The sequence below is a fragment of the Myxocyprinus asiaticus genome, chromosome 30, assembly GCF_019703515.2.
Source record: "Myxocyprinus asiaticus isolate MX2 ecotype Aquarium Trade chromosome 30, UBuf_Myxa_2, whole genome shotgun sequence".
Lineage (NCBI taxonomy): Eukaryota > Metazoa > Chordata > Actinopteri > Cypriniformes > Catostomidae > Myxocyprinus > Myxocyprinus asiaticus.
The window spans coordinates 38,584,001-38,656,089 of record NC_059373.1 but is presented as its reverse complement, the minus strand read 5'-3'; the positions used below and the strand labels follow the sequence as shown (position 1 = coordinate 38,656,089).

The 72,089-nt window shown below is 37.0% G+C and overlaps 1 protein-coding gene across 1 annotated transcript; it reads right to left on the bottom strand.

Annotated features, from left to right (window-relative positions):
• Positions 1-25,436: 25,436 nt before the first annotated feature.
• Positions 25,437-71,085, bottom strand: LOC127420789 (palmitoyltransferase ZDHHC18-B-like). The gene is made up of 9 exons (XM_051663333.1): positions 70,507-71,085; positions 57,780-57,940; positions 49,623-49,778; positions 47,616-47,753; positions 47,150-47,201; positions 44,132-44,234; positions 43,914-44,026; positions 33,838-33,934; positions 25,437-26,079 (listed from the first exon to the last, which is right to left on the bottom strand). The coding sequence occupies exons 1-9, from the start codon at positions 70,764-70,766 to the stop codon at positions 25,741-25,743; spliced, it is 1,419 nt and encodes a 472-aa protein (XP_051519293.1). The 5' UTR covers positions 70,767-71,085; the 3' UTR covers positions 25,437-25,740.
• Between the last annotated feature and the right edge of the window lie 1,004 nt (positions 71,086-72,089).

Below are 72,089 nucleotides of genomic sequence, written 5' to 3'. Positions count from 1 at the left end.
TCCGCTGCTGTGTTTGTAAACAGCGGGTCGGCGTTGAGGTATTTAAAGTCCGGTTTTCGGTGTGCTATTGCAGAACCAACGTCCAAAAGAGTTTGTCTGTCGTAGACAATAAGGCAGACAACATCCAAGACAAAAAAACTGCAGTGTTGTGTCGGAGCTCGCAATGCAGCAGCCATACTCGGCGCCATCTTAAGTGTTTTAGTGTGTTGCTATGCAGTTGCTAGGGTATTCTGGGTGGTTTCTTGTTCATTGCATACTGGGTTGAGTCAAATCTCTAACCTGAAGTATTAGCAATAGTAATTGTGGTGCTTGCATAAGCAAACACCACCAACAACTGCGTGCTGCCTATGACACAATTACCAAGGCGTTATGAAGCAGATTTATGGTGCTTATTTAAGATGTTCTAAATACTGAATATAAACAATAAAGCTTTTATTCCCCACTTCAATCCAAAACAGAAGCAGATCCTGTTAAACTGCGTTGAGAGTTTAAAGGGGAATTTGTTGTAGGCAACGCCTCCAGATGAGTCCCGGCTCGGTTGGACTGTTTACCATATGCAGCAGCAGCACAGACCCCCTACCTGATGGCCCCTCTGCCCTTGAGAGAACAAAGGCCCGCTGCATGCTTGTATATGGTTTGCTTAAAATTGAGCACAGATGTTAAACTATTTGTGAGAAGCCCAAAATCCTCTTTTATGACCACAAATGTATCAAGGCCTGTGTGTTTGAAGTGATGGTGAGAAGCATGTGTTTTATAGCTGACTTATGGCTACACTTCGAAGTTTACCTGTGATAATCCTGATATCTTTAAAAAGATTATCTGATGAAAACAATGGCTTGAAATACACCATGTTTTTGGAGAGAGTTTGTAATATTTCATTGAAAAATTAGTTCTAATCAGAACTGATGTCCTTTAGTCAATATTTCATCATGTCATATTAATTTTAGCCAATTTTACTCTGACTAAAATGGCGTTATTTTAGCTGACAAAAATAACATTTTAGTTTAGTGCAAAATGACAAATCATCAAATATCAAACTGTAACAGACCAAGCTTTAACCAAATATTCAAATATTTTGTAAAATGTATAAACTACTTAATTATTTAAACATGTATCAAACATATTAAAGATTCATATGTTTAATATGTAAGTCATAAACTACATGAGAAAACTGTCCTGAAAACTTACAGCAATATGGCAAATTGTGGCAAATAATAGCATATCCTGAATATACTAGTGCTGTCAGTCGATTAATATTTTTAATCACTATTAATCGCATAATTTTAAAGTCTAAGTTGGAGGTTAAATAATTGAAAGAACTAGTCCCCATAGGTTTGAGTATTCATTGCAATAAGCATTAAACTCTTAAACTCTCATCCTCCACGATATTAATCTGCCGGCAGACTGTGGCTATCCACTTTTTCTACCGCAATCGTGAAGCCGCATTCATGATTTGCATCAGGGCGCAAATTTAACGGCACCATCAAGCATCGCTTAGAATTAATCTTTGTCTGCCAGCAGTTTTCATGTGAAGTTCAGTGTTTTTGTTATAGTTAAGACTTGACGTGCTTCTGTGGTGATTAAATTAGTACTTGATTTCTGTCACAAGTCCCATTTGTGCTTGTTTTGTACAACAAATAGCATCAAGAAGTCCTTTTCCCATCACTTGATCACTGATATGAAATTGCTTTTGTGTGTTGTGGTGTGTGCGTCAGTGTAATGACCACGGGTGGATACATCCCAAAGGCCCTACTCCAACCAGTGTTCAGAACACACACGAATCTGAATAAAATTTAGTTAAACATTTTAAATTAATTGCATGCATTAACAGGTTAACTTTGACAGCTCTAGTATATATTGAAGTATTAGCTACTTTTCAAAAGTCACTCTGTTGTGAATTCCTGACTTATAGCGAGTTTAGGATATTGCCTTACGTTTAGTGCACTTTTAAGGAAATGCCGTATTCACAACACAAGTTACGCATTCTGGATAGCGTGTAAATTAGTTCAAGTTCCACTGTTTATTCGCATTATTGTCTGTGCAGATGTTATTTGTAATATTAAGTTTATGTTGTGGATATACAGTTGCAATCGAAATTATTCAACCCCACCCCCAAGACAGTAAGGATTTACAAAGGTAAGCTTTTCTGATGACCTAGAATTTTTTAACTTTACATCTATATCAGTTGAGTGACACATTCAAAGTCATAGTGTGAATATATAACATAATATTTGTAAATAGCAGGATTTTTAAAAAATACAGCCATGTCATAATTATTCAACCCCTACTGCATGTAGCTGTTCCTTAAATATGTAAGGCTACACAAGTAATTGTTTTAAAACGAAATAAAGTCATCAGTCTGCAATGGCACTTATTTAAGTTTTAAAATGTAAGTTTAGCATTAACAAAAAAATGTTTGCAATGTATTTCTATGCAAAAAATGTAATTAAAAATAAGCTGTCTCACAAGAAAGGTCATGGCTAAAAGTACATTTCCAAGGCACTTCAATTTCCAGTAGACCAATTTGGCAGCACCATTCATACGTTTTTTAAATATGGTACAACAGCAACCTTCTTGGGGTGTGGAAGAAAGCAGAACTTCACCAAGGGAAATGTTGACTTGAATATTCAAGAAGTAATTAGGAAAGACCTGTGGAGTCCTGGAAGAAGGTTTTATAGACGTATTACACTAAACTGTAAATGAGTTTTAGACCCATGGGTCAGCATTACGTCTGGAGTAAGATGACAAGGTGATGACAAGAACGACACCATCCCCACAGTCAAGCATGGAGTCTGTCCTGTTATGCGGCTGCAGGAAACAGCTATCCTGACTATGTGACTGACACCATGGATTCGTTCAAGTATCAGGCCATTTTGGCATGAAAAATGTGATATCTTCAGTGTGTAAATTGAAGCTTGGTGATCACTGGATATTCCAGCAAGACAATAACACCAAGGATACATCCAAGTTGTCCAAAATCTGGTTCAGGGATAGGTCATCAAATGTCCTTAAATGGCCCTTTCAGTCCATCATTAAAATCCCATTGCAAACCTTTGTTGGGATTTCAAGGAAGCAGTGGCAGCACAGAAACCAAAGAATGTCAATGAACTGGAAGCTTTTGCTCATGAGAAATGTGTAAAAATTCTAATAGAGAGGTGTCCGAAGCCTGAGAACACTTACCTGAAACATTTATTTGCTGTTATTAAGAAAAAGGATGCTCCACAAATGATTGACTTTGGGGGTTGAATATTTTTGACATGACATTTGTGGAAAGAATTAGTTATTTTTTATTTTAAAATTTGGGTAAACTGAACTCTTTGTTCTCAAAATCACTCAAATGTGTATTAAAACTTACTTTGACTGTTTACTGAGGTTTTAGTTGATGTGTTTTAATTCACATCACCCGAATGTATCGCTAGTCAGGGGGGTTGAATAATTTTGATTGCAACTGTAGCTGATTAATCTCACACATATAAAATGTGTTTGGCTGAGGTTAATTAGTGCATTGTTAATATATTGCAGTATAAATGTTTTCTGGTCATATTTTCATCAACAGTATGTTTTAATTAAAACTTATTGATTATTGTCATGATGCATCTTTTTGGTCTCATCTTCATTATTGTTGACCAAACAAAAAACCCAGTGTAAAAAAACATTTCCACCAATCATTTTGTGACAAGATTAACACTGGTGGCTTGTTGAGGAGAGGTGTGCTCTGTCTTTAAGTGATTGGTGTTACAATTGAAAAAAAAAAAAAAAAAAAAATATATATATATATATATATATATATATATATATATATATATATATATATATATATATATATATATATATATCATCGACTTACATTGAAGGAGGGACCCAAGACATATCAAGGTACCAGAATATCACCTAAAGTGTAGTAAGCAACCACCTATAGCAACCAGAACACCCTAGCTACCACCTAGAAATGTCCTAGCAACCATCCAGTGGATCCAACTACATAGCAACAAGCTATGAATACACTCAGAACACCTTAGCAACCATTTATCACCTCCCACAACACAGTGAAAAAAGTGGTTACTTGTTATTGCTGTAAACTTGTTAAAGGTTACCTGACTATTTGACCTAAAATGACATGAAATATAATATGATAAGGTATGAAAATGTAAAAATCTTGTTGACTTTTCTGTGTATTAAGATTCAGGCATACCTTTACTGGATACCAATTACATCTATTTAGTTGAAGGAGCTTCAAGAAGTAAAAGTTTTATGTTTAAAAAGCCTACAACCAAAAAGGATGAGCCAATACAAGCCTATATATTAACTTAGATAAATAACAACATGAAGTAAAGTTTGAAAATTTTAGAACATGTGATGCCTTATGGCAGTAAGTTTTGTAATTACAATATAAGCACACGCATAAATCTCATTAAGGTGCTGAAATGTAAATGGAGACTGTGGTTTATCAAGGGTGGTCTCACCCCTGCAGGGGGACACTTTTACATTAAAGAGCCTGTAATCTCAGCTCGGCTTTGAGTTCCTCATTCATCATTTATACCTGCCAACACATCAAAACAGCAAAGGAATGGTAGTGGGCTAAAGCACATAACTGGTAATCAGAAGGTTGCTGGTTTAATCCCCACAGCCACCACCATTGTGTCCTTGAGCAAGGCACTTAACTCCAGGTTGCTCTGGGGGGATTGTCCCTGTAATAAGTGCACTGTAAGTCGCTTTGGATAAAAGCGTCTGCCAAATGCATAAATGTAAATGAATGGGTACAGCATGCTTTTGTTCCAACATCATACCAGGGATCTGGAGTATAGTAGTTTGATCTGTCAGTGTAATACTGCAGTGATTTAGGTTGTGTTGCTGTGTTAGGCTATGTAATGAATAAACCAATCCAGCAAACTGGAATGTGAATGTTTTTATTATATAACTTGACATTTGTTCTCATACGATAAATTAGTTTGAAGTAGATTGTTGTGAACTGTCTCTATAGCAATTGGCCCTCTGCAAATGAAGCTTTACACAGTCTATTTTTATTATAATCCTTAGGCCTTTTTGTGTAACCATGACAATTAAGAAATATTCTGTGATGTGTAAAAATCTAGCTTTTGTTTTTACTGCACTGCATTGTAAAAGGTCATTCAAATTTAATCCTGTAAAACATCTATTATGCAATGGACTACTTTCAATCAATAATCCATGAAACATTTCAATACGAATTAAATTACAGATCTGGATAATTAAAAATTGCTTGTTTTTAATCCAAGAAAACTGCATCAAACCAAAGCACCTGAAGTTTGAGAACAAGACCTCTTGTTTATTGGAAATGCATTTTTCCCATGATTAATTAATTGTACTTATGGCATTGTGTTTACGTAAAGTGTGTTCTTACTTGGCTTTGGAATAGCACATAAATCTAATAATTAAAATTGAAAGCTCTGACAGCATTAATGACTTAGTAAATGTTTACACACAATTACAAAAGACTTTGATCTTTACCTGTGCAACTGTGCACAAAAACTGCAAACATAATGTTAATGGAAAAGACACAATGGGAATGTTTCAGCCATTATGAGTTGTATCAAAGTCCCTTTTGAGGCAAGTCAGTCTACTTGGCAGCCATCTTTGGAATGCTCTCAGGCAGCTACTGTATTTTTGTATGTAAACAAGCAACATATAAGTATAGCTCCTATCTATTTGAATGGGGAAAGACTGAAATCTCCAAAACAGTTGGTCAAGATTTCGATCAAAGAACATATTTAAAATCAGAAGTAAAATCTGATAACGATGGTATCATAAATTGTGCATCTTTACCACAGATTACGCTAAAAAACAAAATTTTTCAGGCTGGTTCAGCTAATGCACATGCGCGTTCTTGAGTTGACTGACAGGCAATGTCTGTATATTAAAAGTGATTGGCTCTTTTACCTGAAAGGCGGGACTTCCTTTTCTGCATCCGTTGGCCATTGGTGAATTTCTCCCATTCATTTTAATTGCAGTGGTCAGTCTTTGCTAAACTGTCTCTAGTTGTATTTAAAGGTTTTTGAATAGCAAACAAATATGTAGCCAGAAAAGAAAGATCGGAAGCACGTCACATTGTATGTAAGGTCAACTAAATGTTTTCTAGATGTGCTGTTGTGTAATCAGACACTGGAAACAATTACTAGCAGCCCTCTGATGGATGAAGAGTGATTTTTCACTAGTGGTAAACCACGGTCTTACCACTGCCATAATTTTCCACAGATATAATGACCTTGCTCACAAAGCTAATTCAGAAGTTTTCCATACAGATAGGGCTGCTGGAGCCCCTTTCACTCCAGGCTTCCCTCAAGGTACTGGGACTTTCTCTACTGTAGCTTGTGGTAGGGAAAAAGCTTTATGTGTTTTTTGGTGAGTCATTTTAGTATAAAAGCTTCCACTGCTGGAGACCACAGTCTGCCGACAGATCACTTTTCAGTCTGTAATGAACCTCTTTCTCCATACATGTAGAGCAACTCTGACCGTAAGTTTAAAAATACCTCTACTTCATTGCATGTGTAGCACACTGTTGTTAAGACCAATACCAGACCCCCTAAATCCCAGACCAAAACCAAACCTCCTAAGACCCAGATCTAGACCAATAGAAAACCTCCTAAGACCCAGAACAAAACCAAACTCCCTTAAACCCAGGCCTAGGCCAATACCAAACCGCCTAAAGCCCAAAGTATACTTCGATTCTAACGCGAACGCTCAGCGTCTGCATACAGGCAAACGCGAGCCTGTCAAAGTATACTCCATCTGGTGCTCGCATACACAGACACATTGGCGTATGCACGCTACGAATGAACAATACACCTGACTATTTCTCTTCAGGAGTATAGACCTATAAAGATATCTTTATATTCATTCAGACACGAGGTATACAATTACAGGTATCTCCAGACCTCCTCACACGTTCTTGACATGCATATCCACTGTTGTTGTTTTTACCTTTGTCTCCTGTTGTTTAGCACTGATTATATCATCTTCTAGCACATCTTCCTGACAACAACGGCTCAAATGTGGGTGTTTCCACCTTGTGGACCCATTAATTAATGCAAATAATTCCAGTCGCATGCGCATTCTGCGCGTTCAAAGACGCGTGGTTAGAAAAATCGGGCTGCACACGTTCAGTGCTGGAACATTCTGCTGATGATGAGAATTGCACATCCTGAACATTCGCGTTTGAAGTATACTTTGGGCTAAAGACCTCGACCAGGGGTATTTCATTAAAATTCTATTTTTTTCCCCAGCAAAGGTCCAGATAATAATAACTTGAAATTTTATTTTTTCACCTTGGCAGCTATAGTTTTGTAAAAGAAAAAAAAAATCCTAAACATTTAAAATAGTCTCTTCAAAACTGTGCAAGGATGAGGACATTCGGGGTCCAGAGCAGCCAAATTAGTGGGGTCTGAGGATTCTTTTCTACAAAAATAACAAAATATTTCAGTTCAGCAGTCGTGGGCACTTGGATATGAATATTAAAAGATAAGATCAACAGTTCATTTTGAAGCTGATTGACAGCAGTTTTTGTGTTTGAATATATTTTTTACATTCAGAATATATATCTATGTGTGGGACATAACAGGCCTTTTGATTGATCAAAAATACTGTATGGGGGTCCAGGGGTGTCCCCTGAAAGTAAATTTATAAAATGTAAAAGTCCATTTTTATATTTACCTTAAAGTGACAATCTACTAACACAAACAAACAATTTACATAAATTAAGCAGTATTTTTTATGCTGCACTGTTAAGTATAAATACTGTAGGCTGACTATGAAATAATGGAAATGTTCTCGACAGCAGGGAACTCTACTAGGATTACTAGTAATTTGAAAGTTTTGGTTGTCTTTATTTGCCATCCATGCCAGAGATGATGACATATCTGATTAATTGTCACAAAATTATAACAAAAACCTGTTTGTTTATTATGAAAGGCTCGTAACATGCTGATTAATGAGGCTAAATTTAGATGGGTAAAAATGGTTATAGGCACCACATTAACTTGTTCTGTCACAAACCTGGCTTAGCTGAACCACTGAAGTCATATATCAGACACATGAAGATAGTTTCAATTTGCTTCATTCTTGTTTTCTGTGATGTGTTTAAGCGAAAGATGCTAGTATCCATCTATATTGCTGCTCACCGTGTCTCCGCAACTGTAGTTAATATAACTGCACCTGCAACTCTACTAACAGTAAATCAGGCTTTATGCTGCGCCTTATGTCTATAGCAGGGAGAGAGAGGCAACACGCGCGGAGCGGGAATGAAGTGCGTTCGGCGCTAGAGAAAAATATTAGAGGAAGTAGCGCCGGGATCAGCCCTATATCTACGCCCCTAAAGCGCTTATAGTGTGTACAGCTCGGTTGTTTGATACGCTACTCACTTAAACTGTAGAAACGGTAAGATGAGGCAACAGTTGTCATTATGTCTCATGGTCCAGATAAAACCAAGCCAGGGTCCAGTCTTGGTGACTGCTGACCTAGACCAATACCAGACATCCTAAGACCCAGACCAAAGACCCAGGCCAATGCCAAACCCCCTCAGATCCAGACCAATACCAAACCACCTAAAACCCAGACCAATACCAGACACACTAAGTCTAAACTGCTATAATGAGAGCTTCTGAGGAAGAGCTACTTACTGTATTTCTTACATTTGTGAGGTTAGCGGCATCAAATCTTTGAAAGATGTTCAGAATTTCCAGACCAAGACATTAAGTAATGAGACCGAGACCAAGGCCAAATTTTTGTGGTATCGAGAGATCTCAAGATCAAGGCCACAGTATCAAGACCCCATTTACACCTGGTATTAAGATGCATTTTGGGCAGTCTGTTTCAATCAGGATGATGTAAAGACAGGTGTACACAGGGTCCAAAATGTTTTTAAATTTGTCCACATCAGGCACATTGTACTTATACTATAAATGTTTGAAATCCACACACAAATGGTCATGTTACAACCAGGTGTAAACTAGGGATGTGTATGAGTAATCGAGTACTCGTTCTGCACCAGCTATTCGAGTATTAAAACACTTCTCGAATATCGCAAATTCATTTTCCTTTACGCATTTGCCTGCCATGAGCAGCACTGAATTACAGTTTTTCCTCTGAATCTCTCACCAAATCTTGCAGTTACAATTGAGTTTACTGGGGGCGCTCTGAATGTGTCATTAAGGTGCTAGATGAGAGAAGAGGATATACTGTAATAGCATCTGTGCTTTTGAAAGCAATTGTTTGGCAATACTTTGACAGTACTTTGATTCTTATTAAATTCCACTCTATTTGTATTTGGTTCTTGTTGGAATCATGCAAACCAACATACGAGGATCTGCTTTTATGGGATCTGCTTTTTAAGCTGATCAGACCAGTATATGTGTATCTGTGTTAAATCTCTGAGCACAGGCAGAGCACATTTTATAAAAAGCCAACTTTCAACACTTGTGTTTCTGAATAAAAACATGTGAAATGATAAAATTGTGATAGCTTTTATTTAGACTCGAGAGTTTATGTATATCTGTGCATTACCCTTATGTCGTCAGTATTAGTTTCTATGTAAGCTCCAGATGAGAGCAAATATTTTTTACTATTATTTTTAAATCTTTTTTGTTTTCCATTTTTATTAATGCATATTGTTCATTTACTCTTTTTTCCCAAAAGAAAAGCATAGTTTGTTATAGTTATCTTATTTTTGCACCGTTATTGGAAATTAGTGAATGAAACTAAATATAAGATTCACGTACATGTCATTCTTGTTATTTTTAACATGCATTTTAATTTATGAGTAATCGAGTACTCCACTACAAAATTGTAAATGGTAAGGTGTCTCGACTGACCATTTGTGATCTGATCGCCCAAATGCATCTCAAACTCTCAATTTCTCTTACAAAAATGTGGTCATAGGCCTCTTTCTTTTTCTTGTTTGTCAAGGAAGCAAAAGCATACAGAATGACTAAACTAAAACAGGCAATATACTGTAAGATGCCTCCCTTCAGAATGACAGAACCTTTTGTTTCCATTTGGCAAAGCAAGACAAAGGAGAACAGTTTGGATTGCTTCAATGGACCTCATTGAGTAAGACAGATCAAATACAGCTGTTTCCCAGCAGGCTCTTTCAGAAAGCAGTGATCCAGCAAGTCCGTGGAGCCTGGAGAGCAGGCAAGTGGGGTTCCCTAGAGAGAGTAAATCAAGCTCAGGCAATTCAGTGACATCATTTGGCAGAAATATCCATTTCAAGCTGTCTCTTTTAGCATTCCTGTGGAAGACATAACATTTACATCGAATCTGGCAGACCATTTTATTCTAAGCGAATTGTGCATTCAAGGTTTTCATTTTGCTAGCATGCATGTTCCCTAAGAATCAAACCCCATGACATTGGTGTTGCTAATACCATGTTCTAACAACTCCATGTGAGATTAGATGTTTGTGTTACACAGGCTTACTTCAAGGCTATCACTATCCCCTACCCAACAAAAAATGAGCAAAATATTCCTCTACTACAACACATTTAACCCAACCTCAACCTACAATATATATCAGCTACTGCACTAGACCAGCCAAGTTTTTCCTAATATATCTGATGTTGAACAGTGATTCAGGCAGGGGGTCTTTAACTGAGCATCCAGGAGGTAGCTGAGGTCTTTATAATGAGTTTGTAGGGGCCTGACAGGGTTCTATCCTAAAAACCTCAGGCAACAAAAGCGTGGCAATTTAAGTTAAATGTGTTTCAACCAGTAAACAACCCCACCGCTCTCACATTAGACTCGAACAATCTTTACCAAAGGTGCATTCTGAGTATTGGATGGTTAATTGAATTCTCTGAATTCACAGCCTTGTACTGATGCTCTGCCCACCTACACAATTGTAGTTTAATTGTTGTTGAAAATATTATGTATCCTGTAGCCAGACTTTTGATTATCTGCATAAAGTCTGGTCCACTGTGCAACTTATTCTGACCAAAAACTGCCCACATAGACAGGAAGAGGCCACCTGACTGGCATAGAAAGCGACCAGCCATGGTTCACTTTTCAATGTAACATTTATCAATGTGTGAAGAGAATATCAGAATATGCAGGTTTACTCAAGGATATCTTATTTACTAGCTACTAAGTGCCTCAAGCTAAACTGAATATATTACAAAGATTTAATGCCATGAATTTTGCAACTTTGGCAAATCCAATGAATAGTTGATCTTCAGAAGTTCGTTTTTTTGGACATTGTGCCTATAGATGATTTCACGTTAAAACTTGAGGAGTTCGGACCAAACAAGTTTCCACACCCTTCAAACTCACCGACATTATCAACTCTAATATTCAATTTCTTTCCTTGTCCAATCCTCGGGATACATATCCTGAGGTTACCAGAGCCTGCCAGATTTAGCATGGTCCAACCCGATATCCCCCTCCCAGTACTATGTGTTGCTGAGCGATGACTACTAACTGCAGCCTGTGTAACCGGACAGCAAGGGCCGCTTTGATGATCACTGTTTGTTTCACTTCAGTCTAATACGATGGACTTCACAGAGGGTAAACTCTTCCCATCTCAAGGAATACTTTACGGGCCACTGCCTGCACCTCGATCTTAGGATGGACTTCACAAAAATTCTAAAAGACATAATAAGGACTATAAGACATTACAGACATAACAGCATAATTTAATGTAAAGCTGCTTAGAAATTATTTGTATTGTGAAAAGATCTATACAAATAAAAATTACCAGGCAATTACCATGTCTTTGGACATATACAATCATATTACTATGGTATTCTCTGAAGTGTTCATTTGTTTACTGATGGACTGAATAAAAATGTGCCACGGAAACTGTGTAGTAGTCTGCAAATCAGATTGGGAATGCCAATTTTAGTCTGCTCTTGCCAGTTTTGTGCACAAAATATATTAGATGGTCAGTGACCAATCTGTGGACATTCCATATGGGGCTGAGAATTTGTACCCTGTGAAACTATAGAGCCAGCACTGTTGCTTTATAATACACAAAGACATATTAAAAACATATTATAAACAGAGAAATCAAAAGAGGGTGTGGACTAAAACAACTGATTGCATGAGTTGTCAAAGATGTTATGTTAGAATAAGGCAATGAAAGGCAGATATCTGAGGGATGGTTCGATTCCATTGGTCATTTTTTCTCAGTCCTAGCACATACCACCATAAGCATTTGCTGGAATTCCATCACAACAGAAGTCTTGAAACCAGAGGTACTGTGATAATCACAGGGCGTGCATGGGAGGCCAAAAGGAAAAGCATAATCTTTTTTCCTGGCACTTTCATGGCTTTGCAGCTCTGAGAATTGACAGCTTCACACACGTGCTGGCCAGGCCTGCCATCACAGTTTCCATTCACATTGTATCTGGGTGCTGGCCACTAAAAAATTTACAAGGAGTGGGAGAAAAGGAATGACAGAAAAACAGGAAAGTATTTATCTCCCTTAAAGGAGGGGAGGTAATGGAGGCTACTGCCTTTATCTAGTTTAGACTCGGAGTAAGGTATGAGATATCAGCTTGCCTTCAGAAGCCATTATAGACTCCTCAGTGGCAGTTCAAAAGTACAAAAGAGCTTGCCAATACTACTGTGGGGCTGTAAAAATTAAAAGATACTTGAGGCACCATTTGGGGTTCCTCATCTGCCACACCTGTGGAACCCTCTGGAGGTCCTCCAGACACCCTTTCAGTTCTCAGGGAAACTTAGTTTAGGATAAGGACTATCAAGCCATAAGGGATAGGTTTTGAGGCTGTTGAAATATATTTGTAGTTCCTTTAGTACTTAAATAGAATATTTAAAGCTTCTTTACAAGGTGACTGGTGGATCTTCAGATGGTCTGCCGGTGTGTCATATGAGGAACCCCAAATGGTGTCTCGAGTATCTTTCCTGTATATGCTGAATGCACAAACACAAAAACTATGTAAATACCATGGCATATGAATATGTTCATCATTCAGTACTAGGGATGCCACGGTGAGATTACCATCTGAAAAAATATATATATAATAATTACGCTGTTAACCGTTTTTACGATTATTTGCATGTTTTCTTATTATGCAACAACACTGAGGCAAAAGAAAAGTTAGATTATATCACAATTGAATGTGTTAGTGTATGCGTTTCTTTGAGATAAATGGACGCTAAGGGAGCCCTACAACTGGAAAACTGATAAATATACAACAAATAAACAGGAGGTATATAATAAGAGATGCTCCAACTTTGGGCACAACACTGCTTATGCGAATCCCGGGCTTGGAATGATGCGCTTCAGTAACCAGAGTGCTTTGAGTCGCAGGGTGGTCCTCGCTGCGCATCATAAGTGCATAACTGTAGGATTATTGTGGGTGCACAACAAGTAGTTCACGGCATGCAACATTTCTTTTCTTCTGTAACAGTTTATTAAAGCAGTCCGTTGTCTGTCAGACACTCCACCATAAAGAATCGGCAACAGACTCTATAAAATTACTCTCAACATCACCAAATAAACCTGTGGACTAAGCATAATAATGGGAACATTTCTAAAGCAGGCGATTTAAAGCCTGGTAATGGTTCAAATTGAAATTTATTGCTGAATGCGTTGAATTTTTACACATACAAAGCTTCCAATTATGAAGATGATTTAAGACGCAACTTCTTGAAGATTTTCTCGCTGATAGTAACTACATGCAAATGCACCACATGCTGTCAGCATGCTTAAACAATATAAAACGTTTAACACCACTGCTAAAAATATTAAACTCACTAGTTTGTTGTTGGATGACTAGTGGAACATCCTGTCCCATTTGTAGGATACCTTTATATGACTTCTGTAACTGTCTGTATAACAGCCATCGTCTTCAGTAACCCTCAGTCCTTCACATCCTCCCAAACAGCTGATTTAAGTCACTTTTTTAGTCTATATGAATCTGGTAGATCAAATTCCTTTCTTATATTTTGTAGTTTGTGTGTAGCTCCAGTTTCATGTGAATTTAAAGTTCAAGTTTAGTCTGGTATATCTGCCCAAGCACCACGCAGACATCGTCTGTAACCATAGCAACAGCTGCATGAACCAATCAGGCACAAGCACAAGATTTCCACATTTTGGCTTACACTGAAAAACTCTTTTATATTATACTGTATATTTATATATTATATATCATATTTTTGCCATAGATTCTAAATTCTGATGGTTAAATTAACTGTTACATATTTCATCATAGTGAAACCGTACAACCATGACATTCCTATTCTCTATTCAACTAAAACTATAACCATTTGTTTACGAGTCTAAGTGAAGTCATTTGTTTACGTGTCTAAGTCGAGTCTCAAATTTGAGTTTCCATCTCTGGGGCCAGTTACTTTAAGAAGGGTAAAAACTTTTACATTTTATGGCAATAAAACTCTCTTGCTTCTCATCTGACCAAGTCCTTACCCTGCAAAGTCTCTTTTTTCTTTCTAATGTGCAAAAAAAAATGGCATCTTGGGAAACTGTTGCAACATTTTATTCATAGAAATATATTCAGTTAAACTTATTTTAGTCTTCAAATAAGAATCAGATCTATTCAAAGCTACTCAAAATTATCCACCTTATGTGCCACTTCTCAAAGATATTTTTTTCTCTCTTGCAAACTCTACAAATGCTTGGCATGCACACCTCCTGCGGTGTCTGAATTTTTCCCTTTAAGCTTTTGGAACTAACTCATAACTCATGCTTTGCACACTAAGGGCCTCCACTTCACATATTCACATGGTTTTGTTAACTTTTGAGGTCAAACCTTTTTAACTCAAGTTCAGCTTGTTTGCATAATCTTTTAACTCATATTGCTGCACCGTGAGCTTATGCAGTCACACTTATAAATCAAGTCTCTTGAAGAGAACTGAAGCTAATGCGCTCTCTGAATGAGGTAGAGAACAGGTAGAAGCAGGGCCGTTTCTAGCTATTAGTGGTATAAGCAGCCGCTTGGGGCACACAAGCAAAGCAAGGTTGTTTTTACATTTTTCTTTTATTATTTATTTATTTTTAAATATACTCATAGCTGCTAGTCAGACTCAGGCAGCTGTTATGGCTCAGTTTGACAGTTATGGGGGCCCCCTTGTGGCCTGAGAGGAAAGGGAGAATATAAGTGTAAGGGTGAGAGTTATAGCTAGATTTGACAGGCACACGCAATAATACAATTTTCATCATCATGAGGTACACCAACAAGTCTAGAGTGGGAAAAAAGAAAAAGGAATAGGAGGAGAAACGCTGCCAGAACACTGGTAAGAAATTAATTTTAGCCAGCTACCTGGCTAAGCTAGTTAGCTAAAGTTTCTCAGTTGTGTACTGTTTTTCAAAGGTACATGTTTTCAGACATTTCTGCTAGTTATATAACTAAGATGTAGACAATAGACAAAGTGTTGCTAGCCAAGTTTCAGTTTTGTTTCATTTAACTACTGTAGCTAGATGATGGTAGTTGCAGCACTGAAGATGATTCAGTCAACCAAATTTGTCTAGTCTAGTCAGCTGGGGCCTCCATGTAGGATTTTGCTTAGGGCCCCCACATGCTTGGAAACAGCCCTGGGTAGAAGAACTATTAGCAATAATACTCAGCTGACTGTTCGACATTTTAGCACAGGTTAAAATAATTCTAGTACAACACCTGAGCCTGCAGATCTATGATACCCTGTGGTAGAATTGAATCGTTGTTATAGATGGCCAGATCTTCAAATCTACGCACCTTTATGTTGTTGAAGTGTGTCATATAATTTCAGAGCAAATACATCTGGGTCTGGACGCATCTTCCCTGGGAGCATTGCCACAAAGAAAGTATCTTGAAAAATCCCATTCAGGTTTTTTTCACCTTCATTAAAAAAGTGAGAACATGTAGAACAACTGTGAACTTGCCCAGTGCCGACTGCCCTTCATAACTGTGTCCTGGAAAGACTGCCTTTGAAAAACAAACACAGTCTCTGCAGTGAAGAAGGTGGTGACAGCTTCATGCTTTAAGAATCTTTCCTGCAGCAGGGACTGGAAAATTCATAAGATTGAAAGAAGAATGGATGAAGCTAAGTGGTGCTTCTCCAATGAGATGTGCAGATTTTCACAAGAGCACTGGGACATGGAAGAGGATTCATTTTCCAATAAGGACAATGACCCAAAGTGCTTTAAACCACAAGTTTAGTGACCTGGAATGGCCCAGTCAAAGCATAGACATTACTCCATCTGTGGTATGCCTTTACTATTACCATTAACACACAACTAACAAGAAAATACACACTTTCACACACACACAGGAGTCTCAGACCATTCCTTTCGCTCACCCACAGGCAGCCAGACAGGAAGGGCAGCACACACACTGTCCAGCCCCAAAGAGACATAATGTACCACATATCCAAACACACACCAGAAATATGTGACTACCCACTATACAGTTACTTTCACTGCGGCACAAATCTGCCCCATAAAGAAGCTTAATGATGCTCTTCCCAGCTGAAAAACCCCAAGCCTAAAACAGCCTATGCCAGTTTGCTGGTCTTAGGTGGTTTAAGATGTTCTCCCAGTCTGACCAGCTTAAAACTGCCCAAAAACACCTCTTCAACCAGCCAACAGACCAGCTTGGCCAACTTAAACTGGTTTAGGAGGCAGCAGGATTTATGGTGTAGAGCAGGTGTACTGACTGCTGACACGGTAAACATACTGCCTCCATTTCCAACTCTCAGACATACACGTGTGCACACAGAGACACGTTATCTCACTTCAAAAGTGCACGCTGATTTTGATCGCTTTCTCAAGCATGTTTCTGGAACACTGCCATCTGACATGCTTCGGCAGGACTGGAGAAACACGAGCTGGGGCAAGGAGTGTATAGTAAATTGTGTTGAAAAGTTGTGTTCCGGAGTTCCGTCGGCCAGACAAAGGTGCCTCTTATGTGCCCCAGACGTGGGATCTCCACCCCACCCGGCTACACGTGCGCAACCCCCCGCCTGGCTGCCCTCCAAAGTCACATTTATTTTTCTAAAGAGCTCATAAAACGCAACATAGTTGTTTTTCTCCTCTTCCGTTGTCACTCATTGGATCTGACAAACAAGAGCGCTCGCTGCAGACACTGTGTTTAGATGGTCAAGATCTTATTACAGGTCTCTACTGCTACCTGAGCATCTAACAAGAGCCACACGACAGGCAGGGACCCATCTCAGAGAGAGAGTCAGAATACCCTACTACCATACTACTCTTACTATTTCTGCCTCATTTAGACCTTTTTTATTTTTAAATATTAATTAGTTTCAGAAGTGATGTCTTCCTAGACTTCCTTTCTGGTTAGTTATCGAACACATAAGAAACAAGGATAGGTGCTTCATTCATATAGTTATGTTTTACAGTATACTTCAGTTTTGATGTAAACGTTAGTGTACACTCACGAGCACTTTATTAAGAACACTTGTACACCTACTTATTCATGCGATTATCTAATCAGCCAAACATGTGGCAGCAGTGCAGTGCATAAAATCATGCATATATGGGTCAGGAGCTTCAGTTAATGTTCACATCAACTATCAGAATAGGGAAAAATGTGATCTCAGTGATTTGGACCGTGGCATGATTGTTGGTGTCAGACGGGCTGGTTTGAGTATTTCTGTAACTGCTGATCTCCTGGGATTTTCACACACAACAGTCTCTAGAATTTACTCAGAATGGTGCCAAAAACAAAAAATCCTCCAGTGAGCGGCAGTTCTGTGGACGGAAATGCCTTGTTGATGAGAGAGGTCAACGGAGAATACAGCAGCTCACATAAACGCTTTGTACAATTGTAGAGAGCAGAATATCATCTCAGAATGCACAACATGTCAAACCTTGAGGCGGATGGGATACAACAGTAGAAGACCACGTTGGGCACATTATTAGGACCATAGTGTTCCTAATAAAAGTGCTTGGTGAGTGTATATGCGTACATTTGAACACTCTAGCCTTTCAAAATATACTTCATTTGAATGTGCATGCAAACATTGGCAGTTGATGCCAAAAAAAACATGATTGTCATAAAATGTCAACATTAAAATTTGCACCTTGTTGTTCGGTAGCTTGATACACCCTGGAAGCCTGGAAATAACAAAAATGAAAGTGTTTAGATTTCAGAAAGACACAACACAAATGGATGCCTGGACTGCAGCAGTGAAGCGAGATGACTGGATACATATTGACAACTTTAAGAAATGTAGCATACATTTTATCTTTGGTAAGCAAGCAACATTTTGGCCAACTAACAGTAAGTTTAATAGGTAGAATCTAGCTGGCTAGTTAAAGTGACCCTATATATCGCTCCCATTATTGCTAATGAATGAACTGAAGTGCTATTCCAAAAATGTCTTTGTTTTGCATATTTTTTCACATACTAAGAAATAGCAGGCAAAATACAGTAAGCAGTACGGTTGTGTTACATTCTGAACACAGCCAGAGAGAGAGCTTTACAACTTCTGATGATCTTTTATAGGGCTCAATTATAAGCTTTTTAAAACTCTGGCTGCGTGGCTCCTTTTTTTCTACGCTTCACTGTTCTGTAATTTAAATTTACCCTTTTTTGAAAAAAATAAAATAAAAATGGCTGTGGTGGAAATGTATTTCATCAGCTTTGATTTGATTTCACTTCATTCAGCTGAATCGAAATTGTGGTTACCAAACTTCAAACATAGATCAATTCACATGATAATCCACTTCAATATCATACATGCATGAATACAAACTCATTTACTTGGCAGCTATTGCTCCTCTGCGGTTGGCATTGATTTAGGTTTTGCCTATAGATCTCATTACATTTCATTTCACTTTAACAGTTTAATGTCTCAGATGATAGAATTGTGAAATTGTGTTTACAGTCTTGCATTGCTCACTCAGTTACAGTGAAAAGGCCTTAAAGGAATAGTTCACCCAAAAATGAAAATTCTCTCATCATTTACTCACCCTCACGCCATCCCAGATGTGTATGACTTTCTTTCTTATGCAGAACACAAATTAAGATTTTTAGAAGACTATTTCAGCTCTGTAGGTCCATTAAATGGAAGTGAATGGTGACAAGAACTTTGAAGCTCAAAAAAGCACATAAAGGCAGCATAAAAGTAATCCATACGACTCCAGTGATTTAATCCATGTCTTTTGAAGTGATCCAGTTGGTTTTGGATGAGAACAGACCAAAATATAACTGCTTTTTCACAACAACTCTAGTCTGTAAAATGTAGTGATCATGATTTCTAGATTGATTACACTTTATTTATATTTTTATTTGGCATCTTAACAATAAAAAACAAAGAATACAAAAAATAGAAAAGAAATATGCAGGAGAGGTTAGAAACCCTTATGGGCTTATTTATAGACCTCACCTTTTCAATAACAAACATTTAACTAACTATGAAAAGAATTCACTAGTGCAGTATAATTTTTTTTTCCTGTAACTTCACGCGATAGGAGAAAGGTGTTCCGAGTTGTTCCTGGCAGACTACTCAGCCTTACAGGCTCCGATTTGGGTGGGGGCAGGGTTAGGACATCTGCTGCCTGCCAGGAACAAACCCAGGCACTTTTGTAGTTAACTGCACATCCTCGCACAGAAACTGATTGTGTTGAACAGTGCACGCTTGTTCATTGCGCGTGAGACTTCACCCGCAAGCAGTAAAACCAGGCGTTTTATATCTGTATGTATAGTGTGTAATAATGCATTGGCAATTTACACTTAAGTTTCTCTTGCCAATAAAGTTTTATATGAATTGAATCTGCCCATTTTATCATATTATTTAAAAAAAGTCCACTGAAATACGGCAGGAGATTTTGCCTACATTTTTATTACAGCTTGTCCACTGATTTTATGGCCTGTATACATATACTTGTATCAAAGATTAACACATGTAAAAATGTGTCTAATTAACTCTGTCCGCAAAAACATATTTTCACAATAGAATTTGAAAGAAAATGCAATAACATTTCAAACAGTATTATGCCATACTGTTGTCACATGACCTTATCACGTGTCATTGCATGTTTAATTCAGCAAGCGGCATCCGTTATCATCTCAGAAAATAAATAGTTATTTTGAATGTGCAATCCACTTTTGTGCAAAAAATTTTCGTAATTCTTGGCGGTCAGATGAAATAAGTGATAAAAGATGCTATAAATCTCAGTTGATATCACTTGCAGTGCAGATAGGCCTATCTGATACTGATGTTAAACTGGAAATATGAAAAGTGTCTCCATTCAGTTCCAGAATGTAATAAAACATTTTAATGGTTTCAGAAACTATTATTAACTTCCAGGATAATAATGTTGTTGAATAAATATGCTTTAGTTTGGGCTTTTTTATCATGACGAATGCAAGGGCTTAATGCGATAACTTAGTGGCCTTTTGCTGACGAGAAGAGATCAGCAAACAAACCACGTATAAATGATCATTCCAGGGCCGTATTCCAACAGAATAATTACTTGAAGTTGAATGTTGCATACATAACGCTGTTTTCATGCCCTCCTGTTCTCTAGATGTTTCAAGGATTTGGTGGATACTATCACCATCTAGTGTGCAATAGTTGTTCAACAGAGCTTGTAAGACTGATCAGACAGGAAGACAACACAAGTCACACATAACACAATACGAAAGGCGAAAATGTAATCGTTTTTTACAAAAAGGAAATATATATATATATATATATAGGCTATATATCTCTCAGCATCTAAAATAGTAGAACTAGTCGTGAACTAAATGAATCTGTCAAAGTGATTATCCACTAAAAACACGACCTTAAAAGTGCACTTTTTAAAGCATTTTACCTGTAAAAATAAATAATAGTACACTATTTTTGACAAATCTATTTGAAGGAATAGTCATTTTCTCATCATTTACTCACTCTCATGCCATCCCAGATGTGTATGACTTTCTTTCTTCTGTGTACAGTTTGCATAAAACTGGAATAAAAATGTAAAGCATACATATACATATACTATAAAATAGTAGGCAGAATACGGTATATACTACAGAGTAAGCTATTATTCCATTCTGAATCAGCCCATAGTGCAACTTCAAATCCATAAATGACTAACATCACAGTTATCAAGTTGCTTTCACATGAACTCCATGTTTGATGTTAGTAATCCAGCACAACTTTATAACACATTCTTTACCACATACTCAAAACTGGCCCATTAGTTTTTTGAATTTATTTGTGCAAATGTTGCAGAGGTCTTGAGAAACAAAGGATACATATCAGCATTCATAAATAACATTCAGTTTGCATATTTTAAGACAAAACCTGGATTAAAACACACCACCCACATCCCTAGTACCCATTCAAACATCTCAGTGGTCCACGCATAAATATAATACAACAGCACATTAGTCAAACAATGAGGAGTTCCCAAAGAAACCAGTACAGTATTGCTGCATTAATGGTTAGTGCATGAAGACTTTACTAATTATTGATAGACAGCATTGATTTAGGAATGTCACGTGAAGAACAACAGCAAATATAGAAAGATTTACCGTGGTGATCAAGGGTTCATCTCACCAATATTAGCAGGTACTTGTGCACACTTATCAAACATTACCATGTTTCAAACACAATATATTACAAAATCATGCTGAAGTCCTTTGGGAGAAAAAGTATTTGTAGGTAATATTGTTGTTCAACATGACTAATGATGAATGATTGTGAGCTATATTTCCCAGGCATGCTATTGTTTTGTTTGTTTGTTTGTTTTGCATAAAGAAGATTGGCTTTTGCTTGTTGAAGCTTGACCATTATAGCCTCAATGAGACCTTAAAGATACACATCACCCAAAAATACAAATTCTGTCAATATTTACACACCCTCTAGTCTTTTCAAACCTGTATACTGTTTCTTAGTAGACATTTTTGAAGAATTGTTATTGAACTCTTACTATACGATAGTTCATAGGGACCAGGGACTTTCAAGCTCCGAATAAAGGACAGAAAAAATCATAAAAGTAGTTCATGTGACATGTGCGCTTTATTCCAAGCCTTCTGAAGCCATATCGAAATTTAATACAGACTTATGCACTGATAGTTTTCTTTTATGTCCTTTTGAAGATTGACAGCTTCTGGTTCTGAACTGTTGTGTTTGTGTTCCAGAAACACACACACACACAAAATATATCAGGTTACGGGTTTGGAACGACATGATGTTTAGGAAATAAGACAAAATTTTCATTTTGGTGTGATATATTACTTACTTGCTCAACCCTTGTGTTGTGTTCATTTTGTGCTAACACATTTTGTATTCCCAGTCAAAAATGACCGGCCCACTAAGACTGTTTATAAATCTCTCATACTGCATATATTATTACAAGATATTGCATTAGATCTTTTAATCAACTGCTTTTCAGGTAATTATGACAGGTTTTGTACTCCTTTTTTTATTTGTTTTAAAAAAAAAGACCTATTTTTATTGATAGGACTCATTGAACTGAGCTTAAACCGGGCCAGTGAAGGAGATGTGGAAAACAAAATAATAATAATTACATATTAAATGAATAACCACTTGCTTGATCTGAACATAGGTATCGTTCTAAAGATTAGAATCTGTACTTTACAATGCATATAGCTGATCCTACCAATTCTTAAATAATGATTCTTTTTAATTTGCTGACAAATAAGAACTGTTTCATTCTCATCATTTGCAAATTTGTTATCAAAACAATTATATTCAGAGTTGGTAAAACCATTAAAAAGATATGATAGCCATGTGTTATATTGTTAAAAAGGTCTCAATTAGTAAAATGCAATAAACAAATTTGTTTCACGAGGCCAAACTGCAGTGAGTATTATTGTATGAAATTCTCACAGACATACATAAATATAATAAACAGGAGAGACTTATTGTCACGTTTTTCCTTATTACTTCCATAATGACAAATCATAAGCAGACTATCCTGATTCAAACAAGCCCAAACACAACATAAGATAAGTTGATCTTGAAATATTCCTCAAAGAGTGTACATGGAAAGATGTACAAGAGAGCGTATTTGTATGTGTGTGCGTGCGTGCACATGTCCCAGGAATTTGTGTGTGCAAGCACATCCACATATGTACTTATCTGAAGGATTGGAATGCTCCTGAACACTTAATATTTCTGTAGTTTGTAGTCTAATCCATTTATTTCCAATTTTTTGTGTTTTCAGATACCAAATTTTAACAAAGTCATAAAATGTTATTCCAATTGGATAAAGTAAAAAAGTTAAAAAAAAAAAAAAAAAAAAATCATCTGGATCAAAATGACCAGAACACCACATGAGGGTTAAGGGTTAATAAAGGGGTTCATTAATGACTAATACTCATTTACAAATGCATTATAACAGCATGCATAAAACCTGCAACTTTCATCCAAAACTTGCCAAATAGTGAGCATTTAACTTACATGTTATAAATGCTTAATAAATACACTTATTCATACTTACATTAAAGGTGCAGTATGTAAGATTCAGAAACCCTTGTTATTAATGACACCTGTGGCCGTTAAGTGAACTGCAGCCAGTTACCTGTTGCTCGTGCTCGTGCACACACTCCATAGGGACGCGAGCGAGCATCGACCAAAACAATGACGTAACGTACAAAGAGACTGAACGTGATCCACCGGCATCATGCTGACAGATGAGGTAACATAATTAAAATTACACAGTTATGATTGTTTTACTACAAACTTTGAGACTAAACTAAAACTACTTAGCAGCTAACATAGCATAATGATACACACATACAGCTACATACTTCCGAACTATACCAGACAGTGTACTGTTGCACTGTTATATGTTTTGTATGTCATATGTTGTACTATGATCAAGAAACCAGCATATTTGCTTAAATTTATCCTGTATACCTGACTTTTAGTATAAAGAGAAGATCGTTGAAATGATTTGAAAGTTACGAAGCAATGTAGCTTGCAATTCGTCATCGTTAGCAGGCAAGATCAAGTTAGCTAAAATTACACAGATCAATCCTTATGGCACTATATTTCACATGCTTTGCAGTTATGTAAGCTTACCTGTCCAATAAGAAGAACACCAATTCAGGGTCGGTTTTGATCCCCAAAACCGAACGAAGGTCCCTCCAAGAATCAAATGCCCTGCCGATGTTCACTCTAGTTTTTGCTCAACCACGATCACGTTCCCGCTTAGCCAGACGGGATTCAGTAAATACGTTTTTTTGTTGTTGTTGTTGTTTTTTTGTTTTTTTTTTGGCTTACTCTGAGTTTGTGTAGGAGTCGGTGTTGTGCTGGGAGCCGGACGTTTGCTGGATTCCATATCTAAGATAATGTTACCTAGTGTTGCAGTTTGTTGACGCTGTTGAATAGCGGAAGAGAAGCTACTGTCTGAGGCAACTGTCTGAGGCAAGGCTCCTGGAAGCACGCATAAACGTCACATCCTTTGGATTTTCCCAGCAAAAGCGACCAGCTCCCTTAACATGAAAATCAGTCTACAGGCTTTAACAGGCAACCTAGGAAGTCCGGGAATGGCTCATTTTTTAAGTTGCGTTACAAGCCGTTCACACATTACATGAAAATTGTTACATATTGCACCTTTTATCAAAAACATAAAATGCCCAAATTCATGTCACAATGCAGCACAAATAGCATATTATATTAAGATTGAAAGGAGGCATTGTCATTTTGTATTTATATTTGTATTGTCACTTTCCTCGACATGTTGATGTCAAAAGAATGGTGCTACTCCGAGTGCTATCCCAACTTACCCAGTCCTAGTTACCTAAAGTCCTCTACAAAAACACTTTTCAGCTCTTCATGCTCATCCACAGCAGATATAATATAATAAAGCCTGATGACTATTAAACTACTGAACTTTAAGTACAAGAGTTTTTAATGTTGGCAACTCCTTAATTAATGCTTTATATGTCTCCACTTTATATTATGGTAAATTTTCATAGGTTGCTAATGTTGAATAAGTGCTATTAAGCATTTATAACATGAGGTAAAATGGCTCACTAATTGGCAAGTGTTGCAAAAATGTCACCCTTTTTATGTATGCGGTTATAACAGCATATCAATGATTTATAATGCATTTGTAAATTACTTTAGTCATATGACCTTTCGAAACCCATAACAAATGGAAAATGTAAAGTGTTACCAGTATTCCTTTAACATGTCCAGTCTGTTCACTATCAGAAGACTAGCATCAATGGCAATTGCATGTAGTTTAATCCTTAAAACCGATGGACTTTCTTTGTGCTTGTTTACAACATTTGAAACACCAAGGGAACAATGTGTAGATTCAATACAAAGTTTTCCATTTAAAGTTTTTCCATTCACTGACTTTTGAGGACAACTCTCGTGATAGTATTCCTCTACGATACAGTACCAGATTAATGCTGTGCTTAGTTTATTAAAACCGAAGAACATAATTTCTTCTGTGAAGAACGTAATTTCTTTCAATAATAAAATACGTTCCCGTATTCCAGCTTATTACGCAGACACGATAAGTAAGCAATTCATAGGTTGATTTCCCTGAAAATGCAACTCTGTTGTGCCATCAAAATAGCACTCTGTTAGTTTGAGCATCCCCACCAGCAAGACTTAAGAACATTGGGGCAACCAATGGTGTGAACTTGGGGCATCCAATGGCAAATGGGAGCAAGTGTTCAGGAAACCTGTTCAAAAACAGTCAGTAGTTTTGAAATTCCATTTGACGGCACAAATCCTATGAATAGAAACTCAGACAGTCCCGCATTAACATCCCCAACATGAGGATGCTTGCAGATTCTTGGAGTCAGAGTGTTCAGTGAAGAGAACTGGATTTTTGGTCTCTGGTCTTTGAGTCTTTGCGCCCTCTTGAGCCGTGACTGTGATGAGGTCTTGGAGAGGAGTTGGTCATCTTGTGGGTGTGACGAGTGCTTTGATTTCCTTTGGATCTGTGGTGAGAGTGGTGTTTGTGAGGTGTGCTGGTTGATTGCCGTCTTCCAGCGATCTTGGGCGGCTCTGGGGCAGGAGAGGAAACGATGTCTGGAAGAAGGTCCAGGGCAGGTGGCACGGCTTGGGGTTTGGCCTGCGGACATGAGCTTGTCAGGAGAGGTGAACGAGAGGCCGCTTCCAGCAGCCCTTTAGTGCCCTGTGTGCACTGCAGGGGAACACGGGGGAAAAGGTGGATGGGGAGTAAGAAAGGGTAAGAGAATAAAGAAATGTGACAGAGAAAAAAAGGTAGATTCAATTAGGACCAGTGGTCTAAAATGGAGTTGAAAGCAAAAGCAGAAGTTTCGAGGTAGGTTAAGAAGAAGCTGAGCAGTAAGCAACAGGCAATCAGGTAACAGCATCGCAGGTGACTCATGCAGATGTCATTAGGGTAAAACAGTGCTAGAGGCCCCATTTCTTTTTATTGTATATTGAGGGAGCATTATCGTTTGTGTGAAAAGAAATGACCACTGAATATTATTTTGATTAAAATTCATTTTTAAAAGAAAAGGTGGCAAGGGGGTCATTTACCTCACACTCTGAGTACACTTTGGGCACTATTTCCTGTTCTTTTTAAATCAAATTTGGCATTTCATAACATCAAGTATTCTGTAAACAAAATGAATCTCCATTGCAGTGGTGGAAAGTAACAAATACAACTACTCTCATTACAGTACTTGAGTAAATTTTTCTACTTTTATTTTCAGTATAAATCAATAATAATACTTTTACTTGTGTTGATTAAAAATGAAGTATTCAACTTCACTACAGTTATTTTTCACCACAATTACAAAGTATAAAAAAATACATATAACTTCCTTCCCAAAATGTCAGAAATATTAAGCGCTAAATCTGTTTATAAACTAAAACGCATGATGGAAGCCCACAGGGCACAGCATCATGGGCACAGCAGCTTGTATAAACTGCCGCCGGTGTCCTCTCTTCTCTAGCTTCTTCAAGACTTTCTGTCCTGTCATTATACAAGAACTGTAATATGGTGATTTTCTTCATATTTCATTTTATTCTGGAAAGGAGCCGTTCATTCAGATACGAGGGAACTGTATAAACACGTTTAATCACTGATCAAACTTCACTTGTTTTTAAGGTAGGCAATGTTTAAACTGTGTCAAACATTAACACAATGTAGTGTGACATATGTGGGATATCTTATTTATGTGCTACAATATGTCTAAAACAAACTTTTTATATACCTTAGAAAGATACCAATAGTGTTGGAAATGAATGGGGACACTGAGCAAAAATGCCAGCCAAATTGACAGAAATATCCCCAAAATTCAAAATATGGGGGCAAAAACTGCCCACACAAGTTCCCGTGTTTTATTAATAATATCTGATATAGTTACAATTAAATACATTGCTACCTCCTTTTGACTTTTCACTGAACATAATGTTACAAACTGCTATTTCCATTTAAATAAATGTTGTATTATTAAAATTTTCTATTTGTCCAAGAATCCTCTTGCAGCAATGCAGGTCTTTGGCATTTAGAAGCTGCTAGTTTAGGACCTGTGAGGAGTCTGTTTCTCAAACTGTGATTTACTTGTCTTTTTGTTGTGCATCTGGCCAAACACTTCTCTCTCTATCCTGGTTAGAGATTCTTTTTTCAAAACAGTAATGCATGGAATAGCCTTCATCTCTCTAAAACAATAGAGTTTAGGAGAAAATAGAATTTCAAGAGAAATGAGTTTCTTTTTGCCTATTTTTAAAGTGTAAATCAACTTGTAAGAACTCAATACCTCAGCAAATGGGGGGAAAAAAAAACACTGTATTGCGATTTCCATATGGTAGCGCAACCATTTTCAATTGTTCTATTAATAAGAATTTTCTTGAATACCAAATTAGCACTTTAGAATGCTTTTGTAAGGAATAGGTGACACAGTGTATGTTTGCCATCATGGGTAAAGAAAAAAAATGGAAAAATTATCACTTAAAACAGTTATTTCAAAACATAATAATAATTAGCAATTAATGATTTTGGCAGTATTTTTGATCAGTTTAATGCATCCTTGGTGAAAGCATAAGTTTCTTTCAAGAACAAAAATGTCTTTGTGTTCTAAAAATGGAAGCGTATAATACTATATATAATTTTCATAAAGTAACTTGTAATGTACTACTAGAGTAGTTTTTCAGCAAACTACTTATTTACTCTTACTTGAGTCATAATATTTCTCAGTATTACTACTTGTACTCAAGTGAATTATTTCTTCAGTAGCAGTACTTTTAAGTAAAAAAAATAAAATAAAATAAAAAAAAAACAGTACTCTTTCCACCACTTCTCCATTGTGATTGGATCAGTCAATGTGAGTCAACTCTGAACATTTCTCATAACAAATCAGTTCCACCACTTCATTGAAAAGAAATGAAGGTCTGGGTCGGGGCTTGTAAAAGGTGGAGATATATAATAAAAAAAGTACTTCAAAAAAATCTGAAGATATGGATTAATTTTATGCTGTCTTTGATTTTTGGATCTTAAAAGTTCTGGCCAACATTCGCTTGCATTGTATGGACCTACAGAGCTGAAATATTCTTCTAAAAATCTTCATTTGTGTTCAGCAGAAGATATAAAGTCATTCACATCTGGGATAGCATGAGGATGAGAAGATGTTTTGGGGTGAACTATCCCTTTAAGAAAAACAATGTGTTTAATGGAGGCCTTTTGCTCCTGCAACAAGGGGCATTTTTACCCTAAATACTACCCTTTCACTTATTGGACTACTATTAAAAAACTTTTGATCACCTTGAACAAAACTGAAAATAACAAATTTCAGGGATTTTCATTAGCTACATAAATTTGCAGCATTTTAAAATGTATTAAATGTTCAATCAAATATTCTCAAAATCAACCTTTAGACAATGCATTCAATGTAGTCATGTATCAGGAAAATTTGAAAGTAAATAGTGACAAACAGGTGTTAAGGAAGGTGCTGGGGTAGTTTCTTTTATGCTATTTAGAGGGAGAAAACAAAATCACAAGTGCCTTTTACCCCAGGGAGCCTTTAGACCCATTGTACCCTCTATTATATCATGAGATATCTTTTCTTCAGCTAAACAGCACTGTGTGACTAGATCTTGAATCAGTTTGGAATGCTCAAATATACTTTTACTGAGAGATCGGTGGGAATTAACGACAGCAAAATCAGACAAAAATACAGATAAGGGGGAAAAAAAACAATACATATTAACAAACTACAAGAAATTTCAAACTTAACACCTGTGTATAGGAATAGTTCATTTAAGCACTTACTCACCCCCCATGTTTCGAACCCTGAGTTTTAAGTGTAAAAAAATGTCTGAGCTATAATTTTCCATACAATGAAAGCAGATGAAAAACACCATTAAAAGACTGTAAAGGTAGTCCATGAGACTTGTGTGCTGTATTTTATGTCCAAAATTAAACAGTAGCTTACTGTGAGGAACAGACCTCACTTTAATTTATTTGCTGAAAAACTTCCCCTTTGTTGTAGCTTTCAGATTTCACTTGCACATGCACACATTCAAACCTGGCCCATCCAAGGTAAAAGTTCTGATGTGAAATGTCCACTGTGTGGCGCTGAGTGTTACATTTTCTCCCAAAAAGATGAGGTTTTTATGATTAATGATCTATTGAGTTTTAAATCAACAAAACAGACCACCCTACCCTAAACCTTAAACCTAACCGATAGTGTCACGAAAGCAAATGTGAGATGGAAAACAGAATTGCGGAAGCAACCATGTAATTTTGTGGTGCGTCTATAACACTTTGGGCTCAAATGTTGTATTGTGTGCTCTTCAGGACTTGTACCCCACTCCTTTGCATCACAAGTGCAACGTTCTATCAGTTGAGCTACCGCACAATTTAATTACACTTAATGTAGTTGGTTATGTAATACAAACATTAAAATCAGTCATGCGTTAAAGAACTGATAATCAGCTGTTTAACTCGTGATTTGTTTGAGAGGGGTACTGCGATACGTACAAAGAGGCATGTAATATCACTTAACAAAAATGTAGTATAGTAACGTGATTTTATAAGACCAGGTTGTTTTTTTTCCCTTTATTGAGCATGATAGAGCCTTATATTTGCTTTCAATGTATGGAAAAGAGCAGTGACTCAGAAATTCACATGGGTTTGGAGCAACATGAGGATGGGATGAGGATCATGTGAACAATTTCTATGTTTTTGGTCTACGTTGTGATCTTTTGAAGCTTTACAAGAAAGATAAAATCATGAAATCAAAGTCCAAAATATAAGTTGTACACATGCTGATTGTATGCTGATGCTTAAAGACATCAGGCCTGCAGCATTGTACAACAACTGCAATGCATCACTCTGACATGGCAGCGGGAATCAGCACAACCACGTGGCATGCAGGCCAAAACACTTACAATCATATATAAATGTGCCCCAAACACCCGCCTGAGTCTTACCAACCTCCCTATTATCTCCCACTTGCATTGAACGATCAGCTGGCACAAGACAGGGCGAATTCCAGGCAATCTTTCTCCTAAACACACATGCACACACACAGAGGGTTCTGGGTTAATGTGTTGAGATTGGCGAGTGTTAACAGCATTAACGTGTTCTAATGCACAGACTCATAACGGGACAGCTCAAGCACTTACATGCCGGAAATCACAATCAAGTGCACACAAACAGAAAACAATTCACACTACATTGACATTTACGAAAACAAGGTAGACACTAGGGATGGGAATTAAACCTTAACCATTCCATTAATGATTCTTACTTTTGAGGAAGAAATATTTGGAAATAAAAACTTGTATTGTTTTTTTTTACAGCCCTCAGCAGTCTGTTGCCAAATGTTGAGATCAATTCAGTTTTCAACAGAGCAGATATAACAAATCAGATATAATTAAAATTACAATTCTTTTAAAAGGCACGTTTACACACTTCTGAATGAGGCATAAATGCAATCCAAGAACTGGTCCTAGTGTAACTATATATATATATACACTCACACACACACACACACACACACACACACACACACACATTACATAACACTGTAACAGTTCTTATTTCATTTTGAATAACTTCCAGGTAAGTGAGGTTAATCCAATAGACCTTATTCACACTAGCACCATCTTTGATTTTTAATGGGAATGACAGTGAGGCTGTGAGGGATAGACTTGCCATTTCTTCAATGGCACGAATGGTATAAAGCTGTAAAAAGCTCCTTGATCACATCTGATTTTTCACATCTCATGTTGTCTGGAGTTCTTTGTATACTGAATGTACTTGGAGGGATATTTTATAAATACTGTGTCTGCAGAACGATCCAAAAACACTTTGAACTGCAGTACCGTCCATTGAAGAGACTGTACGTCTATCTCTCACAGCCTCGTTGTCATTCCCATTAAAAATCAAAGATGGCGCTAGCGTAAATAAGGTCTATAATTCTCAAACTGTAGTAGTAAGAATGAGAATGATTCAATCGGTAATCGGACTACACTGATCACGCTGTAAATTCAAAAGAACCGGCTCATAAGTGTCATTCGTTTGGGAATCACACTACAATTGGTCAAGCTGTTGATTAAAGAGAACTGGCTCATAAGAGTCATTCGTTCGGGTATTAGACTAGACTGGTTGTGCTGTAGATTTAAAAGAACTGGTTCGCAAGATTCATTCATTCAGAAATCGGAATGGTAGAATCAAAAGAGCCAGCTTACAAGAGTCATTCTTTCTGGGAATCAGACCACGCTGGTTACACTGTTTGTTGCGTGTTGTAGATTCAAAAGAACTATCTCATGACAGTCATTTGTTTGAGAAATCTGGATGGTCACGCAGTAGATTCAAAAGAACCAGCTCAATGCAATTCATTTTCTCACATAAGCTCCGTAACGCTTTCTACAGCAAGTCACGAGGGTATAAATACACAATCACATGCACACACAGGGCAAAGTTACGTTATGAATCGCATCCTTATTCTGTCTGTTACGATTATGTTCACGTGGTACTCCTGTTGTTATTTTGCTGATCTCTGCATGACAGGGAAGCGGAGAGAAAGTCAGAATGAGCCGGTATGTCTCCCCACTACCATTCTGAACCTGTCTGTGTCTCTCTCTGTGTCTCTGTCTGTCTGTCTGTGTCTGTGTCTCTGTCTGTGTGTGTGTGTGTGTGTGTGTGTGTGTGTGTGTGTGTGTGTGTGTGTGTGTGTGTGTGTGTGTGTGTGTGTGTGTGTGTGTGTGTGTGTGTGTGTGTGTGTGTGTGTGTGTGTCAGAGCTCCGGCTGAAGAGAACGAGACCTCAAGTACAATATTCGGTAGGTGTGTGTCACCCTCGGTCAAAATATAGTAGCTCTGAACTGGCTAATGAGATGTCGGCTTTAATATATGGCAATACTAATCATTTTAGACTTATTTGTTGACTGCGCTGCCTTGCGCGATGTCGCAGAAATAGAAACCATTCCAAAAACAGAAAGCCCTGTTGCTGTCGCTCGTCGTATGTCACGGCTGGTTAGGAAACGGTGTAAATCATTCATTCAGGAATCAGACTACACCGGTCATGCTGTACGTTTTGCACCATAGATTCAGTAGAGGTGCAGCAGGAAAGGAAACACTGTCAGTCTTTATTTAAAAATGCACATCAACGGAACTGAATTTTACATTTTTTTTTCCTCTTCATGTAACCGGCTCTCAGTTCCCAACCCTCATAAAATATGTATGCAGAAGAGGGCTTCTGGTATAAAGTTTGAAAAATATTTATTTAACATTAAAATGCATTTTCAAAATACACAAATGCAAATGCAAAATATATTTAAAATGTACAATAACTTTCAGGAAACCATTGGGAATGTTCTGCATTCTTAAAGAAAAAAAAAAAAAATACAAACAGATCAGGGATTTAAACCCATTCAATTTGAATACGTAAACTCCCTTGGAAAAACTTCACTGTAACATGCAAACATTAACAACAAATACATGGACACATACAATCAGAAGGCATCTGTGTATTCATTCCCTCCACAGCTATAACAGTGAACAGTGATGAGATGCATTAGCACTTATTAATAGCTGTTGTTGTTTGTTTGTTTGCTTACTGACATGGTGAGAGGCACTTTTGTTTAGTGACAAGGTAAACATCTGAATATAAACAAAAGATATTTTTTCAGAAAAACTAAGTAAAACAAAAGTAAACAGTAAGTACAGTAAAGCAACAACAATTTAACTCACTATCTGTTTGTAAATTATACAAAAACCTAAAACAAGTTTGATTTTTTTTGTTTATACTCTGTTAATAAATTAACAGCCTGGGTTGTTTGTTTATACATGGATTGTTTTTAAAAGAGTTGTCATAATCGTTTGTGTCTATGAGTAACAAAAGGTCATCAGAGACGTTTTGAACAAACACCAGCATCATCTCTGACACTACCAGTGTCCTTCCAGCTCACTAACTGTGAATTCCACCTAACACTACAGGAAGCCAGAGGTTTCATTTCCTCTTTCTGTAAACAGAAAATGCATATTTGTGCGACAAGAAGCACATCAGCTACACCCGTTTTTGTGGTACACCACCTACAGTCCTACTCACTGATCTGTGAAGGAGGTTCAGTGCCAAACCAGCTCTGTAAACCACCTCCATAAACAATCCTTTGTCTTTCAAACTCTAAGTAAACATAAATATCTGACATTGGCCAGTACAGCACAACCCGTAACAACTCCATTAACACTATGCAAATCTTCAGGACACCTGCACTTCAGCCCAGAGAACCAAACACTGACTGAGATGTAAATAAAGGGTGCGTTCCATGCCAAAATGCATAATAAACAACACAGCAGGAGGGATGTTGGGTTTAGGACACACACAGGACGTCAGGCTGTTGAGTGGTTCTGAATATCAGGTGGCTGTAGGGTTATGATGGGGGTGGTGGAGGTGGAGGTCGGCCTGAGTTCAACGCTCGTCCTACCATGTTAATATCGTTTTTAGCAGCTGGCAGTTCGATTTCCGCAGGACTGGTCTGGACAGAGTCATCAGTGGGCACGAACCCGCGCCTGTCAATCAAACTGACAAGAGAAGAGGCATTAAGGAATTGAAATAAAGCCACAACAATAAATACAGACTCGTCAGACAGAGTAAAGACCAAAATATACTTTGGTTTTGACGTAAATGCTTAGCGTACGTGCACTGTCGAATGCGCAGCCTTGCAAAGTATTTACTGTGCGCACATACACAGGCGGTTGGCGCATGTGCGCTACGACAGCTATGAGATACCGAACTATTTCTCTTCAGGAGTTTACACACAAAGATTCTTTAATCTTCCTTCAGACTCAAGTTATACAATTACACGTATCTCCTGACCTCCTCATACATGCGCTTTTGATGTGCATATCCACTGTTGTTGTTTTTACCTTCGTCTCCTGATGTTTAGTGGCGATCACATCTTCTAGTGCTTCTTCGTGACAGCAAAGGCTCATTTGTGAGCGTTGCCACCTTGTGAACCCACTAATTAGTGCAAATAATTCCAGGTGTGTGCACATACTGTTAGAAAAGTGATTAAAAAAAACTTCTGAAAAAATAAATTCAAAATAAGAATTTTTGAATATGTATATTTGGAAAGTCAGTTGCAAAGAATATCTGCTCGGTACAAAAAAAATAAAAATAATAAAACAATAATAATGAGCCTTCGCTGATAAGTGTTTGCATTGATTCTGAAGCAAACCTCTAATTTCTTTTCCTAATTTAACATTTTTGGATGTAGCCTATCATTGCATATTGGAGACTTTTTTGGCAATTTTATTTCATTAATAGATATACATCCATGGTTAATCCAGATACTTAGAATTCACTCCTGTGGTAATTCACCCAATACTATACCCAAAGCTTTTTCTCTCTGTTTTCTGGCAATGGAACAAGCACTAGTAGAAATGTTAAAAGAGTGAGGTAAGTGAGGTTTGATTTGTGCCCCATAAAGCTAATGGTGTTTTATTTTTGTTTGTTTTTTATGGAGGTAGAACAATGACTCAACTATTTAAATCAGATTTTTTTTACTTTTCCAAGCTGGCGGTAATACTACATAAAAAACCCTAAACAGTTAAAATAGTGTCTTCCAAATGGTTGCTTTGTCCAGAATATACCAGAGGCTAGGGTGTGAACAATGGGTGCACAGAGGTATCCAAAGTAGTAACTAGTTAACTAGTACAGTATGTTATAGTATAAAGATTCTCTGGCACCGTGTTAACTTGTCCTGTCACATATCTGGCTTAGTTGAACCGTCCAAGTCATTTCAGACACGTGCAGATAGTTTCACTTTGCTTCATTATTTTCTTGAGTGTGTTTTAGCAAAAGATGCCGGTGTCCACCTATTTTGCTGCTTACTGTGTCTCCCCGCTATGGTCTGTCATAAAAACAACATCTGCAGCTCTATTTATGTGCCACCTCATGTCTAGTCACATTAATGCGGGATAGAGTGGCATAAATTAAGCCTATTTGGTGTTAGAGAAAAATAGTCGATCGGTACTATCAATGCCTCTGAGCGCTTGCGGTGTATACAGCTTAGAGATCGACTGATAATCTTATTTTCTGATTTTTTTTCCCGATATTCGAGCATTTTTCTTTAATCGGATTTTGTTTTTGTAATATCGGATCCATCTGGCGGGAGTTTCTGAAATTGCATGCAAGACGGCCAATGCAGCAGTGCCTGTAAGAGAAAACAATGCTGGGGGATGTCCACAGGTAAAGTAACTTGTTTTTGCAATGTTTGCTTGAATTAATAAATTGTATTTAATGTAACAGCCATTCATGCACTGGTGAGATGCGTTACATAAATGCTTGGTGTGTAGTTTTAAGCACCAAGAAACGGAGACGAACTCACTTAAAAGACAAATCCTGCAAATTCCCAAAGACTTAACATTACTCCACATTAATCAACTCGAAGAGCCTTGGATGAGTGCATGTTGGAAATATGGTGGTTTAATTTAATTATCAGTTGGCTTAACTGTGTTTATTAGTCTTGTAAAGTTGCCGTTCAGGTAGATGCTCTGGAATGGCATGACTGGCACTATGCCAGAATGGCCACCATACACTGATCAGCCACAACATTAAAACCACTGACAGGTGAAGTGAACAACATTTATTATTTCATTACAATGGTACCTGTCAAGGGGTGGGATATATTAGGCATCAAGTGAACAGTCAGTTCTTGAATTTCATGTGTTAGAAGCAGGAAAAATGGGTGAGCGTAAGGATCTGAGCGACTCTGACAAGGGCCAAATTGTGATGGCTAGACGACTGGCTCAGAGCATCTTCAAAACGGCAGGTCTTGTGAGGTGTTCCCGGTATGCAGTGGTTAGTACCTACCAAAAGTGGTCCAAGGAAGGACAACCCGTGAACCGGCGACAGGGTCATGGGTGCCCAAGGCTGGTCCGATCCCACAGAAGAGCTACTGTAGCACAAACTGCTGAAAAACTTAATGCTGGCCATGATAGAAAGGTGTCAGAACACACAGTGCATTGCAGCTTGCTGCGTATGGGGCTGCGTAGCCACAGACCAGTCAGAGTGCTCATGCTGACCCCTGCCCATCGCCAAAAGCGCCTACAATAGGCATGTGAGCATCAGAACTGGACCATGGAGCAATGGAAGAGAGTGGCCTGGTCTGATGAATCACATTTTCTTTTAGATCATGTGGACGGCTGGGTGCATGTGCGTCATTTAGCTGGGGAAGAGATGGCAGCAGGATGCACCATGGGAAGAAGGCAGGCCGGCGGAGGCAGTGTGATGCTCTGGGCAATGTTCTGCTGGGAAACCTTGGGTCCTGGCATTCATGTGGATGTTACTTTTGACACGTACCACCTACCTAAATATTGTTGCAGACCACGTACTCCCCTTCATGGCAACGGTATTCCCTGATGGCAGTGGCCTCTTTAAGCAGGATAATGCACCCTGCCACACAGCAAAAATTGTTCAAGAATGGTTTGAGGAACATGACAAAGAGTTCAAGGTGTTGACTTGGCCTCCAAATTCCCCAGATCTCAATCCAATTGAGCATCTATGGGATGTGCTGGTCCAACAAGTCCGATCCATGGAGGCCCTACGTCGCAACTTACAGGACTTAAAGGATCTGCTGCTAATGACTTGGTGCCAGATACCACAGGACACCTTCAAAGGTCTTTTGGAGTCCATGCCTCGACAGGTCAGAGCTATTTTGGCGGCACGAGGGGGACCTACACGATATTAGGCAGGTGGTTGTAATGTTGTGGCTGATCTATGTATGCCAGCGCAGCTTTTAACAAGATCAACTTGTATAAAATTCCCTAAATTATATTAACATTAGCTATTAAACTTTATTTCGCTATGAATCATCATCTACACGATTACAGCTTTAATTAAAAATTAATTATCTCCGCGACACCGTTCAAGTCAAAGTTTTGCATAAACACAGACATTCATGGGGAAAAATACTTGGTCACAAATGTGTCAAATAGCTTTGTGTCGGATGACAATAAGAGCACTGATGAGTTGCGTGTCATTTGCTTCAAGATAAGCTGCAGATGTGCTGCTCTCTGTAAAATAAATAAAAAAAAAAAAAAATAATAAACAAATTCAGCTCTGTCAGCAGGTGTTTCGTGAGGCAGATGCTATTATCTAGAGACCGACTAAACATTATTAATAATTCTGATGCCATTCGGGATAGACTCTGAAATCGCAGCGATGTATTTATTGTTTTTCACTTTCCTGAGAATGAGAATGTATACTTATTCCAGCAAAATATTTGCCTTTAGCCTACTAAACAACCTTTAAACTGTAGTTTAAAATGGAAGATTACATTCATGCAATGACTCCCTTGTCATTTATGTTCTCCGTTTGGAATCAGACGTTATAAATTATTCTGCCTATTATTATTTTTGTTGTAATTATTATATAAAAACATGGTATGTGATTATTATTGTACATAACATTGCAATTTTTTTCTCTGTTAAATATTTTATCTGTAAAATAAAGATTACATTAAAAATTAAATACAAATAAATAAAAAAAAATTGGTTCTGCATATCGGTTATCGGATAAGTAAACATACAAATAATCGGTATCGTATCGGTTAAAAAAAAAAAAATCTATATCGGTCTCTCTCTAATACAGCTCCGTTGTTTTGTCATGCTGCTCAAAACAATGATATGGGGCAACCGTTGTCATGATGTCTTGCAGTCCGGATGGAACCAGACTCGGACCATGGTCCGCTAATTGGTGACCGCTGAACTAGGCTAAAGGTAAACTTACCATGTTCTATCAAAAATAGCGGTCCACCGATATATCGCAGAGGGCGATAAATAGGTTGATATTTGGTATTTTTAAATTATCGGCAGATAAAATTTACAGTTTAGTCATGATGGTCCCAACAATCACATGCTTGCATGTGGAGGAGCCGTCTGAGACATGTAAATGACCAGTCATGGTTTGTTTTGTTGTTATGTGCCATCGTGTTACCACAATAATAGACACCGCAACACAGTCTCATTTAAACGGTCCTCATATCAGAGCCACGGCAGACATGTTTGAGTTCATAATGTTAAAGTGTTCGCCCGTTTCATTCTCCCTCTCTCTCCTCAACAGTTCCCTGTAACTTAACTGTCTTGTCTAATGATAAAAAGGCAAATATCAAACTAATATCCACATATCTCATTTAAAAAGATGTAATAAACCAACCTCACACAACTTCAGCAGATCCAGCATCCTGTGTAACGCTCATAAATCTTCCTCTGAACCACGTATTCTAACAGTCTCTCCTCAACAGTTCCCTGTAACTTTTAACTGTCTTGTCTAATGATAAAAAGGCAAATCTCAAAACTTCTCATCTACAGTCGGCAAATATGCAGATATCTTATTTAAACAGATCTGATATACAAACCTCACAAAACTTGTGCAAATTCAGTGTTTTCTTCCTGTGGAGCACTCGTATAATATCTTTCTCTGAAGTGCATATTATAATCGCCTAAAAGAAAACTCTGGTCTGATGCACAGTAGTTTATAATATATATATATATATATATATATATACACACACATACACACATACACATACACACACGCACACACACACAGTCAGTTTTGGGAGTAATGCTTTACAAAGTAACATGTTACTGTAATCTAATTACATGTATCAGTGATGCAGTAATGTAGCATTACATTTTACATTACTTGGAAATTAATTACCACAGAATACATTTAAAAATGAACTACGTTCGTACCAAAGTACGTCTGATTGCGTTGCTGTGTCAGCTGATGTAGCAGCATGTGCTCTAACGAGCCACCGTAGAGGACATGCACAAAGGCAACTGCTGAGAGAACGGCGTGTTGAAATGGATGAGGAGAGATGTGGTTGTTTTTTCAAGTGGAAATACAGACATTATTTTTATTTAATTGAACGTAAAAACAAAAACCTTACTGATAAGTGCAAACTGTGCCCAAGTTCCAAAGAACTTTCTACCACTCTTAACTCGACCAGTAATTTGTCAAAGCACCTAACCAGAAAGCATTCTACGACAAAACTCATTGCTAAAGATCTCCACGCACAAGAAAGCGGTCCAACATCACCTAAACAAGCCAGACTATGTTTTTCCTTCAGGATTGGGCAGGAAGGTAACTCCAGAACAGATGAAAAGATTAATAGCAGCATATGTGGTGGAGGAAATGCTACCCATGTCGACTAGAGTCACCGTCATTTAGAGACATTCTGACTAAGATACCCATGACAGACAAATGCATGCCTCTGTCGGACCAAAAAACATTTGCAAGGTATTTAGATACAGTTGAAGTCAGAAGTTTACATGCACCTTAGCCAAATACATTTAAACTCAGTTTTTCACAATTCCTGACATTTAGTCATAGAAAACATTCCCCATCCTAGGTCAGTTAGGATCACTACTTTATTTTAAGAATGTGAAAATGTCAGAATAATAGTAGAGAGAATGATTTATTTCAGCTTTTATTTCTTTCATCACATTCTCAGTGGGTCAGTTTACATACACTTTGCTAGTATTTGGTAGCATTGCCTTTAAATTGTTTAACTTGGGTCAAATGTTTTGGGTAGCCTTCTACAAGCTTCTCACAATAAGTTGCTGGAATTTTGGCCCATTCCTCCAGACAGAACTGGTGTAACTGAGTCAGGTTTGTAGGCCTCCTTGCTTGCACACGCTTTTTCAGTTCTTCCCACAAATTTTCTATCGGATTGAGGTCAGGGCTTTGTGATGGCCACTCCAATACCTTGACTTTGTTGTCCTTAAGCCATTTTGCCACAACTTTGGAGGTATGCATGGGGTCATTGTCCATTTGGAAGGCCCAATTGTGACCGAGCTTTAACTTCATGGCTGATGTCTTAAGATGTTGCTTCAATATATCTACATAATTTTCCTTCCTCATGATACCCTCTATTTTGTGAAGTGCACCAGTCCCTCCTGCAGCAAAGCACCCCCACAATATGATGCTGCCACCCCCATGCTTCACGGTTGGGATGGTGTTCTTTGGCTTGCAAGCCTCACCCTTTTTCCTCCAAACATAATGATGGTCATTATGGCTAGAAAGTTCAATTTTTGTTTCATCAGACCAAAGGAAATTTCTCCAAAAAGTAAGATCTTTGTCCCCATGTGCACTTGCAAACTGTTGTCTGGCTTTTTTATGGCGGTTTTGGAGCAGTGGCTTCTTCCTTGCTGAGCAGCCTTTCATGTTATGTTGATATAAACTTGTTTTACTGTGGATATAGATACTTGTCTACATGTTTCCTCCAGCATCTTCACAAGGTCCTTTGCTGTTGTTCTAGGATTGATTTGCAGTTTTCGTACCAAACTACGTTCATCTTTAGGAGTCAGAATGCATCTCCTTCCTGAGCGGTATGATGGCTGCGTGGTCCCATGTTGTTTATACTTGCGTACTATTGTTTGTACAGATGAACGTGGTACCTTCAGGTGTTTGGAAATTGCTCCCAAGGATGAACCAAACTTGTGGAGGTCCACAATTTATTTTCTGAGGTCTTGGATGATTTATTTTGATTTTCCCATGATGTCAAGCAAAGTGGCACAGAGTTTGAAAATAGGCCTTAAAATACATCCACAGGCACTCCTCCAATTGACTCCAATTAGCCTATCAGAAGCTAATTGGCTAATTGCCTAAAGGCTTCACATAATTTTCTGGAATTTTCCAAGCTGCTTAAAGGCTCAGTTTACCTGGTGACTGTAAACTTCTGACCAACTGGAATTGTGATATAGTTAAATAAAAGTGAAACAATCTGTCTGTAAACAATTGTTGGAAAAATTTCTTGTGTCATGCACAAAGTAGATGTCCTAAACGACTTGCCAAAACTATAGTTTGCTAATATGAAATCTGTGGAGTGGTTAAAAAATTAGTTTTAATGACTTCAAACTAAGTGTATGTAAACTTCTGACTTCAGCTTGTAAATGTAAGCTGACATGGAGTCTGAGCTTAAAAACACATTTGAGTGTTTAGAGTGTGTCTCCACAACTGCAGACATTTGGACTAGTCACAATAAAAGCTAACTTGGGATGACAGCCCATTGGATTAACTTTAGCCGTGAAAAAAGTTGCCATAGCCTGTGAAAAAAATTAAGGGAAGGCATACATATGATGTGATTGCAAGCGAAATGGAGCAGGTGCATTCAGCATATGGACTGTCACGTAAAGTCACAGCGACAGTCATAGACAATGTGTTAAATTTCCTAAAAGCCTTCAGAATGTATAAACCTGCTCAAGTGTGTATTCATATTCTGATGAGGAGTCCGATGATGAGGTGACATTCACTGGTGTCAGCCAGGCTCACTCCTCCGATTCAGATGAACAGTTTACTCTTCCCCACACGTTTAATCTGGTGTCACGTAAAGATGTTGAGAAATGGCTAACATCCAACAGCGAATCCAAAACAGTATACTGAAGTGTCATCGGTAAGTGCTCGGATCTATGGATCAAAGCCAGTCGGTCAACACTGGCCTCCGGGCTAGTTGAGGATGTAACCAAAAGAAAACTCATTTTCCCCAACGCAACGAGATGGAACTCATTTCATGACGCAATGACACGCATCACTGAGATCACACTTACAGATTTAAACACCCTTTGCAATAGAATGGGGATAAAATGCATCACAGAAAAAGAATATTATTTCTCGAGGGAATTCTGCACTGTACTGAAGCCCCTCACTGCTGCCTTGGACATCTTAAAAGGTGAAGATCATTGCTATTATGAGACCATCCAACCAACACTAGAGGTTCTTATATCCAAAAGCTTGGCACTACAGGATGGGCTTTCTGGTCTGCCTGATGCTATTGTACAGGTAAGCCTCTACACTGTAAAAACTGGATACATGAGGTTGCTATAAGTTATTTCGGCTTGATATTACCCTTAAAAATACTTTTGTTGATATAACCTAATGTATTCAGCTCGATTCAATCATATTAAATATTTTTTACTTACATAAAACCAGTTTAGTTAGATGTTGAAGCACATAATGACATTTTTTTTTTTAAGTTACCTTACAAAAATGAAATGTAATTGTGATGCACACATTGATGTTCTCTGTCTTTCATGTTGACAAATTCCTTGGACTGATAGAAGCTTTTTTTTGTTTTTTCTGACAGGCCATAAAAGTGAGATTCAGCTCTGTCTTAAACAGTAAAGATGCTCTGTTGGAGGCTGCCAGTAAGTAAAGTGCTGGATAAAAGATGAGGAAAGGAGAAACAATGTGAAGTCACTGCTGAATGCAGATGGGCTGGTTTGAGTATTTTTGTAACTGCTGATCTCCTGGGATTTTCACACACAACAGTCTCTAGAATTTACTCAGAATGGTGCCAAAAACAAAAAACATCCAGTGAGCGGCAGTTCTGTGGATGGAAATGCCTTGTTGATGAGAGAGGTCAACAGAAAATGGCCAGACTGGTTTGAACTGACAAAGTCTATGGTAACTCAGATAACCACTCTGTACAATTGTGGTGAGAAGAAAATCATCTCAGAATGCTATTCTGAGATGCGGGTTGGTGCTGTTTTGGTGGCACGAGGGGGACCTACGCAATATTAGGCAGGTGGTTTTAATGTTGTGGCTGATCGGTGTATATATACACATTTGTATTTCTACACAAAGAAATATAAAATTACAATATATTATATGCCGGGTGGAGAAACGATTGTACCTTTTGAAAAGATTTATAGGTGTTGCATAGGCTTTTTTAATATTGTTATTTTTATTAAGAATTCAATAATTCAATAAATTCAGAAATCAAATGTGTGTAAAATTTTAAATCCATAACAAAAAGGCTTACTCTTACTAAATGCATACTTAAATTTTTTTTGCTAAAAAGCAAAACAAGACTGATTGAATAAAAAGCATCTGATTCTTCTATAGTATAATGTATAAAACCAAGAATTACTCTATCAAATTTCAAATAAATTTCAGGAATCCAAAATGTTTTTTCCAGAGACTCTTAGTCTGATGCATATATTGGTCCAGAAAATTCTGGTAGCTCTGTGATTGGACAAAATGCTAGCTCAACTATTCTGATAACCTCTACTTTTCCCCGGTGGAGGCTTGGCCTTTGGCCCAGTTTGTTTATGATCTGAATATCTAAGATTTTAATTTAAGAGGTTTGTATTGAGTTAAAAGTAGTTTAATTTTCTTCTTAACCTGAAAATCGGAACCTCTAATTTTATAATCTGAATATTTACAGCTAGTTGCACCTCTAAATCTGCTATTTAAAAATACAAATTTATATAAAATAAAAATCTTCAATGTTGTTAAATGTCATGCATCTATAATTAAGATTCAAATACATCAGTCATTGTTCTAGCTTCATATTTTGTTTAACCATCATTAAAATGATACTCTCAAATTTACGGCATTTGACAATTTTCAGCCAGTATTTTGCCCACCCCTCAGGGTGATGACAGAATTTTTAAAATACACACTATGATACTGTGCAAAGACTTGTGAAGCCTGTAACTGAGTTATGAAACTGGCCAGAATACATTTCCGGCCTGAATCCCAATGTTTCACCTGGGTGGCATGGGTCCACAGAGGACAGAGCAGCAGTTTTTGATGATGCTGTTGGAGCTGTACGGATTTCCCACGTCCTCATTGCCACTCTTGCCTGACCACGAACCTTTAATCTGGGATACCGACACAAAAATGCTGCAGTTACAGAAAAAACAAGACACTTTTTTAAAAATAACTGAATCCAAAATTGACACGAGTGATGAATGGACAACACTCACATCCTCATTAGTAGTAAGATTAGCAGCCACCAAGTAGGTATGGAAGCCTGAGAGGCCCAAAATGGACCAGACTGAGAAGAAGCAGACCACTAACTCAAGAGCAGTGAACAGAAGTCAAGGGCATAATCAGATAAACATTAAACATCTGCAAGGGCTTTAGAATTTGCACAAAGAAATCACAAGAATGTCAACAGCATACGGTACTAAAGGAATACAAGTTTATTGACAGCTTCTGTACATGCTGTTGATTACCACAGAAAATAAATCATTTCAACTCAACTTGTAAAGACAAGCAAAGCTGCATGTAATGCACTTACAATGGAACTCTATGGGCCAAGTGTATTGGAGAGATTAAAAGGCAGAAATAATTGTTCTGTACAAATACCTCACATTTTTATAAAGTTCTTTAAATCATACTTTGAGCCTCTTGTTATGATTTACAAACATAACTTCTGTGGGTTGATAGTTACTGTTTATGTACAGTATTTTCTGGCTTTACATGGTCATGACAGGAGATGAAAGATTGGAAGTTTGCACCAATAAGTTTAGTAAGCATCTCGTATTACCACCTACTATATAATGTGGCTATACTGTTGAAAAACACTCTGCGTATTTTAATATTTATTCTGTTGCAATGCCCTCCCCTATAAACCTCTGCTGTACGTTCATTTGTTTTTTTAGTTACGAATTTCGACTTGTTCCTCATTTTCTTTAAAAAATGTTGATACTTCAAATGTCGCGAAAAATTGGTTTGGAAACACTTTTTTTTGAGAAAATTGGCATTAATGTAAAAATGTAGTGTCACATGACAGAATTTACCCCAATCGTTAGCCTGTTTATCATGACAACAAGGTATGCATCCTTAAAAGCCAATTTACTGTACGTGAAACATTATTCGCACTCTTATGGATTGGTCTTAATGGCATATCTGCACAGATCTGATGCTGCAAACACATTTGCGTCACGACACTTCCAGGAGTGCCAACACAAATATCTCGTATCATGCACCTGTTATCGACAAGTGCATGGAGAAAAAATGTATGGCCAGTCTTTGTGATTAATTTAATCATGGTAGCCATCCGTTTATTTATTAAAGTTGTTTTTCCACACCATTCAAAATAATAGACGGCAGTCACGGAATTAGCCCACAATACAAAAAACATATTTCTGTGCACAAAGATGTTTTAAATTAAAAATAAATACACAATACTAGGAGAAAAGCTTCAAATGTGCTTTTTTGGAACACTAACACAGCCCAATTCTATAAAATTGTTTAGCTTACTTTTGAAAAAATGCCGGCAAAATTCCCTGTATTAAATTAAATAAATTAGCCAACCAAATGAATAAAGCATTAAATAATTAATTTCCAAACGAAAAAAATATATATTTTTCGACCTATATATGACTTTTCTTTACACAAACTTAAATTAGCTTTACCCTGTTCTGTAGACAAAAAAATTCATCTGAATGACATTCTCACACTTTTTTCAAGACTATAAACTATCAGAATTATTTGTCCAATGCTGAGTTCACTTTCAGAAAACGAGCTTTTCAACATTTTAAATGTTTTAAATCTAACCCTCTTTACCTCGGATCGCATTTGCTGAGTTTCTTCAGAACATGTAAATTGCATTATGATGGTAAAATTAATTTTAGATGACAATCAAGTTCAGCTGGTTGTTAAAAGTTGCTGGACAAATATGCGGGACATAATGCAGTTGTGATGACGATGCTTTAGATTAGATGATTGTTCAAAATATCCTACTGAATATCAGGAATGTATCATATGTAAACCCTGACATTACACCGCATCAATTTTTCTTTATTAGCTGTAAACACAACATATACACATCGATGGATGGTCCTTATACTAAGACTGAAAGTTTTCCCCACTACTTGGTGCAGGTTGCCAGCTTGAACAGGGCCATGACGATTCACTTGCGGATCGGAACCGGTGGCAGCCTGCGATAGGGGCAACATCAGGACCAATATTACAGTCCTATCAGAAGGGCAACTGCTCCCTTTTCATTGCAATTCCTCCTCTTGCTTTTATTTGTGAACTCAAAATGACAGTAAGCAGTCTAATTTCAGTGAACTGTCTCAATACTCTCCCCATTTTACCAAAACATAAGGGGGGGTGGGGAATTAGTGACATCTGGGAGGTGAAAGGTGCACAATTAGTGATATACACACATTTCTGTATGGAAAATGCTTAAGGGCAGATTTATATTGCAATAAATCAAAACTTATGCAAAAAACTGTTTTTTTTTTTTTTTTTTTTTTTTTTTTTTTTAAGCATGATGTCATCACGCACACCATTTTTATAGATAAAAGGTCATTTGAATGGAAACAGGCAGCAGACAGCAAATTTCCCAAACTTTTTTTTTGCATTTTCACTTTGTCTAACAAAACAGCAAGAAAAGTGTATGGAAACTAGGTTAGTGAGGCACAATGGAAGTGAATGGGGCCAATTTTTTGGAGGGTTTAAACAGAAATGTGACTCATCATTTTATAAAAGCACTTGCATTAATTCTTCTGTTAAAACTCATGTATTATTTGAGCTGTAAAATAGTTTAAATTGTTTAATTTTTACAGTCATTTTAGGGTTTGTTAATATTACATTGTGATGGTAACTAAGTTGTAAAATTGGCTATAACTTTACACAGAAAAAGTTAGTAAGTGATTTTATGACACTAAAATAATGTTTACATGCATATTGTATATGTCTTGTTGCTATACTTTTCAAACAGTGAATATTTTGATGTTTCAAAATTGGTCCCAATTCACTTCAATTGTAAGTGCCTCACTGTAACCCAGATTTTCAAAAAAGTCAAAAACAATTTGTGGTAATCGATATTATGCCACAAATGCTTTCGATTGAGCTTAACTAAACTCAGAACATTCCTTTAATAGAGCTCAAGTTGTATTGGGCCTGCTCTGGAATATTCCTATAAAGAAAAATCGTATTATTCTCATCTGAAATACTTATCAAACATAAAAAAAAAAATGAAAGGATATCTGGCAGGACTCTCTTGGAGAGCGAAGACGAGCCCATTTCCTCCTTGTGACCCTACAAATGAACATTAGTTACTAAAAAGCTCATCAGATTGAAACTTTTAAGAGACTCGATGCCTCGTGGCCTCTTACTGTATCAGTTGACACTTGACTGTACCAATATAACTCTCAAATGAGCTGATGCAAACAGCCCTATGTACCTCAATCTATTGTGAAGATAAAACAACAAAACCTTATCAGTAACTCATCGTGGACTTACAGGAAAAAACTACAAGTAATGGGATGTCTAGATTAAAACCAATGTAATATTTAAAGCATGTAAAAAAGTTTGCATGCACAATAGCACAAAAACATAGAGGCATGCCATCAAAGAAAGAAAAAAAAGTCTGTTTAAATGTACAGCATTTGCCATTGCTTATATTTGTCTGAGCTCACCGACATAGAAACAGTAAAATGAAATGACACATACTCAGAGCCAGGTGTGTGGTTACACAACCGAAGATGAAGGCTGTGAGGAAGGAGAGCGAGACAATGAAGGCGTAGAAGAAGCGATAATTTCTTTTTCCCACACAGTTGCCGACCCACGGGCAGTGATGATCAAACCGCTCTATTAGAAACACAAGACAGCAGCTTGTCACATAGAGGCCTGTGTGCTTGAATTATTACAGCAGTAATTAAACGCTCTGTTGTCTTAAAATCAACAGATGTTTGGCCGCAACTAGTTACTATAGAAAAGTAAAAAATAACCTCATGACACCAGATTTTTGTGGACAGAAGGGGAGATGAGAGCATTTTACTGCATTAAAAGGATGTTGTCAACTCAAACAGAAACACAAATGTCATCCCTCAGTTTTCCACCAAAATAAAGGCTTACGAGGTTTAACTGGACTGTATAGTAATTATACGTGTAAGTTAAGAAATGATTAAAGAAATTAATTTATTGTTATTATTACACAATAATATATTTCTGTATTCATTTCTTAACTTATTTATTATTTAGTACTATCTCACAATAATATTATTCAAGTTAACTGGGTTTCAAAAAAATAATGCTGAAAAGTGGGCCCTTTCCCAAATAAAGGCACACGCCACACAGGTACAAATGTGAAGGCAAAAATTATGTTTTGATCGTAAAATATTTTCAGTTATCATTTTTAATACCTTGACTTGTGCAGGTTACAAATTTTGTTAGTTTCTTTTAAAGTTTCCATCTGTTGCATTGCAAACACCCCATCTACTGGCCATGATTCTCAAGGTGGAGAAACATCACAGGAGGACAGAGGTTTTTCTGCATCAAGTTGTGACAATGTTCTAGAATTGTGTTGCTTTAGTTTATTTTAATTAAGCAAATTGAACAAGCAGCAAAAATCCTTTAACTATTTAGTGTAATAGTGATGCATGCGTTAGCAAACATCACAAATTAGGCTTTGAAACTAGCATAGGAAGTCATTTTCACATTTAACTTCAAATATATAAATCAAATATTAAAATAGGGATATATGATTTCCTTTTAAGGCTTATGAATGACATGAAAAATTATATAAATAATTTTCCATTTTTTATTATATTTATTTTATATAATTGTTTTATATTATAATATGCAATAAAATATTTCTGTCCTAATTTCTTCACTTTCACACGTTATTTTAATGCTCTTTGATTAAACCCATGAGCCCTTATTTCTCATGAAGCAAAAACTTTGAGATTTCAATTCTTCATTTCATCACTCCATCATGCGTCTCCTCTGTGTCACTGTGTGTCATTAACACTGCGTGTATAATTAATATACTAATTTTTTGCTGGGTCTCTTCCCTGAGCTTAAATAGTTCTGCTTGGATTTGAACATAGTATACTATATTGTGAAATTGCAGACCCTAAGAATATTGATATTTACAATTGAATTATGAGAGGGTTACATTTTCTGAAGAAAATGTGAGTGATGTTTGCCCATGCTTAACCTGCCACCATGATGTAAGGGTGTTTTGAGTGGTTGCCATGGCATTGCATAACAATTCAGAAGTTGCTTTGACTGGTTTTTAACATGTTGTTATGCAGTTGCTAGGATGCTGTGGGTGGTTGCTAGGGCGTTGCTTAATGCAAAATTCCTCTAATTACTCAGAAAAGTAGCTTACCTCCTCAACAAGCCACACAATTTGAGGTATCATTCGTGTATGTAGCACAAACAGTGTGATACGAGTTAGCTAACGATTTGTTCAAATCCCAATCCCACAAATGAGCAATTGTAATAAAGATGCTTTTCTTAGCAAACATCACTGATTAAAATGAATATACAGCCCCCAGATGTGTTACAAACCAAATGTGATATTCTGATCGCTGAAAGCACATGTTGGAGCAAATAAGGCAAATAACAAAGCTGTGTGTAAGATGAGCTATCAGACACCTTCTGTGACATTCAGTGAGAATAAACATGGGAACATCATCTCTTCCTGTCTTTGATGTTATGCTCAGCTCTTACCCACACAGTTGTCACACAGGCTGCAGTGGGAGGTGCGCGGCGGACGGAAGATCTTGCAGGTGAAGCAGTACTTGAGTTTCACCACCTGCTGGTTGATGATGACCTCTTTAGTGCGCGGAGGGGGGCGGTAGGACGAGGAAGTGCCCGCCGGGTTGTCTGTGAGGTAGATAAACAAGTTTCCAACAGCTGATGAAATGTTATTCCAGTTACTTCATGACAAATTAACAACAAAACTATGTATTTGATCACTTTTGGTGATATGAATTTGCAGAAATGAAATAGTTTACTCTAATTTGTGGTGCTCTAAACAATAAACTTGACTAAATTAGTGACTGTAAGACAAACAGAAAAAAAAGTTCATAAAAGCATTGAGCACAAACACAGAATTCTGAAGCAAGATAAAATTACTTTAGCTGAAACCTTGAAAAAACAATTTAACACATTTACTGCTATCGATATAGCAATCTATTATTTATAGGTGCTTATTTCAGAGCTTCGATTCTCATGCTCAAATATATAAAAAATGCATTAAACAATAATCTACTAAACTAAACGTATTAAGCAAGTGATCACTTTTAGGAACATGCTAGGGGTAGACCGATATATCGGTTTTACAGATTAATCGGTGCCGATAGTTGCTTTTTGGAACTATCCGTTATCAGTAAAAATCTATGCCGATAGTATTTTTTTTCCTCTGTGGCCGGCACTTGTAGATTCTACAGTTAAATGACTTGGTTTGCTGTATCTAATTATTAAATGTCATCGTACACTATATTCATCCATAATTTTATCCTCACTTCAATGCATATTTTGTTATTTTAGATAATCAAATGTTCTTAATTGAGGACATAAAAAAGAAAAACGTGACTTTATGGAAATGTCCCCCTTCAGCACACACACTCGTATAATGTGAATAACAATACACTTTATTCCTCATTAATGAATAAAAATTAATACAATTTATCATTTGGAGAAATATATATACAGTATATACTGTATACTGAGATACACATATATATACATACATACATACATACATATATATATATATATATATATATATATATATATATATATATATATCTCAACTGAACTGTAGAATATTAGAAAATCAAAGTCAGTTCTGTTCCAAATTTTAGATAGTGGCAAAGTGCTCAGGCGCAGTACCAGAAATGTCCAAGAGGACAGCCAAGCTCCAAGAGGTCCTCACTGCAGCCTGTAGCGCGATGACGTATTGGATTAGATCCAATATGAACTGGATGTTGTAACGCACACGCCGGAGTGGATTTTGGTGATGTCATGATTGTTTGAACACGCATGCGGTAACTCAATGGCACCGATGAACTGTTATTGTATGTGTTTTTAGCGCTCGTATTGTCTTTGTTTTATAAAATTGTTGTTGTTTTATGTCTGGATTCATTAAAAATATATTCGGGCTGCACAATTAATCGTATTTTAATCACTATCATGATTTCTGCCTCTCATGGTTAATTAAGCATAATTGTCTGCGATATTGAGCTAGCAAACAGAAATTATCAGCCAGCTAAAGTTGCAAATTGTTGCTCATTTTTATAATAGGTTGTGTCTAAAGATGATAGGTCAAATCACAAGCTTTCAAGTCTATTTTCACCTCACCTGACCAATCGAGCTCTCTTCAGAAGTTCACCACTGACAAATCACTTTTCAGTTACAAGCACACGCTGACATATGGAGCCGCAGATGTTTACGAGCATATTTCATATATTGCTTTGATTGATACAAGGCTCGCATCAGAAAGCTGGAACATGCTGCCTTCAGAGACTATCTGGAAGTAGGATGAAAATCTGGTGCCTTTCAAACTGTTCTGAGACCAGTCATTCAACAACTCTGTCTGTTCAGCCATTAACTGTTTACGCAGCAAGTCAGCTGAATAAACTTTGGTTGCAGCGCGGTGTTTTAAATTATAAATAATTTATAATAATAATAATAATAATAATAATAATAATTATAATTTATAATTTTTTTATAATAATAATTTTTTTATAATAATAATTTATTTTAGAGTGGTTCTGTGCTCAAAAGCGATAAATACAATCTCGTGACACTGGCAGCTGTGCTCGGAGTTTGGTTCGGTTTGTGCGCGTCGCTAACGTGAGTTCAAAACTGCTGTCAACAGAAATAACACACTTCCTTCAGTTTTTTTTTTTTTTTTTTTACATTAAAGGCCTGAGACAGTTTAGCATTGCCACCTGCTAAATTATTACAGAAATATATTACTACTGTTTATTGCAATAATAATAATATTAATAAAAATAAATCATTTTTTAAAGAGAACTTAAGAGTGAAAACCCTTAAATTAATTTTTAATTTTGGTCAAAAAGAATCATTTGCTTGTTTGTAGGTTTTAACACCTTTTTCAACATGAGAGCTGCTGTTTAATGTAATTTAATTTTTTATTTCAGAAAAAAAATATCAGCTGTGGCAACAGTATTTTTATTTATTTATTTTTTGTCCAAATCATGCAGCCCTGCAATGAAAACAAATAAAGAAATAAAACTTCAAAGGGCAGACTAATCGTGATTAATAATAGTGATTAAATTAAGCAAAATAATAGTGATTATTATTTTAACCATTATCATGCAGCCCTAAAATATATATATTTGTTATGGATGTTAGAATACCCACGCACAAAATAGATCGTTAATATTTCATGATATATGCATGCTTAATGTTTGTGTTTGTTGCAGAACTTCAATTATTTTTTATCACGTGATCTTAGGTTTAAAAGCCAAATGTATATTGTGATTAGTATAAATTCATAAGCAATTAGTATTTTTAATGTGTGTAAAATGCTTTGTAATTTTTAACATGCTTAGTGGTATATTAATAGCCAGTACGAAACAAACCACCTCCGTGAAGTTGGCACCCCATATTATTAAATCATTACCAAATCTATGGTAATCACTCGTTTGTGCCGATTTGTGCAGCAAAAATTAATGTTTGTGCTGGTTCGTGTTTGAGATATTAGATATAATTTTTTTGGCTGCGTGATGTCATTTTCCACCCCATGCGGTCCAAATTGCTCCAACCCGGTGCCGTTCGTTTGTGCTCGATTTGGGTCATTAAAAGAAACACTGTATCTATTTCCCTTCCTTAGATAGGCCTATAGCAAGAAACTTTTCAAGAGCAGTAACATCACTCTCCACCCCATATCGTCCAAATCGCTCTGAACCGGTGTCGTTCATTTGTTCTCGGTTTGTGCTGTTAAAAGAATCATAACATATTCCTTTCTTTGTATTTAACAAGATAGCTTTTGGGAGCCGTGAAATTGCGCAGGCTAAACCCAATGTCAATTACTCACATGTCTTCATCGTTTGTGCTTGCTTCTGGTTTGTGCCGTGTTTGGTATCATTGAAGCAATAATTTTTGGGCAAAGATTTAATCTCTCACCACATCAAACTCCAAATGCAAGAAAAAAAAAGTCTGTTTGTGCTGCAAATTATGATTTGTTTATATGCAATGTGTGACACTGCTGAACAAAGCTGTACATCATGTTTAAATAGGCTAATTATTCCAAGTTTTATCGCAAGTAAACCACAGTATTCATCTCTGAATTCGTTTATTCATTTTTATTTAGCTAGAAGCTGGCGCGGCTTGCGTTGACGGTGTTTGTGTAATTGCATAGGCCAGTATAGTAGCTAATATTCAAAATATTTGTTTGAAATTTCAGCGCAATGTTTGAAAACATGTTAGGTGCCGTTCACATGCTGGAATGCGTTGTTGCACTAAAATTACACGCAGTGCCACAAGAGAGCAAAACGTAGGTGTCTCGACTCGAGATGTACGTTTAACAGTTTAGGTTCTTTTTAACTTGACATGGCATCTAAAAACACGAACACGCATGCTTACGTTGAAATCAATTATAAAACAGCGCGGACGGACACAAAAACATGCACAATGTGAACGGCCCCTCAGTGTAAGACTAGAACTCTTTACAAAAATGTTATCACACTTGCCTGTTCTTTATTATTTGTTACTGCACATTTTAGAATTTAGAGTAGGCTATTAAGTCATCAAAACTAAGAAATAACACAAAAGTATGGAAATTATGCAGTGACCAAAACAAATTAAATCAGAAACATCTATCTGAACTTCTTCAGTGTAGCCTTTTGTCTATTCCAGCTCTGCACACAGTTCATTTTCTCAATCAACTTCAGGTGCATCCTGGGATGCTTTTTAAACAGTATTGAATGATTTCATATGCTGGAAACTTGTTGGCTAGTTCTCTTTAAAAAATAAAATAAAAAAAATAAATAAAAAGGTTTGCTCTTATAACAGACTTTAAAATAGTCCTCTTATATTTACCCAAATTGCTTCAAATGTTTAAAATAATGTCAAATGCCAAATGCATGTGTCCACCTTGCATTGTTTTCCGAAAGCCACCAGGTGGAATTGGACCCAAGGTGCTTGGGCCCCGTCATCGCAGCTTGCAGCTATATTTTTCTAATACTTTGTCTCTTCATTGCCGATCTCTCTCTCATCGGAACAGTGCGCACATACGAGATGCTTGATTTCATTAGCAGCATCCCTGCTATTTGTGTCACTTTACTATCTGCTGTGTTGAGGAAAGGAGAAGCTGACATTTGCACTCTCACAGAAACAGATATTCTCATGTAGCCATCCTGGACCAATAGCCGATAGTTATAGGAAGGGGACCGATTCATTCTAAATTAATAATTTAATACCGTTTAATACTAAATGTGAGTATTGATTGAAAAAAAAAAACAAATTCATCATGATGCATCAAATCGTTTTGTAATCAAATCTTTAGCCTTTGAATCAATCAAATTGATTTGTGAGGCCAGTGAAGATTAAGCGGAATACTAATTGGAATAGAAATTTTAGTACTATTTTTTTTTCCTGTTTCATTGTCCATCACACAAAATCCTTGACTTAGAAAAGTAAAAGCAAACCATATAATTTGAGGTATCATTTATGCCCGTTGCGCAAATGGTGTGAATTTAAGCTGAAGTTTTAATACTTTGGATTATGGGTTAGTTTGAATTCCTAACCTAATTGTGAGAAATAGTACACCCAAGAATGACGTCAATACCCTTACTTAATTGAACTGAAGTGTTTTACAAGTAATTTAATGCTTTCATTCAGATTAAGTCAGTTTCTTTGTCATAAATTAGCTCGATTATGTCAAATGAATGTGCTATAGTAGTTTTACTAGGGCTGTCAATCAATTACATTTTATTGAATTAATTGCATGACATGCTGATTAATAAAAATCACAATTAAATCGCATACATTATTTGCTGAGAAAGTCCCCCAAAAAAAGATAATTCATATAAATAATGCAAAGTAACTGAAATATATATAAATATAATATGGAAGGCCTATAATAAATATACAGTATGGATTGAAAAAGATGAATAAAGCATTGATTAGACAATGCAAAAAGTGGCTTAAGAACTCAATATACTGTGTTTTATTCAATGTGTCTAGTTCTCACAGGATGTGTTCTTGTGTTCCATCTGCACCATTTTTAAATGTCACTATGTACATAAGCATGCCTCAGATGGAAGCGATTGGAGCGTCTCACCGGTATTCAGCGTCATAATGCATTTTTAGGATGCCGTGTCAAGTTAAAAGTAGTGAACTCTGAAAGTCGCATCTCGAGGTTCCTGTATTCTGTTGTTTTCTCCTCAGTAAGCTTTAATTGCTCGTATGGTACAAAATACGTACTTTAATTTATACAGAATATAAGTGCACATCAGGGGGCATGATTAATTGCATTTTTTATATAATAACAATAAATTAACGTGTTAAATCAACAGCCCTAGTTTTAACTCAACTTCATTAGATTAACTAAGGATCATTTTAAAAAAAAAATGTATCTTGGACTAACTTCATTTATTTTATTAATCATCAGCATATGCCAATGCAATGAAATCAAGTTGTGACAAAATGTATTATTTCTTATAAAAAATAAATTTATATTATATTTATATTTTATTATATTATGCAATAGTAAAACATTGCTGTCCTAATTTCTTCACTTTCACCCGTTATTTTAATGCTCTTTGGTTAAACCCACGAGCCCTTATTTCTCATCAAGCAAAACATCATTTGTGACATCATTTCATCACTCCTCAGAGTAAGCGTGCATCTCCTCCTCCATCACTGTATGTCATTAATCTGCGTGTATGAACCTGCTTTGGCCAGGATTATTTGTCATTACACGATCGTTTAAAGTTAAACCGGAGCACTTTGCGTTCACTATCAGAGTTGTTTGTTTATATTATTGTGGGAGATTGGTGCGGTCATTAAAATGTGATAATCCCAATAATCACAGTTCTCTCAATAATGTGATACTATTGACTACGTGAAGATTCGTGGCACAGACTAACAGACTGTCTTTGTGCCTCGTGAAATCCTGAGGCCATGTGGATGTCAGTGTGTGTATTGGCTGATAACCATCCTGTCATGTGACAGTCATCAAGTGAGTGTCATAGTCTGTAATTAAGGCAGAACATCTTGTTATCTGTCATGAAAATAAAGGGATGTTGCCATTTCCAGGGGCACATACAGCACCACTCCATTAATGGCCTTGGGATGGCGGGGGGTTCCAATTAAAGCCAGTTTAGACATATGGATTGTTAGTTTCAGAGTAGTTATGTTCGACACATTTCTATTTTAGTTTCAGTTCTGACAATTATATTTACAGGTGGTGTGTGGAATATTTTGGATGTTAAAATATATTTTTCTATCCCAATTTAATATGCAGAACCAACTACAGGTAAGCCAATTGTAGGCTGATTAAGCTAATAAGTGTAAACACTTTGGCTCCACGTTCAACATTGCTCTGTTAAAACATGCTGACCTGCCTTACACATAGACATTAGCTATGTTCAGAACCCTATTACAATACTACTCTTACTAATTCTGTATTGACTTATTTAGTATGTATACTGTACATAGTATGCAAACTTCATGCAAGCATGAAACACCTCGATGACCTACTAAATTTGCTCAAATATGCAGTATACCACAGCACACTGCACTGGGTACTGCATCAACAAAGCAATGCCCTAAACTCGACCTTACATTCTCAGTGTGACAACTGAACCAACAGCAACATCAACTGCCTCTTTCTAGACTCATTATATAATCAACCTGTCAAAGGTTTAAGGTAACGTGTGTCATTTTTCAGATGTTAAAATCCAAGCTTAATGTGAAAACATTGCTCTGAGCGTCCCAGTTGCGGATTTCCAAAATGTAGGATGGCAAGCAAAGACTTATTTATATTTATGAAGAAAGCCATTCCTGATTGGTTAGGGTTAGAGTTGGGTTTTATTTTCTCTGACCAATCAGGTAGCGCTCTCCTGATGAACATTCGTACAATCAGATTTACCTTTCCTCGTCAAACTTTTCCTGATATTCAAAGGCATCTGCAACCGAAAAATTTTGCTTTTGGATGATTCTGCATCCACAAAGCTAGATGTCAAAAGACAACTGCCATATCACCCAATGCAACAAATAAAAAGGTCTGAAATCACCTTTTAAGTTTTTATGCAAACGTATGTACTTATGTTAATGTAGATAAACCGCATTTTCTTTCTGGCATCTATGTAGAATACTACCGTTTTAAATGTTTAGCATTGCATCCTGCACACTGTTTTACATACTTCTAATTCACCCAAAAAGGCTTCAAACCCTCATGACTTTATCAAACCTCAAAGGTGTGTCTCGTGACCAAACGTCATGACGCAAGAATCAATGCGGTTTGATGTTATTGGCGTAGTCGCCATATTTGATTTGTGGGAGTTGATTGATGATTGCATCTTATTTTGGAGTGAATAATCTCACAAAGTGACCGTATGGCTTCAGAAGACTTATATAGAAAATATACAGTCTTATCGACTACTTTTGTTCTACTATGGTGTATTTTTTTCTTTTTTTTGTGTGTGTCACCATTCACTTTCAATATACAGAAAACTGAAGACTTCTAGAAAAGTTTCCTTTTGTGCTCCACAAAACAAAGTCATGCAGGTTTGGAATGACAATAGAGGGAGTAAATAATGGCAGCATTGTCAGTTTTAGGGGAAATATTCCTTTTAAAAAAGGTATTCAGTAAGCTACATGGGCACGTGGAGATGCATTCTCTCTCACCGATCTGCTTCTCGATGTCAGCAGCCTCCTCTGCTGTTGCTCTGGGCAAAATCCCTGGATCGGTGAAGCTGGTCTGGAGGAGAGAGATGATCACAAACACAAACAGCACCCCTCCGATCACTGGGATGCAGCCGGTGAGCTGCTTCACCAGGAATGGGCAGCTGTAATGAGAGAAGAGCTCAATTAGGACATCGATTCCGGATCAAGGATGTTTGTGTTCCATTAAATGGTTCAAATCTCTCCAGCTCTGTGCATTCTAAATCCAATGATTGACGTTTAACAAATGACTTTTAGACAGCACAAGAGAGAGAGTGGTGGTGGTTTTATAAGAGGATCTAGGCAAGAACTGATGTCAAAGCAAAGCAGTACACATTTAAATAAAAAGCCTACTAATGAAATAATATAAAGACTTATACTGTAGCATAAGACTGAATCTCTGCTCACTATGCTGCATGCACAGGGAGCTGCTTTAAAACTAGCAGTGTGATTAATACCAAAATGAGTCACTTTTAAGCACACATCATTAATTAACAGACTCTCATATAATGTAATAATATCCTTAGAGATGCAGCAAATAAACAAATAAAGATGTATTCTACTGTATAATTTGTATTATTGTTTAAATCATTATAGGAGAGGCCAGGGCAAGTTGTAACACTTTTTACTTCAGTGAATATTTTTCACTGGAGAAGGTTTTTTCCCCAATCATTCTTATCATAGGCTTTTCATAAAATCCTCCATAAAAGAAAAAGCCATGAACTAAACCAACCAGCTCTGAGGTAAATCACAACATCACAAACTTTGTTTTGAGGCAAAAAAAAAAGTATTTGAAAATCTGAAAAAATACAAAAAGGTACAAAGCTGTCTACTTACAGCCTTTCATGAGGATGTAAACTATAATCCCATTAAGCACTGCAAATGATGAAATTAAATAAAAAAAAAACGATGTGAAGACATCAAACTATTGATTTTAGGTTGTTGATTATAAGTACAAAAACAATATATTTTACGTTTACTGCAAAATATTCAGATATGTACAAATAAGTCGTTTAAGGGTGAAGGGAGACCGATTAGGTCATTCACAGTATATCATGGAAGTGTGCGGTCGCCCCGAGGCACGTTGTGCGGGCTTTGTTGGCCGCGGTTCTCTAATTGGTTAAGCTTTCTCTGCTGGACCATGGGTTGTGTAGTTCTTCACCTGAAATTCCACTATTAAACATGACTTTTAAATAATGAAGTTGAAATATTGTGGACTGATGGTTTTAAAGGAAGCAAATCCCATTGATAAACAACCTTGGAGCTCAAGGTAGGTCCTTTAAAGGTGTATACTGTACAGGGTTTCTGCAGGTTTTATGAAGTTAAAGACCTTTTTCAAACCAACTAAAGGAAATTTAGATATTAAGTTCAAGGGAACACAATATGTCATCACATCATTCTCTAAACATAAATGCCTAGGGAGCACAAGAACAGTCAAGAATGCTGTATACAGTTCAAAGTTTAAAAATGCAATTTAACAGATGAATTAATTTTACAAAAAGTAACATAATAAGGCTTGAACATCTCTGCCCCAACCACGAGAATGTGTAAATAACTTTTACCTTCTAATCAGACCCGCTGTATCAGCTATACTCCTCTACGACACTCCTGTTTCACTTGAAAAGTGTTTAAACACCCAAAAATATCCCTCAAAGCTCTGGAATAAAATATAAGTGATCACCACCATACATGTAAAAACAAGATTTTATTCAAATACATTTGGTCATTAAATGCAGAAGCTCAACAAAAGGAGCATATATGATTTTCTTTTGTTATATGAACCTCCCTATGATTCTGTCCTAGATTAGCCAATAATATATACATTTACAGAAATGTACACACTGTGACGATTCTCAAACGGCACAGAGACATGCCAAGGTTGGATTCAGCACACAAGTGTGGACAATCTTTTGAACTATAGGTGGCGCTGTCTCCAAACCGCTCAGGTACGTTCAGGACATGATGTTAATGATGCATACAAAATTTCTTATAAATCTGACAATGAATTCAAAAAACTTTTAAATGTTTTGATAAAAATCAATATGCCAGAGAGGCAGTATGGCTGATATGGGAAAAATAATATATGGCTGATATGGGTATCCTTGAAATCCTCATGATCCAAGGAATCCATAGACACCAAACTCATGATTTTAGGACCTATGGTTCAAAGGTTACATGCAAAAATATAGTTTTTACACATTTCTTCACCTATAGGTAGCACTTTCACCTAACTTTGCATGTACCCTTAGATCATGGTCCTGATGAAGCATACCAAGTTTTGTTTCAATACAACAAACAGTTGCCAAGATATTGCCTCACTTCCTGTTTTATGTCGACCTAGTTAAATTTGTGTTCAAGTTCCCCTGAAGTACCTTGAAAAACACCGTTTTTAGTCTGTTGACGTATTGCCTACTGAAACATGAAGTTGGGGCGGGACCTGACGAACAGCCCCTGCCTTTTTGAAAAACAGCCAATAGGCTTTAGTTTACATTGCAGCCCCTGGCATAGCAACACACACACCTGCTGCTTCTCACGCCAGAGCCGGTGTTCAGCCCGGGAAGCGATCTTCCGAAGTCTGACCACTTTTCCACTGACTTGAGGATCAAACTGATCCGTTTCATCGAAACCAGGCTACAAACAAACACAATGCATTGCGGTATTTACTAACGATGAGGCTCGAGCCGTTATACACGTCAATGCAGATGAATGAGAAAAAAGCAGGTGAAACATTGAAATATATCCATGTTTTCAATCACGATACACTCAACGTAAAGAATAAAGAACACTCACTTGCACTGTACGTCCCAAGAAACCTCAGAAAAATGGCTTCCTTGCATCCACTTCCCGAATTGGCACGTCGCACTCCGCAGTGATCATCCCTATGCCCTATTCCCTTCAAAGACAATTAGCTTCCATTGTGAGAGCTTCAGATGGCTAAAAAGTGATAACGGTCATTTAAAACAAAATTTAAGTGATTCTTAGTGGAAAATCTGTTTGTAACGACACTACAGCATGGATTGTGCACCCTTCAAAGTGTCCTGCGAAGTCATGATCAGTGCCAGTTAGAACACAGGCAGACATGCTGATCAGATTGAGAGGGTGGGGACGTTCTTGTTCTAGAAAGCATTTGATTGGTCAAAATTAATGCAGTACATTGTGTCATTGGCTTATATCTTCCGAAAATGAATTGTCAATGTTTAGAAGTACACTAGCATATAAAGCTAAAATATATGGATTAAAAGCAGCAAAACTTTAATTTTGATTTCACAGGGTCTTTAACGTAACTAACAAAATCAGAATTCTGTATTATTCATTCTGTGCAGATCAGTCTGGAGATTATTTTGAGCCGTTGTTTAGGCAAATCGGGCAAAGTTTGAAGGAATAGTAGCGAATAAACGATCCGTCATGATCCAAGATGGCGGCCACAGTAATGGCTGTTCTTATTTCCTCTTAAAGTGCACCTATTATGGTTTTTAAACGTGCCTAATTTTGTTTTAAAGGTCTCATGCAATAGATTTACATGCATCCAAGGTCAAAAAACACTTTAATTTGCTCATAATTTAAATTGCAGCATTACCTTTTTTTCCCAGTGACAAAAACGACTCTAATGATCCATTCTAAAGGATTCATTCTAAACTCCTCCTTTCAGAGAGCCTACTCTGCTCTGATTGGTCAGATGTCCCAGTCTGTTGTGATTGGTCTACCACTTTCAGCGCATGTCGGAAAGGAAATGCCCACTACCATATCAGAGTTTCAGCTCCGTCTGAAAAAATGTCTGTTTTACCTTACCAATTTGAGCCCGAGTCCGATAGTGATACATCGGAAGATCAACCCGAACCACCATCGCAAGCACGACGAGAACAGGAAGTTTCTCTGTGGTAAGTTTATATGTAGTTTGACAAAAACACGAGTTAACCAGTTAGCAGAGGCTAACAGCCTAACAGCCTGCACTGGCTGTACATGTAAACAGACCAGAGGCAGGTTTTTTGTTACCAAATTACGCAGGTTAGTACAGGAAGTCTGGAATTACTAACGACTCGTTTCAGGTGTTCAGAATCAGTTCTTTCTTTTGGGTGTTAATAACTCCGTATTTCGTGCACTTTGATTTGTGAAACTTTGCAGACTTCTTTACATTCACAAACAGCTATATAACACTACATGAAAGGTAATATTTGAAAAACCATAATAGGTGCTCTTTAAACTCTGAGGAGGTGGTATATGGCAAGCCGTTTCAACACTTAAAACACTGAAGTCCCTGGATGCAAAAGTTAGGAATATGTGGTATCATTTGAACGTTTAGAATCTGAACTTTTCAGAGAACCCCATCACTTTTGCATTTAGTTACATAAAATTACAAAATAAGGCCTGAAAACATTAGTCACAAATTGGCCCCACCTAGAGGTTACGTTGTAGAAATTTTAAAATGAATATAAAAGTCCTTCAGACAGCACTTAAATAGACAAGTCATATATTAAATGAAAGCTCTCATTCTCAGGAAGATGACTGTATATTTATTTTGTTGCCATAATACCACAGTTTTAATCATTTTCAAAAATATATCAGTGAAAAATTGTTTATCATAAAATTGTAAACATAAACAACGTTATTTATTATTGCAATCATTTCTTAAAATATAGGGGGTTATCTGTAAAATGAGACCTTTTTTATGAAATTAGTCCACTGTGTGTGTGAACAGGGAGCTTTTAAATTTGAAAAATTTCAGTCGGCAGCCCAAAAATCCTGCAGAGTACGAGGTTAAGCATTCCATTTGTATGAACAGGAGGAGTGTAATTACATGCAACAAGAATTTTGTTTCTAGGACAAATGGTTAAACACAAATGGCTCCTGAGATCGGCATTTTTTGTTGCATTTATTCACTCAATTTATTTATATTTTTATTGCTGAACATTGGGCAGACAAAGAAAGAATTTCATTGAACAGTGTAACTTGTTAGCCTGCGCACATGACAATAAAACAAACTTGAACTTAAAACGATACGCACAAAAGAAAACTGAATTTTTTAACTGGTGGTGGCGCTATAGTGTGTCCTAGAGACTCCAAATTTGGTACGGGGGCTACTCATGCCCAGAAATTACTCCTTACTTTAAAACGACTTAAACGCAATGAGAAACCAATCCCTCATGCAACATTTAATACCATGACTTTATGAATTTAAGACTTGTCACTCCGATTTAAGACCTTTTTAAGGCCTTAATTTGTGAAAGGGCAATTTAAGAACGTTTCAGACTTTTTACAGGCCTGCAGAAAAACTGCTGTAAGTTAGCACTGAAAATAAATTAGTCCATGTCCCAGTGTGATTATTAATCCCCATAAAGCTGTGATTTAATTAAACACAGTATATACAGTTGAAGTCAGTTTACATACACTTAGTTTGAAGTCATTAAAACTCTTTTTTTTAACCACTCCATAGATTTAATATTAGCAAACTATAGTTTTGGCAAGTCATTTAGGACATCTACTTTATGCATGACAAGTAATTTTTCCATCAATTGTTTATAGTCAGATTGTTTAATGGACTATATCACAATTCTAGTGGGTCAGAAGTTTACATACATTAAGTTAACTGTGCCTTTAAGCAGCTTGGAAAATTCCAGAAAATGATGTCAAGCCTTTAGACAATTAGCTTCTGATAGGAGGTGTACTGAATTGGAGGTGTATCTGTGGATGTATTTTAAGGCCTACCTTCAAACTCAGTGCCTGTTTGCTTGACATCATGGGAAAAATCAAAAGAAATCAGCCAAGACCTCAGCAAAAAAATGTGTGGACCTCCACAAATCTGGTTCATTCTTGGGAGCAATTTCTAAATGCCTGAAAGTACCATGTTCATCTGTACAAACAATAGTACGCAAGTATAAACATCATGGGACCACACAGCCATCATACCGCTCAGGAAGGAGATGCATTCTGTCTCCTAGAGATGAACGTAGTTTGATGTGAAAAGTACAAATCAATCCCAGAACAACAGCAAAGGAACTTGTGAAGATGCTGGAGGAAACAGGTAGACAAGTATCTATATCCATATAAAACGAGTCCTATATCAACATAACATGAAAGGCTCCTCAGCAAGGAAGAAGCCACTGCTCCAAAACCGCCATAAAAAAGCCAGACTACAGTTTGCAAGTGCACATGAGGACAAAGATCTTACTTTTTGGAGAAATGTCCTCTGGTCTAATTAAACAAAAATTTAACTGTTTGCCCATAATAACCATCGTTATGTTTGGGAGGAAAAAGAGTGGGGCTTGCAAGCCGAAGAACACCATCCCAACTGTGAAGCAAGGGGGTGGCAGCATCATGTTTTGGGGGTGCTTTGCTGCAGGAGGGACTGGTGCACTTCACAAAATAGATGCTATCATGAGGAAGTAAAATTATGTAGATATATTGAAGCAACATCTCAAGACATCAGCCAGGAAGTTAAAGCTCAGTCGCAAATGGGACTTCCAAATGGACAATGACCCCAAGCATACCTCCAAAGTTGTGGCAATATGGCTTAAGGACAACAAAGTCAAGGTATTGGAGTGGCCATCACAAAGCCCTGACCTCAATCAGATAGAAAATTTGTGAGCAGAACTGAAAAAGCGTGTGCGAGCAAGGAGGCCTACAAACCTGACTCAGTTACACCAGTTCTGTCTGGAGGAATGGGCCAAAATTCCAGCAACTTATTGTGAGAAGCTTGTGGAAGGCTACCCAAAATGTTTGACCCAAGTTAAACAATTTAAAGGCAATGCTACCAAATACTAACAAAGTGTATGTAAACTTCTGACCCACTGTGAATGTGATGAAAGAAATAAAAGCTTAAATCCTTCTCTCTGCTATTATTCTGACATTTCACATTCTTAAATTAAAATAGTGATCCTAACTGACCAAAGACAGGGAATGTTTTCTGTTTTCCATAATTAAATGTCAGGAATTGTGAAAAACTGAGTTTAAATATATTTGGCTAAGGTGTATATAAACTTCTGACTTCAAATGTAGTCTGTATGTGCTGCACACTTCAGAGTGCTCTCTGTCATTTCACACACAAGAGCACGCGTCATGATCATGATGAGGTGTTTTCACTGTATGAGCGGCCGTCTCTACACATTCATTTTGAAGCGTGCATCGCTTGCAGATTATTTATTCATTCAATTAAATCAGAGACTTTAGTTTAATTATCACGAGGACATAATTTTAATTTGATTAATTGTGCATTCAAACATTCATTTTCGTCCAAATATGTAATATTCCATGACTGCGTTTTATCGCTAATGCCATTTTATGACTAGATTCCATGTTTTCCGCATGTAGTAACCGCGGTATAAGCAGACACAGATTGTTGAATTATTGAAAATTAATTAACATCCCGAGGTATTAAGGCCGAATCACCACGCTACCAACCCAGTGTGAATTATTTTATTTTTTTTAAATCAGTGGTCCGACTGTCCTCGTTGTCTAAAGTTTATAATTCTTAAGGGATGCAAACTCATGACAATCACTGATCCACAAGCATGTTTTCCTGAGTTATTATTTTGAAGAATAAGCCAAAAGCACTAACTTAAGCTATTTTAATGATTCTAGTAAATTATCTGCAAAATTTTGAAAAATTAACTGCAATAAAGGGTACGTTGTTGTGGCTTGCTTCTGTTTCACAAATTTGTTCAGTTTCATTAATTGACACGTTTTTAGTGACCACTTCTGGAGATGCCACTATTTGGCGACAAATGAGTGTCTTATGTGCAATGAGTGAGTCACTGAATCATTTTGAGATGTTCACCTCTGAAATCTGCCAAGAGACTTCATAGTATTTAAGCATTATAAGAACAAAGCAGATCTATCATTTCTGTTCAGTTTGTGAACTGCCGAGCATGACTTTTTATCCAAAACGACAACAATAATAGTCTAATAATGAGTATCAATTACGTCATTACCTTCTCCCTTATTAAAATTTGCATGTCAAATCTACTGACTTCAGTAGAATGTTTAAGCATCATAAGAACAAACAGATGTACTGTTTCATTTTCCTACAGTATTTAAACTGCTGAGCATGACTTTTATCAGAAAAGACAATAATAGCCTAATAATCATAATTTTGAGTTTCAATAATGTCCTTTCATCATTGTAAAGCACATTTCACATGAGTTGAGTCGAGGCGTCAACGCTCCACTCAACGCCAGCTTCAAGCTGCGCTTTGCTCTCCACATGACAAGCGCTGCAGAAAGCATCACGGAGGGGCGAATTTACGAGCTTGCCATGCAAATAAATGGAGGTGTGCACAATAAACATTGAAAACATGTATTTGGAAGAGAAAAATGGCAATTGCTTTGATTGCAGAAAATAAAGAGGACTCGTTTATGTTTAGGTCTTAGGGGGGTTTTTGTTGTTGTAGGTTTTTTTTGGGGGGGGGTTTTTGGTGAATGTAATTACTGTAGTTCAATAACTGGGGTCTCTGGACACTCGGAAACGATAAGGTAATAATGTATTAAAATAAATTATGAGACATTCAATATCTCTTCATAAATGTGGACAGTTTTATGAAGGTAAAATAGTGCCTAAATGATTTGCATGCACAGAGTAAGGTTTGTGAAAGCGTAAATCAAATTGCAAGCATAAAAATAAATTGTTTGTACACAGAACGTTTCGTAAAGGTGTAAATCAACATGCAAGCGCAAGAAAAAATATTAGCAATACTTCAATGCTTTGCATAAGTGTAATTCATGTGTTGTGAATCCCTGAATTTTATCCTGATAGTAAAACCAGGTGTGCGAGTCTTGTATGTCCTATCCAGCATTGTGTATAAATGACTTGATCCCAGCGATTATTAAAAGGGAACACATATCTTGTTCCAACAACAAGATTTATCTCTCGTAATTTGTTGTTTAAACATTGATCTCACTCCGACTACATTCAGAGTTGGTTTCAGATCTGTGGAAGGTATAGGGCATTTTACTGGTTCAGTAGATAGTGCTTCTCTGGCAGCTCTGTCTGCTTGTTCATTACCGGAGATTCCTGAGTGTCCAGGTACCCAGCAGAAAATAATATTAAAACTCTTTGCTTCAAGAGATGACAGTTTGATTAAAATCTTCACGATTGTTGGATGATCAGTTTTAGTAACTTCCAGTGCTTACAGACATGACTTTATTATTAAAAAAGGTTTTTGTGGAGCAGTTTCAAACTTCAGTGCCAGTAGTAGAGCGTTTGCTTCTGCAGTGGTCAGGGATGCGGATACACTGACACAGTTGGTTTGTTGCGACAATAAGTAGTACTAGGCCTATATTCATACAAAAATATCTATCACATTGATTTTCTGTGCCACAATGGTGAATTATGAACACATACATATTATACACCAGGGGTATTAAATTAAATGTCCAAGAGGTCCGGTCTCGACATTTCCATCCAATAATAATAATGTATCATTTCGTAGCAATTCTGACTAATGACAATGTGTAAGAAATGCACATTTTTTGTAAATAGTTATCAATTTCCAAGTTGGCAGCAATTGTACTTTGTTAAACAGGGGTGGTAAAAATATAGTTTTTCCGATTAATCGCGATCTTCGTTTGAACGATCTCGATCTTTCACTCAGTGCGCAACACTCTACTACAATGAGAGGGAATCACTTGCATTTGCAACCACATTTCATGCTATGCCCCTAAAGTGAATATATTTGGCAACTGGCTGGTAAATGTTTACATTTCACTCACCAGTAATTGTGTGGTTTAGTCGCGAAGTGTTCAGCAGCGAGATCCTTTCACAGCGTGTTGAGAGTAAAAGTTGCTCCGTGTAATGTGTGTCAAAAGACGAGATCCACGCAACCCATTTGTCATTGAATAATGTCTCTTTTAATACCCTTTCTGTTCTTTATAATCAATTGTTGATAAAAAACAAACAAACAAAACATTTAATTCCAATCATGTATCGCACAGATGAGGTAAAGCCATTCGAGTCTCTCTAATTATCATGCGCTCATTTAAAGGTGCTGTTTACAGAAATGCCGTTTTTTGTAAAAGGGACAGTACCGGTTTTAGCACGTCAATGTACATACTTGTAAATAATACAAATTATGCAATTTAACAATAAATATGGATCAAAAATAATGTATGAAATATAGTATATTATTTATTGATTGAATACATTTATTTGTTCATTAAAAAAAAAAAAAAGCCAAAATGTGACCAAAATGATGAAAAAGTAATTAAATATAATTAGTAAAATTTATATTTTCCTAAAGTACCTAGTTAAAAGGTTCCCTGAATAATTAACAGCATTAGCTGGGAGATAATTTATTTTATATGTAAGCAAAAGGGACATATAACTGAAATAAATGCATATAATTCGATATTGAAATGAATCTAAATCGAATCAAAAGATTGTGAATTGGAAATCTGTATCACTACCCAGCTCTATTGTAAAATAATTTTAAAAAAATAACAATTTGACAGTCAAAAAGTCTCTTAAGAACTGGGCAAAAATGAGGACATTGTGGCCTAAAGTCAACCAAAGTAGTGGAATATGGGGGATCTTCTACTGTTTATATATACATTGGAAAGAGATTGTATCCCCTGAGAGAAAAGTCTTAATGAACCATTTTTATATTTTCCTTCAAATGTGAATCTACCAAAAACAAACAATGCACATCTGAATAGTGCAGTTTAAAAATACTAAATGGGCTGACTATCAAATAATGGACATTTTTTTCATCATAAGCAGAGAACTCAACATTTCAAAGTTTTGGTTGTCTTTGCCAGAGACGTTATCATCTCTGACTCTGATTAATTTTCACAAAACGTAAAAAAAAAAATAAAAACTGTTTATTGTCGATAGACTCAAAACATGTTGATTAATAAAGTTAATTTTAGACTGAAATACAAAAAACAGTTTCTAGTCTAAAGGTGCTCTGGAACCATGATAAATTGTCCTGTCACAAAACCGTCGGAGTCACATCAGACACGTTTTTGTTTCCGCTAAATCTCGTTTTTTTTTTTGCAGTGTATTTAGCGAAAGATGCTGGTATCCATCTATATTGCTGCTCACTGTATTTCTCCACTACTGTCTACTGACGTTAAAATAACTGAGTCTGCAGCTCATCTATGCGTTGTCTCATGTCGCAGGGCGGGTGAGAGAGGCAAAGCGTGCGGAGTGCGAAAGGGCATAAATCAAACGTGTTCGGTGCTGGAGTAAAACATTAAAGGATATAGCGCTGAAAGATCAGTGCTATCTACGCCCCAGAGCGCTTGCGGTGTACACAGCTCCATTGTTTTTTTTTTGTTTTTTTTGCGCTGTTAACCTAAAGTGGAGAAACAGTGAGATAGGGCAACTGCTGTCATGATGTCTCGTGGTCCGGATGGGTCCGCCCATTGTGACCGCAGTTATACACGTTATTTGTTACTCAAGGTGGTGCTGTTGTTTCAGTGATTTACATTTGACAATGCTGTTGGATGAAGAAACAACATGGAAGTAAACTATAGCAAGTACAACACATGAACAGTATGATATGACTCCTGCCAATTGGATGTACTACTGAAATTATGTAAGTTTCATCTGTTTAGACTCAAGTGCCTGAGAAAATACTCATGTGTAGCTTAAGTGTTATGAGTAGCTCAGTGTGTGTTTGACAGCCATTTGCTGTCATGAGTGGGAAAAGTAGTGAATCCTGTTCTTGATTTGTTCTGATTTGTTGCATTATCTCTTTGAAATAGGAAAAATAAAACATCTAAATATAGTTTAATCTATTATTTTCAAACTGTCTTGAACATATTTTTAAAAATGTAAACTATCTGGGCATTTTGTAGATCCATTTATGAAAAATACACAGGCGGCCAAAAGTTTGGAATAATGTACAGATTTTACTGTTTCGGAAGGCAATTGGTACTTTAATTCATCAAAGTGGCATTCAACTGATCACAAAGTATAGTCAGGACATTACTGATGTTAAAAACAGCACCATCACTATTTGAAAAAAGTCATTTTTGATCAAATCTATACAGGTCCCATTTCCAGCAGCCATCACTCCAACACCTTATCCTTGAGTAATCATGCTAAATTGATCATTTAGTACTAGAAAAATCACTTGCCATTATATCAAACACAGCTGAAAGCTATTTGTTTTGTTAAATGAAGCTTAACATTGTCTTTGTGTTTGTTTTTGAGTTGCCACAGTATGCAATAGACTGGCATGTCAGTCATTGTTTTGAGGAATGAAGGCTATACAATGCTTGAAAAAGATTTCATACAAAGGTGTACACTACAGTCTTCAACGACAAAGGACAACTGGCTCTGACAAGGACAGAAAGAGATGTGGAAGACCAGATGTACAACTAAACAAGAGGATAAGTACATCAGAGTCTCTAGTTTGAGAAATAGACGCCTCACATGTCCTCAGCTGACAGCTTCATTGAATTCTACCCGCTCAACACCAGTTTCATGTACAACAGTAAAGAGAAGACTCAGGGGTGCAGAATCTTCGGACATTGTTGAACTAGATCTTCATTTAAACGATGTTAAAACCTACTGAGATGTAACCCTTGTGACCATATGTCCCAATGTCCCCAATTATATTATGATTTTCATAAGTCTTTATTATGGTGCACGAGTCGCTGCGTGCTGGCAACTCTTTTTTTATATATATTCTCTTACACCGGTGAGGTTAAAGCACCACCCAGCCAACCAGCCCAAAGAAAAACAGCTCACTTACTCGAAAATGAAGAACAGTCCACTGGTGACCAGTATGAGCCCCAGTGTGAGAGGCAGCACGCCGCTCTGACGCGCCACGATGATGCGTCCATCGCAGTAGAAGCGGTTCTTCCCGGGAAACACCTCCCATTTCCTCCGCGCTCGTGCGGGCTTGTGCTCGGCCAGAGCTCGCGCTGGAGGAGTCTGTGCGGGCGTCGCGAGTGCCTGAGGATCTATTTGCTGATATTCGCGAGTTTTCATCATTAGCGACGCTAGTGTCATCAGATATCAGCTGCTGAGCGAATAGATGTCCGTTAACGGTGTCATTACAGACAAAACACCACGCGCGCTGACTGCGTCCCACTTAATCGGCAGAGAGAACACAGTCCAATCGGAGCACGAAGAAACGCGACGGATTTATAAGAGAGTGACGTAACGCGGAGGGCAGCGGTGACGTCACGGACACGTTTTGCTACATCTGTGTTGATAAACGAGCCGCACAGACACAAACAGTCGGATCTGCTCGGCGATCATTGCGCTCTTTTGATTGCAGCATAAACCTGCCCCCATGTATTCATATCCATACCACCACGGTCTCAAAAATCCTTAGATGCTCGTTACATGTCCTAATCTTTTGAAAGTCCAAAGTGCATTACAGATCGATGTGGTTGTGCATGACAACAGCAGTGACGTAGGGATGATGCAGGGCTCAGTTCAATGTCATTCAGTCCCATGAACTATTCTGATGTGCATTAAACACAAACATATAAATATATTGATAAACTAAAAGCGATACAAATGAATGGCAAAGTTATTCTATTGAAATATTCTTTCATGTAATGATGGTGCATTTTTAAATACATGTTTTGATTAGTAAATTATGTATTTTACGTGTTCATAAAGGCAGTGCTGCAATTCTGTTTCATGACAAATTGTGTAGCCTTGTGGTTTTCCCATTCACACTAAGTCCATCACATTTATATAAAACCATTTCATTTACTTAAAACAGGATAATTTCTCCCTGTCCACTTGTCACTTCACTTATTTGCCTCAAAATAGTGCCAACCCATTTTAGCCCTAAAATGCATATGTGGGTCAGAAATATACACAGACAATTATTTTGATTTACATGAAGAGGCATCGTCATATAACACTCCAGGTATTCCTCAATTAATGAGTCATTGTCGTTTTACAAAAAATAAATACATAATTATTATTCTTGTCCTTTATAATTATATGTATGTATGTGTTTGTGTGGGTAGAGTTGAGACGTTTAATATTTCACCACCAAATATGAAAATGTCCATATTTCTGTTACAGGCTTTTTACACTGTTACCTAAAACTCCATTACTCCATTTTCAGTGTGTGTGAATCTCTTCACAACTGAATGCAATATATACCAATCACTGAATAATAAAAAAAAAAATAAGCATCTAGATTTCCAGCTTGGTCTTTTTCGACCCTCATATGCATTTTATGGGGGTAAAGTCACATATGCATTGTAGTGTTAAATCAAATAATGATGAGGAATTGGCATTGTTTGAGTGGTCAGAGTTGCCAAATTCAAAAGCTGGAAAGTTTAACTCTCATTTAACAGTCATACG

What these genes read in the sequence shown, in the direction of transcription:
- LOC127420789 (XM_051663333.1), bottom strand. Translation starts at nt 70,766, where the DNA reads ATGACACTAGCGTCGCTAATGATGAAAACTCGCGAATATCAGCAAATA. An exon ending in GGACTGTTCTTCATTTTCGA is followed by an intron (nt 57,941 to 70,506) that starts GTAAGTGAGCTG and finishes CTCTCATTACAG; the next exon opens with CTGCCCATTCCTGGTGAAGC. An exon ending in TGTGGACCCATGCCACCCAG is followed by an intron (nt 33,935 to 43,913) that starts GTGAAACATTGG and finishes TTCTCTTGTCAG; the next exon opens with TTTGATTGACAGGCGCGGGT.